At 45.3% G+C, this 70,081-nt stretch overlaps 4 non-coding genes and 26 pseudogenes across 4 annotated transcripts; 8 read left to right on the top strand and 22 right to left on the bottom strand.

Annotated features, from left to right (window-relative positions):
- The first annotated feature begins 5,176 nt into the window (after positions 1-5,176).
- Positions 5,177-5,249, top strand: TRNAS-GCU (transfer RNA serine (anticodon GCU)). The gene has a single exon. It is a non-coding gene; the product is annotated as a tRNA-Ser (tRNA).
- Positions 5,250-9,551: 4,302 nt separating this feature from the next.
- Positions 9,552-9,624, bottom strand: TRNAS-GCU (transfer RNA serine (anticodon GCU)). The gene has a single exon. It is a non-coding gene; the product is annotated as a tRNA-Ser (tRNA).
- A 23,588-nt stretch (positions 9,625-33,212) lies between these two features.
- Positions 33,213-33,331, top strand: LOC149721963 (5S ribosomal RNA; annotated as a pseudogene).
- Positions 33,332-33,468: 137 nt separating this feature from the next.
- LOC149721962 (5S ribosomal RNA) lies at positions 33,469-33,587 on the top strand (annotated as a pseudogene).
- Positions 33,588-33,710: 123 nt separating this feature from the next.
- Positions 33,711-33,829, top strand: LOC149721961 (5S ribosomal RNA; annotated as a pseudogene).
- Positions 33,830-33,966: 137 nt separating this feature from the next.
- LOC149721960 (5S ribosomal RNA) lies at positions 33,967-34,085 on the top strand (annotated as a pseudogene).
- Positions 34,086-34,208: 123 nt separating this feature from the next.
- LOC149721959 (5S ribosomal RNA) lies at positions 34,209-34,327 on the top strand (annotated as a pseudogene).
- Positions 34,328-34,669: 342 nt separating this feature from the next.
- LOC149721958 (5S ribosomal RNA) lies at positions 34,670-34,788 on the top strand (annotated as a pseudogene).
- Positions 34,789-35,055: 267 nt separating this feature from the next.
- On the bottom strand, positions 35,056-35,174 carry LOC149721957 (5S ribosomal RNA; annotated as a pseudogene).
- A 137-nt stretch (positions 35,175-35,311) lies between these two features.
- Positions 35,312-35,430, bottom strand: LOC149721956 (5S ribosomal RNA; annotated as a pseudogene).
- Positions 35,431-36,028: 598 nt separating this feature from the next.
- LOC149721955 (5S ribosomal RNA) lies at positions 36,029-36,147 on the bottom strand (annotated as a pseudogene).
- A 135-nt stretch (positions 36,148-36,282) lies between these two features.
- On the bottom strand, positions 36,283-36,401 carry LOC149721954 (5S ribosomal RNA; annotated as a pseudogene).
- A 359-nt stretch (positions 36,402-36,760) lies between these two features.
- On the bottom strand, positions 36,761-36,879 carry LOC149721953 (5S ribosomal RNA; annotated as a pseudogene).
- A 581-nt stretch (positions 36,880-37,460) lies between these two features.
- On the bottom strand, positions 37,461-37,579 carry LOC149721952 (5S ribosomal RNA; annotated as a pseudogene).
- Positions 37,580-37,702: 123 nt separating this feature from the next.
- On the bottom strand, positions 37,703-37,821 carry LOC149721951 (5S ribosomal RNA; annotated as a pseudogene).
- A 599-nt stretch (positions 37,822-38,420) lies between these two features.
- Positions 38,421-38,539, bottom strand: LOC149721950 (5S ribosomal RNA; annotated as a pseudogene).
- Positions 38,540-38,885: 346 nt separating this feature from the next.
- On the bottom strand, positions 38,886-39,004 carry LOC149721949 (5S ribosomal RNA; annotated as a pseudogene).
- A 599-nt stretch (positions 39,005-39,603) lies between these two features.
- On the bottom strand, positions 39,604-39,722 carry LOC149721948 (5S ribosomal RNA; annotated as a pseudogene).
- A 341-nt stretch (positions 39,723-40,063) lies between these two features.
- LOC149721947 (5S ribosomal RNA) lies at positions 40,064-40,182 on the bottom strand (annotated as a pseudogene).
- A 123-nt stretch (positions 40,183-40,305) lies between these two features.
- On the bottom strand, positions 40,306-40,408 carry LOC149721946 (5S ribosomal RNA; annotated as a pseudogene).
- A 135-nt stretch (positions 40,409-40,543) lies between these two features.
- Positions 40,544-40,662, bottom strand: LOC149721945 (5S ribosomal RNA; annotated as a pseudogene).
- A 360-nt stretch (positions 40,663-41,022) lies between these two features.
- On the bottom strand, positions 41,023-41,141 carry LOC149721944 (5S ribosomal RNA; annotated as a pseudogene).
- Positions 41,142-41,483: 342 nt separating this feature from the next.
- LOC149721943 (5S ribosomal RNA) lies at positions 41,484-41,602 on the bottom strand (annotated as a pseudogene).
- A 123-nt stretch (positions 41,603-41,725) lies between these two features.
- On the bottom strand, positions 41,726-41,844 carry LOC149721942 (5S ribosomal RNA; annotated as a pseudogene).
- A 137-nt stretch (positions 41,845-41,981) lies between these two features.
- LOC149721941 (5S ribosomal RNA) lies at positions 41,982-42,100 on the bottom strand (annotated as a pseudogene).
- Positions 42,101-42,222: 122 nt separating this feature from the next.
- Positions 42,223-42,341, bottom strand: LOC149721940 (5S ribosomal RNA; annotated as a pseudogene).
- Positions 42,342-42,464: 123 nt separating this feature from the next.
- LOC149721939 (5S ribosomal RNA) lies at positions 42,465-42,583 on the bottom strand (annotated as a pseudogene).
- Positions 42,584-42,720: 137 nt separating this feature from the next.
- On the bottom strand, positions 42,721-42,839 carry LOC149721938 (5S ribosomal RNA; annotated as a pseudogene).
- A 19,006-nt stretch (positions 42,840-61,845) lies between these two features.
- TRNAS-GCU (transfer RNA serine (anticodon GCU)) lies at positions 61,846-61,918 on the top strand. The gene has a single exon. It is a non-coding gene; the product is annotated as a tRNA-Ser (tRNA).
- A 4,120-nt stretch (positions 61,919-66,038) lies between these two features.
- Positions 66,039-66,111, bottom strand: TRNAS-GCU (transfer RNA serine (anticodon GCU)). Its single transcript has one exon. It is a non-coding gene; the product is annotated as a tRNA-Ser (tRNA).
- Between the last annotated feature and the right edge of the window lie 3,970 nt (positions 66,112-70,081).

Raw genomic sequence — 70,081 nt, 5'->3', positions numbered from 1 at the left:
TTGTGGTTCGAGCCCATCCGGGATGCGGTGTTGTGAGGTCTCAGATGTAACGTAAAAAGTCTAGGTTTTTACGCAAAACCTGACGAGCATTTAATTTTTGGGCTTCCGTGGCGCAATGGTTAGCGCGTTCTGCTGTTGACCCATAGGTTGGTGGTTCGAGCCCACCCGGGAGCGGTGTTGTGGGATCTCAAATGTAACGTAGAAAGCCAAAGTTTTTCCACAATACCTGACGACCATTTAATTTCTGAGCTTCCGTGGCTCAATGGTTAGCGCGTTCAGCTGTTAATCGAAAGGTTGGTGGTTGTGGGGTCTCAAATGTAACGTAGAAAGCCAAAGTTTTTCCACAATACCTGACAACCATTTAATTTCTGAGCTTCCGTGGCTCAATGGTTAGCGCGTTCGGCTGTTAGCCAATAGGTTGGTGCTTCAAGCATACCCGGGAGCGGTGTTGTGGGATCTCGAATGTAACGTAGAAAGCCAAAGTTTTTCCACAATACCTGACGACCATTTAATTTTTGGGCTTCCGGGGCGCAATGGTTAGCGCGTTCAGCTGTTATTCAAAAGACTGGTGGTTTGAGCCCTTTCGGGAGCGGTGTTGTGAGGTCTCAGATGTGACGTAAAAAGTCAAGGTTTTTCCACAATACCTGACGACCGTTTAATTTTTGAGCTTCCGTGGCGCAATGGTTAGCGCGTTCTTCTGTTAATCGAAAGGTTGGTGGTTCGAGCCCACCCGGGAGAGGTGTTGTGGGGTCTCAGATGTAGCGTAAAAAGTCAAAACTTTTCCACAATACGTGACAACGATTTAATTTCTGAGCTTCCGTGGCTCAATGTTTAGCGCGTTCGGCTGTTAGCCAATAGGTTGGTGGTTCGAGCCCACCCGGGAGCGGTGTTGTGGGATCTCAAATGTAACGTAGAAAGCCAAAGTTTTTCCACAATACCTGACGACCATTTAATTTCTGAGCTTCCGTGGCTCAATGGTTAGCGCGTTCGGCTGTTAACCAACAGTTTGGTAGTTCGAGCCCATCCGGGAGCGGTGTTGTGAGGTCTCAGATGTGACGTAAAAAGTCAAGGTTTTTCCACAATACCTGACGACCATTTAATTTTTGGGCTTCCGTGGCGCAATGGTTAGCGCGTTCTGCTGTTGACCCATAGGTTGGTGGTTCGAGCCCACCCGGGAGCGGTGTTGTGGGATCTCAAATGTAACGTAGAAAGCCAAAGTTTTTCCACAATACCTGACGACCATTTAATTTCTGAGCTTCCGTGGCTCAATGGTTAGCGCGTTCAGCTGTTAATCGAAAGGTTGGTGGTTGTGGGGTCTCAAATGTAACGTAGAAAGCCAAAGTTTTTCCACAATACCTGACAACCATTTAATTTCTGAGCTTCCGTGGCTCAATGGTTAGCGCGTTCGGCTGTTAGCCAATAGGTTGGTGCTTCAAGCATACCCGGGAGCGGTGTTGTGGGATCTCGAATGTAACGTAGAAAGCCAAAGTTTTTCCACAATACCTGACGACCATTTAATTTTTGGGCTTCCGGGGCGCAATGGTTAGCGCGTTCAGCTGTTATTCAAAAGACTGGTGGTTTGAGCCCTTTCGGGAGCGGTGTTGTGAGGTCTCAGATGTGACGTAAAAAGTCAAGGTTTTTCCACAATACCTGACGACCGTTTAATTTTTGAGCTTCCGTGGCGCAATGGTTAGCGCGTTCTTCTGTTAATCGAAAGGTTGGTGGTTCGAGCCCACCCGGGAGAGGTGTTGTGGGGTCTCAGATGTAGCGTAAAAAGTCAAAACTTTTCCACAATACGTGACAACGATTTAATTTCTGAGCTTCCGTGGCTCAATGTTTAGCGCGTTCGGCTGTTAGCCAATAGGTTGGTGGTTCGAGCCCACCCGGGAGCGGTGTTGTGGGATCTCAAATGTAACGTAGAAAGCCAAAGTTTTTCCACAATACCTGACGACCATTTAATTTCTGAGCTTCCGTGGCTCAATGGTTAGCGCGTTCGGCTGTTAACCAACAGTTTGGTAGTTCGAGCCCATCCGGGAGCGGTGTTGTGAGGTCTCAGATGTGACGTAAAAAGTCAAGGTTTTTCCACAATACCTGACGACCATTTAATTTTTGGGCTTCCGTGGCGCAATGATTAGCGCGTTCTGCTGTTGACCCATAGGTTGGTGGTTCGAGCCCACCCGGGAGCGGTGTTGTGGGATCTCAAATGTAACGTAGAAAGCCAAAGTTTTTCCACAATACCTGACGACCATTTAATTTCTGAGCTTCCGTGGCTCAAAGGTTAGCGCGTTCGGCTGTTAACCAATAGGTGTGTGGTTCGAGCCCATCCGGGAGCGGTGTTGTGACGTCTCAGATGTGATGTAAAAAGTCAAGGTTTTTTCCACAACACCTGACGACCATTTAAATTTTGGGATTCCGTGGCGCAATGGTTAGCGCGTTCGGCTGTTAACCAATAAGTAGGTGGTTCGAGCCCATCCGGGAGCAGTGTTGTGAGGTCTCAGATGTAACGTAAAATGTCAGAGTTTTTCCACAATACCTGACGAACATTTAATTTTTGGGCTTCCGTGGCGCAATGATTAGCGCGTTCAGCTGTTAATCGAAAGGTTGAAGGTTCGAGCCCACCCGGGAGAGGTGTTGTGGGGTCTCATATGTAGCGTAGAAAGTCAAAACTTATCCACAATACGTGACAATCATTTAATTTCTGAGCTTCCGTGGCTCAATGGTTAGCGCGTTCGGCTGTTAACCAATAGGTTGGTGGTTCGAGCTCATCCTGGAGCGGTGTTGTGAGGTCTCAGATGTGACGTAAAAAGTCTAGGTTTTTACGCAAAACCTGACGAGCATTTAATTTTTGGGCTTCCGTGGCGCAATGGTTAGCGCGTTCTGCTGTTGACCCATAGGTTGGTGGTTCGAGCCCACCCGGGAGCGGTGTTGTGGGATCTCAAATGTAACGTAGAAAGCCAAAGTTTTTCCACAATACCTGACGACCATTTAATTTCTGAGCTTCCGTGGCTCAATGGTTAGCGCGTTCAGCTGTTAATCGAAAGGTTGGTGGTTGTGGGGTCTCAAATGTAACGTAGAAAGACAAAGTTTTTCCACAATACCTGACAACCATTTAATTTCTGAGCTTCCGTGGCTCAATGGTTAGCGCGTTCGGCTGTTAGCCAATAGGTTGGTGCTTCAAGCATACCCGGGAGCGGTGTTGTGGGATCTCGAATGTAACGTAGAAAGCCAAATTTTTCCACAATACCTGACGACCATTTAATTTTTGGGCTTCCGTGGCGCAATGGTTAGCGCGTTCGGCTGTTAACCGAAAGGTTGGTGGTTCAAGCCCATCCGGGAGCGGTGTTGTGACGTCTCAGATGTTACGTAAAAAGTCAAGGTTTTCCACAATACCTGACGACCATTTAATTTTTGGGCTTCCGTGGCTCAATGGTTAGCGCGTTCGGCTGTTAACCAATAGGTTGGTGGTTCGAGCCCACCCGAGAGAGGTGTTGTGGGGTCTCAGATGTAGCGTAAAAAGTCAAAACTTTTCCACAATACGTGACAACCATTTAATTTCTGAGCTTTCGTGGCTCAAAGGTTAGCGCGTTCGGCTGTTAGCCAATAGGTTGGTGGTTCGAGCCCACCCGGGAGCGGTGTTGTGGGATCTCAAATGTAACGTAGAAAGCCAAAGTTTTTCCACAATACCTGACGACCATTTAATTTTTGGGCTTCCGGGGCGCAATGGTTAGCGCGTTCAGCTGTTATTCAAAAGACTGGTGGTTTGAGCCCTTTCGGGAGCGGTGTTGTGAGGTCTCAGATGTGACGTAAAAAGTCAAGGTTTTTCCACAATACCTGACGACCATTTAATTATTGAGCTTCCGTGGCGAAATGGTTAGCGCGTTCAGCTGCTATTCAAAAGACTGGTGGTTTGAGGTCTCCCGGGAGCGGTGTTGTGACGTCTCAAATGTAACATAAAATGTCAGAGTTTTTCCACAATACCTGTCGAACATTGAATTTTTGGGCTTCCGTGGCGCAATGGTTAGCGCGTTCAGCTGTTAATCGAAAGGTTGGTGGTACTAGCCCACCCGGGAGAGGTGTTGTGGGGTCTCAGATGTAGCGTAAAAAGTCAAAACTTTTCCACAATACCTGACGACCATTTAATTTGTGGGCTTCCGTGGCGCAATGGTTAGCGCGTTCGGCTGTTATCCGAAAGGTTGGTGGCTCAAGCCCAAACGGGAACGTTGGTGTTAAGTTTTATAAGTAACGTAAAAAGTCAAAGTTTTTCCACAATTCTTGACAACATTTTATATTCTAAGCTTCCATGGCGCAATGCTTAGCGCGTTCGGCTGTTAACCGAAAGGTTGGTGTTTCGAGCCCATCCGGGAGCGGTGCTGTGAGGTCTCAGATGTAACGTAAAATGTCAGAGTTTTTCCACAATTCCTGACAACATTTTATATTCTAAGCTTCCATGGCGCAATGCTTAGCTCGTTCGGCTGTTAACCGAAAGGTTGGTGTTTCGAGCCCATACGGGAGCGGTGCTGTGAGGTCTCAGATGTAACGTAAAATGTCAGAGTTTTTCCACAATACCTGACGAACATTTATTTTTTGGGCTTCCGTGGCTCAATGGTTATCACGTTCGGCTTTTTACCGAATGGTTGGTGGTTCGAGCCCACCCGTTAGCGGTGTTGTGAGATCTCAAATGTAACGTAAAAAGCCAAAGTGTTTCCACAATACCTGACGACCATTTAATTTTAGGGCTTCCGTGGCACAATGGTTAGCGCGTTCGGCTGTTAACCGAAAGGTTGGAGGTTCGAGACCATCCGGGAGCGGTGTTGCGAGGTCTAAGATGTAACGTAAAAAGTCAGAGTTTTTCCACAATACCTGACGAACACTTAATTTTTGGGCTTCCGTGGCTCAATGAAATTCGCGTTCGGCTTTTAACCGATAGTATGGTGGTTCAAGCCCATCCGGGAGCGGTGTTGTGAGATCTCAAATGTAACGTAAAAAGCTAAAGTTTTTCCACAATACCTGACGACCATTTAATTTTTGGGCTTCCGTGTCTCAATGAAATTCGCGTTCGGCTTTTAACCGATAGTTTGGTGGTTCAAGCCCATCCGGGAGCGGTATTGTTAGGTCTCAGATGTAACGTAAAAAGCCAAAGTTTTTCCACAATACCTGACGACCATTTAATTTTTGGGCTTCCGTGGCTCAATGGTTAGCACGTTCGGCTGCTAACCGAAAGGTTGGTGGTTCGAGCCCATCCGGGAGCGGTGTTGTGAAGTGTCAGCTGTAACCCAAAATATAAAGTTTTTCCACAGTACCTGACGACCATTTAATTTTTGGGCTTCCTTGGCGCAATGCTTAGCTTGTTCGGCTGTTATCCGAAAGATGTTATTTTATATCGTTTGGGTATTATTTGTGCGCCTTTTAATGAATGAGGCTTTTTCAACCCTTTTTCACACCGTTTATTTAAGCGAATGGTGTATAAAAAATATCGCACTAATTCTATGCCATTTGAGCACCATTTAATGGGGTATTCAATGGGGTTATTTTAAATAATTAAGGTATCATTTGCAAACCTTTTAAAGAATTATGCTTTATAAACCCATTTCTTCACCATTCGTTTAAGCTAATGGTGTTTTTAAAATATCGAACCATTTTCGTACTATTTCCGCACCTTGTCAAGGTGCACAAATAGTGCACATTGTTTTAACACCATTATGGCATAATTTAGACACCACAACTTTTTACAGTGTGGAGCAGGATACTACACTTAATGAAGATGATGATGATGATTGCTCTGACTCGCAGCCACTTTCAAAAATAGCCAAAACTAACATGGTAAGCACCTTAATTACTTGGCTCCAATTTTTCGTCGCCCTAAGTTTTTAGTATCATTGGACGGGAACAAATTGGACTATAACATACTCAAAGGACATCACCGTATCTCTAGAAGAACCTGAGTTATGGCATGTTTTTGAACATTTCGCTTAATTACTCGGCCCATGCTTGTGGTGTAAATAGTATGGTTGGATGGGCGGACAAATTGGACTATAACACACTCAAAGTTCATCCCTGTATCTCTTGTAGAACCAGAGGGTAAACGAGTGCAACAGGGTGGGTTAGCTAAACGAGTGCGACAGGGTGGGTTAGCTAAACGAGTGCGACAGGGTGGGTTAGCTAAACGAGTGCGACAGGGTGGGTTAGCTAAACGAGTGCGACAGGGTGGGTTAGCTAAACGAGTGCGACAGGTTGGGTTAGCTAAACGAGTGCGACAGGGTGGGTTAGGTAAACGAGTGCGACAGGGTGGGTTAGCTAAACGAGTGCGACAGGGTGGGTTAGCTAAACGAGTGCGACAGGGTGGGTTAGCTAAACGAGTGCGACAGGGTGGGTTAGCTAAACGAGTGCGACAGGGTGGGTTAGCTAAACGAGTGCGACAGGGTGGGTTAGCTAAACGAGTGCGACAGGGTGGGTTAGCTAAACGAGTGCGACAGGGTGGGTTAGCTAAACGAGTGCGACAGGGCGGGTTAGCTAAACGAGTGCGACAGGGCGGGATAGCTAAACGAGTGCGACAGGGTGGGTTAGCTAAACGAGTGCGACAGGGCGGATTAGCTAAACGAGTGCGACAGGGTGGGTTAGCTAAACGAGTGCGACAGGGTGGGTTAGCTAAACGAGTGCGACAGGGTGGGTTAGCTAAACGAGTGCGACAGGGTGGGTTAGCTAAACGAGTGCGACAGGGTGGGTTAGCTAAACGAGTGCGACAGGGTGGGTTAGCTAAACGAGTGCGATTATTATTATTAATTATATAAAATAACCCCATTGAATACCCCATTAAATGGTGCTCAAATGGCATAGAATTAGTGCGATATTTTTTATACACCATTCGTTTAAATAAACGGTGTGAAAAAGAGTTGAAAAAGCCTCATTCATTAAAAAGCGCACAAATAATACCCAAACGATATAAAATAACACCTTTCGGATAACAGCCGAACGTGCTAACCATTCAGCCACGGAGGCCCAAAAAAAAATGTTCGTCAGGTCTTTTGGAAAAACTTTGGCTTTTTACGTTACATTTGAGATCTCACAACACCGCTCCCGGGTGGGCTCGAACCACGAACCATTCGGTTAGCAGCCGAACGTGCTAACCATTCAGCCACGGAAGCCCAAAAATGAAATGTTCGTCAGGTATTTTGGAAAAACTCTGACTTTTTACATTACATCTGAGACCTCACAATACCGCTCCCGGATGGGCTTGAACCACCAAACTATCGGTTAAAAGCCGAACGCGAATTTCAATGAGCCACGGAAGCCCAAAAATTAAAAATTTTCCACTATACCTGACGAATATTTAATTTTGGGCTTCCGTGGCTCAATGAAATTCGCGTTCGGCTTTTAACCGATAGTTTGGTGGTTCAAGCACATCCGGGAGCGGTGTTGTGAGATCTCAAATGTAACGTAAAAAGCTAAAGTTTTTCCACAATACCTGACGACCATTTAATTTTTGGGCTTCCGTGGCTCATTGAAATTCGCGTTCGGCTTTTAACCGATAGTTTGGTGGTTCAAGCCCATCCGGGAGCGGTATTGTGAGGTCTCAGATGTAATGTAAAAAGTCAGAGTTTTTCCAAAATACCTGACGAACATTTCATTTTTGGGCTTCCGTGGCTGAATGGTTAGCACGTTCGGCTGCTAACCGAATGGTTCGTGGTTCGAGCCCACCCGGGAGCGGTGTTGTGAGATCTCAAATGTAACGTAAAAAGCCAAAGTTTTTCCAAAAGACCTGACGAACATTTTTTTTTGGGCCTCCGTGGCTGAATGGTTAGCACGTTCGGCTGTTATCCGAAAGGTGTTATTTTATATCGTTTGGGTATTATTTGTGCGCTTTTTAATGAATGAGGCTTTTTCAACTCTTTTTCACACCGTTTATTTAAACGAATGGTGTATAAAAAATATCGCACTAATTCTATGCCATTTGAGCACCATTTAATGGGGTATTCAATGGGGTTATTTTATATAATTAATAATAATAATCGCACTCGTTTAGCTAACCCACCCTGTCGCACTCGTTTAGCTAACCCACCCTGTCGCACTCGTTTAGCTAACCCACCCTGTCGCACTCGTTTAGCTAACCCACCCTGTCGCACTCGTTTAGCTAACCCACCCTGTCGCACTCGTTTAGCTAACCCACCCTGTCGCACTCGTTTAGCTAATCCGCCCTGTCGCACTCGTTTAGCTAACCCACCCTGTCGCACTCGTTTAGCTATCCCGCCCTGTCGCACTCGTTTAGCTAACCCGCCCTGTCGCACTCGTTTAGCTAACCCACCCTGTCGCACTCGTTTAGCTAACCCACCCTGTCGCACTCGTTTAGCTAACCCACCCTGTCGCACTCGTTTAGCTAACCCACCCTGTCGCACTCGTTTAGCTAACCCACCCTGTCGCACTCGTTTAGCTAACCCACCCTGTCGCACTCGTTTAGCTAACCCACCCTGTCGCACTCGTTTAGCTAACCCACCCTGTCGCACTCGTTTAGCTAACCCACCCTGTCGCACTCGTTTACCTAACCCACCCTGTCGCACTCGTTTAGCTAACCCAACCTGTCGCACTCGTTTAGCTAACCCACCCTGTCGCACTCGTTTAGCTAACCCACCCTGTCGCACTCGTTTAGCTAACCCACCCTGTCGCACTCGTTTAGCTAACCCACCCTGTCGCACTCGTTTAGCTAACCCACCCTGTTGCACTCGTTTACCCTCTGGTTCTACAAGAGATACAGGGATGAACTTTGAGTGTGTTATAGTCCAATTTGTCCGCCCATCCAACCATACTATTTACACCACAAGCATGGGCCGAGTAATTAAGCGAAATGTTCAAAAACATGCCATAACTCAGGTTCTTCTAGAGATACGGTGATGTCCTTTGAGTATGTTATAGTCCAATTTGTTCCCGTCCAATGATACTAAAAACTTAGGGCGACGAAAAATTGGAGCCAAGTAATTAAGGTGCTTACCATGTTAGTTTTGGCTATTTTTGAAAGTGGCTGCGAGTCAGAGCAATCATCATCATCATCTTCATTAAGTGTAGTATCCTGCTCCACACTGTAAAAAGTTGTGGTGTCTAAATTATGCCATAATGGTGTTAAAACAATGTGCACTATTTGTGCACCTTGACAAGGTGCGGAAATAGTACGAAAATGGTTCGATATTTTAAAAACACCATTAGCTTAAACGAATGGTGAAGAAATGGGTTTATAAAGCATAATTCTTTAAAAGGTTTGCAAATGATACCTTAATTATTTAAAATAACCCCATTGAATACCCCATTAAATGGTGCTCAAATGGCATAGAATTAGTGCGATATTTTTTATACACCATTCGCTTAAATAAACGGTGTGAAAAAGGGTTGAAAAAGCCTCATTCATTAAAAGGCGCACAAATAATACCCAAACGATATAAAATAACATCTTTCGGATAACAGCCGAACAAGCTAAGCATTGCGCCAAGGAAGCCCAAAAATTAAATGGTCGTCAGGTACTGTGGAAAAACTTTATATTTTGGGTTACAGCTGACACTTCACAACACCGCTCCCGGATGGGCTCGAACCACCAACCTTTCGGTTAGCAGCCGAACGTGCTAACCATTGAGCCACGGAAGCCCAAAAATTAAATGGTCGTCAGGTATTGTGGAAAAACTTTGGCTTTTTACGTTACATCTGAGACCTAACAATACCGCTCCCGGATGGGCTTGAACCACCAAACTATCGGTTAAAAGCCGAACGCGAATTTCATTGAGACACGGAAGCCCAAAAATTAAATGGTCGTCAGGTATTGTGGAAAAACTTTAGCTTTTTACGTTACATTTGAGATCTCACAACACCGCTCCCGGATGGGCTTGAACCACCATACTATCGGTTAAAAGCCGAACGCGAATTTCATTGAGCCACGGAAGCCCAAAAATTAAGTGTTCGTCAGGTATTGTGGAAAAACTCTGACTTTTTACGTTACATCTTAGACCTCGCAACACCGCTCCCGGATGGTCTCGAACCTCCAACCTTTCGGTTAACAGCCGAACGCGCTAACCATTGTGCCACGGAAGCCCTAAAATTAAATGGTCGTCAGGTATTGTGGAAACACTTTGGCTTTTTACGTTACATTTGAGATCTCACAACACCGCTAACGGGTGGGCTCGAACCACCAACCATTCGGTAAAAAGCCGAACGTGATAACCATTGAGCCACGGAAGCCCAAAAAATAAATGTTCGTCAGGTATTGTGGAAAAACTCTGACATTTTACGTTACATCTGAGACCTCACAGCACCGCTCCCGTATGGGCTCGAAACACCAACCTTTCGGTTAACAGCCGAACGAGCTAAGCATTGCGCCATGGAAGCTTAGAATATAAAATGTTGTCAGGAATTGTGGAAAAACTCTGACATTTTACGTTACATCTGAGACCTCACAGCACCGCTCCCGGATGGGCTCGAAACACCAACCTTTCGGTTAACAGCCGAACGCGCTAAGCATTGCGCCATGGAAGCTTAGAATATAAAATGTTGTCAAGAATTGTGGAAAAACTTTGACTTTTTACGTTACTTATAAAACTTAACACCAACGTTCCCGTTTGGGCTTGAGCCACCAACCTTTCGGATAACAGCCGAACGCGCTAACCATTGCGCCACGGAAGCCCACAAATTAAATGGTCGTCAGGTATTGTGGAAAAGTTTTGACTTTTTACGCTACATCTGAGACCCCACAACACCTCTCCCGGGTGGGCTAGTACCACCAACCTTTCGATTAACAGCTGAACGCGCTAACCATTGCGCCACGGAAGCCCAAAAATTCAATGTTCGACAGGTATTGTGGAAAAACTCTGACATTTTATGTTACATTTGAGACGTCACAACACCGCTCCCGGGAGACCTCAAACCACCAGTCTTTTGAATAGCAGCTGAACGCGCTAACCATTGCGCCACGGAAGCTCAATAATTAAATGGTCGTCAGGTATTGTGGAAAAACCTTGACTTTTTACGTCACATCTGAGACCTCACAACACCGCTCCCGAAAGGGCTCAAACCACCAGTCTTTTGAATAACAGCTGAACGCGCTAACCATTGCGCCCCGGAAGCCCAAAAATTAAATGGTCGTCAGGTATTGTGGAAAAACTTTGGCTTTCTACGTTACATTTGAGATCCCACAACACCGCTCCCGGGTGGGCTCGAACCACCAACCTATTGGCTAACAGCCGAACGCGCTAACCTTTGAGCCACGAAAGCTCAGAAATTAAATGGTTGTCACGTATTGTGGAAAAGTTTTGACTTTTTACGCTACATCTGAGACCCCACAACACCTCTCTCGGGTGGGCTCGAACCACCAACCTATTGGTTAACAGCCGAACGCGCTAACCATTGAGCCACGGAAGCCCAAAAATTAAATGGTCGTCAGGTATTGTGGAAAAACCTTGACTTTTTACGTAACATCTGAGACGTCACAACACCGCTCCCGGATGGGCTTGAACCACCAACCTTTCGGTTAACAGCCGAACGCGCTAACCATTGCGCCAAGGAAGCCCAAAAATTAAATGGTCGTCAGGTATTGTGGAAAAATTTGGCTTTCTACGTTACATTCGAGATCCCACAACACCGCTCCCGGGTATGCTTGAAGCACCAACCTATTGGCTAACAGCCGAACGCGCTAACCATTGAGCCACGGAAGCTCAGAAATTAAATGGTTGTCAGGTATTGTGGAAAAACTTTGTCTTTCTACGTTACATTTGAGACCCCACAACCACCAACCTTTCGATTAACAGCTGAACGCGCTAACCATTGAGCCACGGAAGCTCAGAAATTAAATGGTCGTCAGGTATTGTGGAAAAACTTTGGCTTTCTACGTTACATTTGAGATCCCACAACACCGCTCCCGGGTGGGCTCGAACCACCAACCTATGGGTCAACAGCAGAACGCGCTAACCATTGCGCCACGGAAGCCCAAAAATTAAATGCTCGTCAGGTTTTGCGTAAAAACCTAGACTTTTTACGTCACATCTGAGACCTCACAACACCGCTCCAGGATGAGCTCGAACCACCAACCTATTGGTTAACAGCCGAACGCGCTAACCATTGAGCCACGGAAGCTCAGAAATTAAATGATTGTCACGTATTGTGGATAAGTTTTGACTTTCTACGCTACATATGAGACCCCACAACACCTCTCCCGGGTGGGCTCGAACCTTCAACCTTTCGATTAACAGCTGAACGCGCTAATCATTGCGCCACGGAAGCCCAAAAATTAAATGGTCGTCAGGTATTGTGGAAAAACCTTGACTTTTTACGTCACATCTGAGACCTCACAACACCGCTCCCGGATGGGCTCGAACTACCAAACTGTTGGTTAACAGCCGAACGCGCTAACCATTGAGCCACGGAAGCTCAGAAATTAAATGGTCGTCAGGTATTGTGGAAAAACTTTGGCTTTCTACGTTACATTTGAGATCCCACAACACCGCTCCCGGGTGGGCTCGAACCACCAACCTATTGGCTAACAGCCGAACGCGCTAAACATTGAGCCACGGAAGCTCAGAAATTAAATCGTTGTCACGTATTGTGGAAAAGTTTTGACTTTTTACGCTACATCTGAGACCCCACAACACCTCTCCCGGGTGGGCTCGAACCACCAACCTTTCGATTAACAGAAGAACGCGCTAACCATTGCGCCACGGAAGCTCAAAAATTAAACGGTCGTCAGGTATTGTGGAAAAACCTTGACTTTTTACGTCACATCTGAGACCTCACAACACCGCTCCCGAAAGGGCTCAAACCACCAGTCTTTTGAATAACAGCTGAACGCGCTAACCATTGCGCCCCGGAAGCCCAAAAATTAAATGGTCGTCAGGTATTGTGGAAAAACTTTGGCTTTCTACGTTACATTCGAGATCCCACAACACCGCTCCCGGGTATGCTTGAAGCACCAACCTATTGGCTAACAGCCGAACGCGCTAACCATTGAGCCACGGAAGCTCAGAAATTAAATGGTTGTCAGGTATTGTGGAAAAACTTTGGCTTTCTACGTTACATTTGAGACCCCACAACCACCAACCTTTCGATTAACAGCTGAACGCGCTAACCATTGAGCCACGGAAGCTCAGAAATTAAATGGTCGTCAGGTATTGTGGAAAAACTTTGGCTTTCTACGTTACATTTGAGATCCCACAACACCGCTCCCGGGTGGGCTCGAACCACCAACCTATGGGTCAACAGCAGAACGCGCTAACCATTGCGCCACGGAAGCCCAAAAATTAAATGCTCGTCAGGTTTTGCGTAAAAACCTAGACTTTTTACGTCACATCTGAGACCTCACAACACCGCTCCCGGATGAGCTCGAACCACCAACCTATTGGTTAACAGCCGAACGCGCTAACCATTGAGCCACGGAAGCTCAGAAATTAAATGTTCGTCAGGTATTGTGAAAAACTCTGACATTTTACGTTACATCTGAGACCTCACAACACCGCATCCCGGATGGGCTCGAACCACAAACCTATTGGTTAACAGCCGAACGCGATAACCATTGAGCCACGGAAGCTCGGAAATTAAATGGTTGTCAGGTATTGTGGATAAGTTATGACTTATTACGTTACATCTGATACCCTACAACACCTCTCCCGGTTGGGAACGAACCACCAACCTTTCGGTTAACAGCCGAACGCGCTAGCCATTGCCCCAAAGAAGCCCAAAAATTAAATGTTCGTCAGGTATTGTGGAAAAACCTTGAATTTTTACGTTACATTTGAGATCCCACAACACCGCTCCCGGGTGGGCTCGAACCACCAACCTATTGGTTAACAGCCGAACGCGCTAATCATTGAGCCACGGAAGCCCAGAAATAAAATGGTTGTCACGTATTGTGGAAAAGTTTTGACTTTTTACGCTACATCTGAGACCCCACAACACCTCTCCCGGGTGGGCTCGTACCACCAACCTTTCGATTAACAGCTGAACGCGCTAACCATTGCGCCACGGAAGCCCAAAAATTCAATGTTCGACAGGTATTGTGGAAAAACTCTGACATTTTATGTTACATTTGAGACGTCACAACACCGCTCCCGGGAGACCTCAAACCACCAGTCTTTTGAATAGCAGCTGAACGCGCTAACCATTGCGCCACGGAAGCCCAAAAATTAAATGGTCGTCAGGTATTTTGGAAAAACCTTGACTTTTAACGTCACATTTGAGACGTCACAATACCGCTCCCGGATGGGCTCGAACCACCAACCTATTGGTTAACAGCCGAACGGGCTAACCATTGAGCCACGGAAGCCCAAAGTTAAATGCTCGTCAGGTATTGTGTAAAAACCTTGACTTTTTACGTCACATCTGAGACCCCACAACACCGCTCCCGGATGGGCTCGAACCACCAACCTATTGGTTAACAGCCGAACGCGCTAACCATTGAGCCACGGAAGCCCAAAGTTAATTGCTCGTCAGGTATTGTGTAAAAACCTTGACTTTTTACGTCACATCTGAGACCTCACAACACCGCTCCCGGATGGGCTCGAACCACCAACCTATTGGTTAACAGCCAAACGCGCTAACCATTGAGCCACGGAAGCTCAGAAATTAAATGGTTGTCACGTATTGTGGATAAGTTTTGACTTTTTACGCTACATCTGAGACCCCACAACACCTCTTCCGGGTGCGCTTGAACCACCAGCCTTTCGATTAACAGTTGAACGCGCTAATAATTGCGCCAAGGAAGCCCAAAAATTAAATGTTCGTCAGGTATTGTGGAAAAACTCTGACATTTTACGTTACATCTGAGACGTCACAACACCGCTCCCGGATGGGCTCGAACCACACACCTATTGGTTAACAGCCGAACGCGCTAACCTTTGAGCCACGGAAGCTCAGAAATTAAATGGTTGTCAGGTATTGTAGATAAGTTAAGACTTTTTACGTTACATCTGAGACCCTACAACACCTCTCCCGGGTGGGCTCGAACCTTCAACCTTTCGATTAACAGCTGAACGCGCTAATCATTGCGCCACGGAAGCCCAAAAATTAAATGTTCGTCAGGTATTGTGGAAAAACTCTGACATTTTACGTTACATCTGAGAACTCACAACACTGCTCCCGGATGGGCTCGAACCACCTACTTATTGGTTAACAGCCGAACGCGCTAACCATTGCGCCACGGAATCCCAAAATTTAAATGGTCGTCAGGTGTTGTGGAAAAAACCTTGACTTTTTACATCACATCTGAGACGTCACAACACCGCTCCCGGATGGGCTCGAACCACACACCTATTGGTTAACAGCCGAACGCGCTAACCTTTGAGCCACGGAAGCTCACAAATTAAATGGTTGTCAGGTATTGTAGATAAGTTATGACTTTTTACGTTACATCTGAGACCCTACAACACCTCTTCCGGTTGGGCACGAACCACCAACCTTTCGGTTAACAGCCGAACGCACTAATCATTGAGCCACGGAAGCCCAGAAATAAAATGGTTGTCACGTATTGTGGAAAAGTTTTGACTTTTTACGCTACATCTGAGACCCCACAACACCTCTCCCGGGTGGGCTCGTACCACCAACCTTTCGATTAACAGCTGAACGCGCTAACCATTGCGCCACGGAAGCCCAAAAATTAAATGTTCGTCAGGTATTGTGGAAAAACTCTGACATTTTACGTTACATCTGAGACCTCACAACACTGCTCCCGGATGGGCTCGAACCACCTACTTATTGGTTAACAGCCGAACGCGCTAACCATTGCGCCACGGAATCCCAAAATTTAAATGGTCGTCAGGTGTTGTGGAAAAAACCTTGACTTTTTACATCACATCTGAGACGTCACAACACCGCTCCCGGATGGGCTCGAACCACACACCTATTGGTTAACAGCCGAACGCGCTAACCTTTGAGCCACGGAAGCTCACAAATTAAATGGTTGTCAGGTATTGTAGATAAGTTATGACTTTTTACGTTACATCTGAGACCCTACAACACCTCTTCCGGTTGGGCACGAACCACCAACCTTTCGGTTAACAGCCGAACGCACTAATCATTGAGCCACGGAAGCCCAGAAATAAAATGGTTGTCACGTATTGTGGAAAAGTTTTGACTTTTTACGCTACATCTGAGACCCCACAACACCTCTCCCGGGTGGGCTCGTACCACCAACCTTTCGATTAACAGCTGAACGCGCTAACCATTGCGCCACGGAAGCCCAAAAATTCAATGTTCGACAGGTATTGTGGAAAAACTCTGACATTTTATGTTACATTTGAGACGTCACAACACCGCTCCCGGGAGAGCTCAAACCACCAGTCTTTTGAATAGCAGCTGAACGCGCTAACCATTGCGCCACGGAAGCCCAAAAATTAAATGGTCGTCAGGTATTTTGGAAAAACCTTGACTTTTAACGTCACATCTGAGACGTCACAATACCGCTCCCGGATGGGCTCGAACCACCAACCTATTGGTTAACAGCCGAACGCGCTAACCTTTGAGCCACGGAAGCTCACAAATTAAATGGTTGTCAGGTATTGTAGATAAGTTATGACTTTTTACGTTACATCTGAGACCCTACAACACCTCTTCCGGTTGGGCACGAACCACCAACCTTTCGGTTAACAGCCGAACGCACTAACCATTGCGCCACGGAAGCCCAAAAATTAAATGGTCGTCATTTATTGTGCAAAAACTTTGGCTTTCTACGTTACATTTCAGATCCCACAACACCGCTCCCGGGTGGGCTCGAACCACCAACCTATTGGTTAACAGTCGAACGCGCTAACCATTGAGCCACGGAAGCTCAGAAATTAAATGGTTGTCAGGTATTGTGGAAAACCTTGACTTTTTACGTCACATCTGAGACCTCACAACACCGCTCCCGGATGGGCTCGAACCACCAACCTATTGGTTAACAGCCGAACGTGCTAACCATTGCGCCACGGAAGCCCAAAAATTAAATGGTCGTCAGGTATTGTGGAAAAATTTTGGCTTTCTACGTTACATTTGAGATCACACAACACCGCTCCCGGGTGAGCTCGAACCACCAACCTATTGGTTAACAGCCGAACGCGCTAACCATTGCGCCAAGGAAGCCCAAAATTTAAATGCTCGTCAGGTATTGTGTAAAAACCTTGACTTTTTACGTCACATCTGAGACCTCACAACACCGCTCCCGGATGGGCTCGAACCACCAACCTATTGCATAACAGCCGAACGCGCTAACCATTGCGCCACGGACGCCCAAAACCTAAATGCTCGTCAGGTATTGTGCAAAAAACTTGACTTTTTACGTCACATCTGAGACCTCACAACACCGCTCCCGGATGGGCTCGAACCACCAACCTATTAATTAACAGCCGAACGCGCTAACCATTGCGCCACGGACGCCCAAAAGTTAAATGCTCGACAGGTATTGTGTAAAAACCTTGACTTTTTACGTCACATCTGAGACCTCACAACACCGCTCCCGGATGGGCTCGAACAACCAACCTATTGGTTAACAGCCGAACGCGCTAACCATTGCGCCACGGAAGCCCAAAAGTTAAATGCTCGTCAGGTATTGTGTAAAAACCTTGACTTTTTACGTCACATCTGAGACCTCACAACACCGCTCCCGGATGGGCTCGAACCACCAACCTATTGGTTAACAGCCGAACGCGCTAACCATTGAGCCACGGAAGCTCAGAAATTAAATGGTTGTCAGGTGTTGTGGAAAAACTTTGGCTTTCTACGTTACATTTGAGACACCCACAACACCTCTCCCGGGTGGGCTCGAACCACCAACCTTTCGATTAACAGCTGAACGCGCTAACCATTGCGCCACGGAATCCCAAAAATTAAATGCTCGTCAGGTACTGTGTAAAAACCTTGACTTTTTACGTCACATCTGAGACCTCACAACACCGCTCCCGGATGGGCTCGAACCACCAACCTATTGGTTAACAGCCGAACGCGCTAACCATTGCGCCACGGAAGCCCAGAAGTTAAATACTCGTCAGGTATTGTGTAAAAACCTTGACTTCTTACGCCACATCTGAGACCTCACAACACCGCTCCCGGATGGGCTCGAACCACCAACCTATTGGTTAACAGCCGAACGCGCTAACCATTGCGCCACGGAAGCCCAAAAGTTTAATGCTCGTCAGGTATTGTGTAAAAACCTTGACTTTTTACGTCACATCTGAGACCACACAACACCGCTCCCGGATGGGCTCGAACCACCAACCTATTGGTTAACAGCCGAACGCGCTAAACATTGCGCCACGGAAGCCCAAAAGTTTAATGCTCGTCAGGTATTGTGTAAAAACCTTGACTTTTTACGTCACATCTGAGACCTCACAACACCGCTCCCGGATGGGCTCGAACCACCAACCTATTGGTTAACAGCCGAACGCGCTAACCATTGCGCCACGGAAGCCCAAAAATTCAATGTTCGACAGGTATTGTGGAAAAACTCTGACATTTTATGTTACATTTGAGACGTCACAACACCGCTGACGGGAGAGCTCAAACCACCAGTCTTTTGAATAGCAGCTGAACGCGCTAACCATTGCGCCACGGAAGCCCAAAAGTTAAATGCTCGTCAGGTATTATGTAAAAACCTTGACTTTTTACGTCACATCTGAGACCTCACAACACCGCTCCCGGATGGGGTCGAACCACCAACCTATTGGTTAACAGCCGAACGCGCTAACCATTGCGCCACGGAAGCCCAAAAATTAAATGGTCGTCATTTATTGTGCAAAAACTTTGGCTTTCTACGTTACATTTCAGATCCCACAACACCGCTCCCGGGTGGGCTCGAACCACCAACCTATTGGTTAACAGCCGAACGCGCTAACCATTGAGCCACGGAAGCTCAGAAATTAAATGGTTGTCAGGTATTGTGGAAAACCTTGACTTTTTACGTCACATCTGAGACCTCACAACACCGCTCCCGGATGGGCTCGAACCACCAACCTATTGGTTAACAGCCGAACGTGCTAACCATTGCGCCACGGAAGCCCAAAAATTAAATGGTCGTCAGGTATTGTGGAAAAATTTTGGCTTTCTACGTTACATTTGAGATCACACAACACCGCTCCCGGGTGGGCTCGAACCACCAAGCTATTGGTTAACAGCCGAACGCGCTAACCATTGCGCCAAGGAAGCCCAAAATTTAAATGCTCGTCAGGTATTGTGTAAAAACCTTGACTTTTTACGTCACATCTGAGACCTCACAACACCGCTCCCGGATGGGCTCGAACCACCAACCTATTAATTAACAGCCGAACGCGCTAACCATTGCGCCACGGACGCCCAAAAGTTAAATGCTCGACAGGTATTGTGTAAAAACCTTGACTTTTTACGTCACATCTGAGACCTCACAACACCGCTCCCGGATGGGCTCGAACAACCAACCTATTGGTTAACAGCCGAACGCGCTAACCATTGCGCCACGGAAGCCCAAAAGTTAAATGCTCGTCAGGTATTGTGTAAAAACCTTGACTTTTTACGTCACATCTGAGACCTCACACCACCGCTCCCGGATGGGCTCGAACCACCAACCTATTGGTTAAAAACCGAACGCGCTAACCATTGAGCCACGGAAGCTCAGAAATTAAATGGTTGTCAGGTGTTGTGGAAAAACTTTGGCTTTCTACGTTACATTTGAGACACCCACAACACCTCTCCCGGGTGGGCTCGAACCACCAACCTTTCGATTAACAGCTGAACGCGCTAACCATTGCGCCACGGAATCCCAAAAATTAAATGCTCGTCAGGTACTGTGTAAAAACCTTGACTTTTTACGTCACATCTGAGACCTCACAACACCGCTCCCGGATGGGCTCGAACCACCAACCTATTGGTTAACAGCCGAACGCGCTAACCATTGCGCCACGGAAGCCCAGAAGTTAAATACTCGTCAGGTATTGTGTAAAAACCTTGACTTCTTACGCCACATCTGAGACCTCACAACACCGCTCCCGGATGGGCTCGAACCACCAACCTATTGGTTAACAGCCGAACGCGCTAACCATTGCGCCACGGAAGCCCAAAAGTTTAATGCTCGTCAGGTATTGTGTAAAAACCTTGACTTTTTACGTCACATCTGAGACCTCACAACACCGCTCCCGGATGGGCTCGAACCACCAACCTATTGGTTAACAGCCGAACGCGCTAAACATTGCGCCACGGAAGCCCAAAAGTTTAATGCTCGTCAGGTATTGTGTAAAAACCTTGACTTTTTACGTCACATCTGAGACCTCACAACACCGCTCCCGGATGGGCTCGAACCACCAACCTATTGGTTAACAGCCGAACGCGCTAACCATTGCGCCACGGAAGCCCAAAAATTCAATGTTCGACAGGTATTGTGGAAAAACTCTGACATTTTATGTTACATTTGAGACGTCACAACACCGCTAACGGGAGAGCTCAAACCACCAGTCTTTTGAATAGCAGCTGAACGCGCTAACCATTGCGCCACGGAAGCCCAAAAGTTAAATGCTCGTCAGGTATTGTGTAAAAACCTTGACTTTTTACGTCACATCTGAGACCTCACAACACCGCTCCCGGATGGGCTCGAACCACCAACCTATTGGTTAACAGCCGAACGCGCTAACCATTGAGCCACGGAAGCTCAGAAATTAAATGGCTGTCAGGTGTTGTGGAAAAACTTTGGCTTTCTACGTTACATTTGAGACACCCACAACACCTCTCCCGGGTGGGCTCGAACCACCAACCTTTCGATTAACAGCTGAACGCGCTAACCATTGCGCCACGGAATCCCAAAAATTAAATGCTCGTCAGGTACTGTGTAAAAACCTTGACTTTTTACGTCACATCTGAGACCTCACAACACCGCTCCCGGATGGGCTCGAACCACCAACCTATTGGTTAACAGCCGAACGCGCTAACCATTGCGCCACGGAAGCCCAGAAGTTAAATACTCGTCAGGTATTGTGTAAAAACCTTGACTTCTTACGCCACATCTGAGACCTCACAACACCGCTCCCGGATGGGCTCGAACCACCAACCTATTGGATAACAGCCGAACGCGCTAACCATTGCGCCACGGAAGCCCAAAAGTTTAATGCTCGTCAGGTATTGTGTAAAAACCTTGACTTTTTACGTCACATCTGAGACCTCACAACACCGCTCCCGGATGGGCTCAAACCACCAACCTATTGGTTAACAGCCGAACGCGCTAAACATTGCGCCACGGAAGCCCAAAAGTTTAATGCTCGTCAGGTATTGTGTAAAAACCTTGACTTTTTACGTCACATCTGAGACCTCACAACACCGCTCCCGGATGGGCTCGAACCACCAACCTATTGGTTAACAGCCGAACGCGCTAACCATTGCGCCACGGAAGCCCAAAAATTCAGTGTTCGACAGGTATTGTGGAAAAACTCTGACATTTTATGTTACATTTGAGACGTCACAACACCGCTAACGGGAGAGCTCAAACCACCAGTCTTTTGAATAGCAGCTGAACGCGCTAACCATTGCGCCACGGAAGCCCAAAAGTTAAATGCTCGTCAGGTATTATGTAAAAACCTTGACTTTTTACGTCACATCTGAGACCTCACAACACCGCTCCCGGATGGGGTCGAACCACCAACCTATTGGTTAACAGCCGAACGCGCTAACCATTGCGCCACGGAAGCCCAAAAATTAAATGGTCGTCATTTATTGTGCAAAAACTTTGGCTTTCTACGTTACATTTCAGATCCCACAACACCGCTCCCGGGTGGGCTCGAACCACCAACCTATTGGTTAACAGCCGAACGCGCTAACCATTGAGCCACGGAAGCTCAGAAATTAAATGGTTGTCAGGTATTGTGGAAAACCTTGACTTTTTACGTCACATCTGAGACCTCACAACACCGCTCCCGGATGGGCTCGAACCACCAACCTATTGGTTAACAGCCGAACGTGCTAACCATTGCGCCACGGAAGCCCAAAAATTAAATGGTCGTCAGGTATTGTGGAAAAATTTTGGCTTTCTACGTTACATTTGAGATCACACAACACCGCTCCCGGGTGGGCTCGAACCACCAACCTATTGGTTAACAGCCGAACGCGCTAACCATTGCGCCAAGGAAGCCCAAAATTTAAATGCTCGTCAGGTATTGTGTAAAAACCTTGACTTTTTACGTCACATCTGAGACCTCACAACACCGCTCCCGGATGGGCTCGAACCACCAACCTATTGCATAACAGCCGAACGCGCTAACCATTGCGCCACGGAAGCCCAAAACCTAAATGCTCGTCAGGTATTGTGCAAAAAACTTGACTTTTTACGTCACATCTGAGACCTCACAACACCGCTCCCGGATGGGCTCGAACAACCAACCTATTGGTTAACAGCCGAACGCGCTAACCATTGCGCCACGGAAGCCCAAAAGTTAAATGCTCGTCAGGTATTGTGTAAAAACCTTGACTTTTTACGTCACATCTGAGACCTCACAACACCGCTCCCGGATGGGCTCGAACCACCAACCTATTGGTTAACAGCCGAACGCGCTAACCATTGAGCCACGGAAGCTCAGAAATTAAATGGTTGTCAGGTGTTGTGGAAAAACTTTGGCTTCTTACGCCACATCTGAGACCTCACAACACCGCTCCCGGATGGGCTCGAACCACCAACCTATTGGTTAACAGCCGAACGCGCTAACCATTGCGCCACGGAAGCCCAAAAGTTTAATGCTCTTCAGGTATTGTGTAAAAACCTTGACTTTTTACGTCACATCTGAGACCTCACAACACCGCTCCCGGATGGGCTCGAACCACCTACCTATTGGTTAACAGCCGAACGCGCTAAACATTGCGCCACGGAAGCCCAAAAGTTTAATGCTCGTCAGGTATTGTGTAAAAACCTTGACTTTTTACGTCACATCTGAGACCTCACAACACCGCTCCCGGATGGGCTCGAACCACCAACCTATTGGTTAACAGCCGAACGCGCTAACCATTGCGCCACGGAAGCCCAAAAATTCAATGTTCGACAGGTATTGTGGAGAAACTCTGACATTTTATGTTACATTTGAGACGTCACAACACCGCTAACGGGAGAGCTCAAACCACCAGTCTTTTGAATAGCAGCTGAACGCGCTAACCATTGCGCCACGGAAGCCCAAAAGTTAAATGCTCGTCAGGTATTATGTAAAAACCTTGACTTTTTACGTCACATCTGAGACCTCACAACACCGCTCCCGGATGGGCTCGAACCACCAACCTATTGGTTAACAGCCGAACGCGCTAACCATTGAGCCACGGAAGCTCAGAGATTAAATTGTTGTCAGGTATTGTGGATAAGTTATGACTTATTACGTTACATCTGAGACCCTACAACACCTCTCACGGTTGGGCTCGAACCACCAACCTTTCGGTTAACAGCCGAACGCGCTAACCATTGCGCCAAGGAAGCCCAAAAAATAAATGGTCGTCAGGTATTGTGGAAAAACTTTGTCTTTCTACGTTACATTTGAGATCCCACAACACCGATCCCGGGTGGGCTCGAACCACCACCCTATTGGTTAAAAGCTGAACGCGCTAACCATTCAGCCACGGAAGCTCAGAAATTAAATGGTTGTCACGTATTGTGGAAAAGTTTTGACTTTTTACGCTACATCTGAGACCCCACAACACCTCTCCCGGTTGGGCTCGAACCACCAACCTTTTGGTTAACAGCCGAACGCGCTAACCATTGCGCCATGGAAGCCCAAAAATTAAATGTTCGTCAGGTATTGTGGAAAAACCTTGACTTTTTACGTCACTTCTGAGACCTCACAACACCGCTCCCGGATGGGCTCGAACCACCAACCTATTGGTTAACAGCCGAACGCGCTAACCATTGAGCCACGGAAGCTCAGAAATTAAATGGTCGTCACGTATTGTGGAAAAACTTTGGCTTTCTACGTTACATTTGAGATCCCACAACACCGCTCCCGGGTGGGCTCGAACCACCAACCTATTGGTTAACAGCCGAACGCGTTAACCATTGCGCCACGGAAGCCCAAAAATTAAATGGTCGTGAGGTATTGTGGAAAAACTTTGGCTTTCTACGTTACGTTTGAGATCCCACAACGCCGCTCCCGGGTGGGCTCGAACCACCAACCTATTGGTTAACAGCCGAACGCGCTAACCATTGAGCCACGGAAGCTCAGAGATTAAATGGTTGTCAGGTGTTGTGGATAAGTTATGACTTATTACGTTACATCTGAGACCCTACAACACCTCTCTCGGTTGGGCTCGAACCACCAACCTTTCGGTTAACAGCCGAACGCGCTAACCATGGCGCCAAGGAAGCCCAAAAAATAAATGGTCGTCAGGTATTGTGGAAAAACTTTGTCTTTCTACGTTACATTTGAGATCCCACAACACCGCTCCCGGGTGGGCTCGAACCACCACCCTATTGGTTAAAAGCTGAACGCTCACCATTCAGCCACGGAAGCTCAGAAATTAAATGGTTGTCACGTATTGTGGAAAAACTTTGGCTTTCTACGTTACATTTGAGATCCCACAACACAGCTCCCGGGCAGGCTCGAACCACCAACCTATTTGTTAACACCCGAACGCGTTAACCATTGCGCCACGGAAGCCCAAAAATTAAATGGTCGTCAGGTATTGTGGAAAAACTTTGGCTTTCTACGTTACGTTTGAGATCCCACAACGCCGCTCCCGGGTGGGCTCGAACCACTAACCTATTTGTTTACTGCTGAACGCGCTAACCATTGCGCCACGGAAGCCCAAAAATTAAATGCTCGTCAGGTATTGTGTAAAAACCTTGACTTTTTAGGTCACTTCTGAGACCTCACAACACCGCTCCCGGATGGGCTCGAACCACCAACCTATTGGTTAACAGCCGAACGCGCTAACCATTGCGCCACGGAAGCCCGAAAGTTCAATATTCGTCAGGTATTGTGGAAAAACTCTGACATTTTATGTTACATCTGAGACGTCACAACACCGCTCCCGGAAGGGCTCAAACCACCAGTCTTTTGAATAGCAGCTGAACGCGCTAACCATTGCGCCACGGAAGCCCAAAAATTAAATGGTCGTCCGGTATTGTGGAAAAACCTGGACTTTTTACGTAACATCTGAGACCTCATAGCACCGCTCCCGGGTGTGCTCGAACCACCAACCTTTCTGTTAACAGCCGAACGCGCTAACGATTGCGCCACGGAAGCCCCAAAATTAAATGGTCGTCCGGGTTTGGGGAAAAACCTGGACTTTTTACGTCACATCTGCGACGTCACAACACCGCTCCCGGATGGGCTCGAACCACCAACCTATTGGTTAACAGCCGAACGCGCTAACCATTGAGCCACGGAAGCTCAGAAATTAAATGGTTTTCACGTATTGCGGAAAGGTTTTGACTTTTTACGCTACATCTGAGACCCCACAACACCTCTCTCGGGTGGAATCGAACCTTCAACCTTTCGATTAACAGCTGAACGCGCTAATCATTGCGCCACGGAAGCCCAAAAATTAAATGGTCGTCAGGTATTGTGGAAAAACATTGGCTTTCTACGTTACGTTTGAGACCTCACAACACCGCTCCCGGATGGGCTCGAACAACCAACCTATTGGTTAACAGCCGAACGCGCTAACCATTGCGCCACGGAAGCCCAAAAGTTAAATGCTCGTCAGGTATTGTGTAAAAACCTTGCCTTTTTACGTCACATCTGAGACCTCACAACACCGCTCCCGGATGGGCTCGAACCACCAACCTATTGGTTAACAGCCGAACGCGCTAACCATTGAGCCACGGAAGCTCAGAAATTAAATGGTTGTCAGGTGTTGTGGAAAAACTTTGGCTTTCTACGTTACATTTGAGACACCCACAACACCTCTCCCGGGTGGGCTCGAACCACCAACCTTTCGATTAACAGCTGAACGCGCTAACCATTGCGCCACGGAAGCCCAAAAATTCAATGTTCGACAGGTATTGTGGAAAAACTCTGACATTTTATGTTACATTTGAGACGTCACAACACCGCTCCCGGGAGAGCTCAAACCACCAGTCTTTTGAATAGCAGCTGAACCCGCTAACCATTGAGCCACGGAAGCTCAGAAATTAAATGGTTGTCAGGTATTGTGGAAAACCTTGACTTTTTACGTCACATCTGAGACCTCACAACACCGCTCCCGGATGGGCTCGAACCACCAACCTATTGGTTAACAGCCGAACGTGCTAACCATTGCGCCACGGAAGCCCAAAAATTAAATGGTCGTCAGGTATTGTGGAAAAATTTTGGCTTTCTACGTTACATTTGAGATCACACAACACCGCTCCCGGGTGAGCTCGAACCACCAACCTATTGGTTAACAGCCGAACGCGCTAACCATTGCGCCAAGGAAGCCCAAAATTTAAATGCTCGTCAGGTATTGTGTAAAAACCTTGACTTTTTACGTCACATCTGAGACCTCACAACACCGCTCCCGGATGGGCTCGAACCACCAACCTATTGCATAACAGCCGAACGCGCTAACCATTGCGCCACGGACGCCCAAAACCTAAATGCTCGTCAGGTATTGTGCAAAAAACTTGACTTTTTACGTCACATCTGAGACCTCACAACACCGCTCCCGGATGGGCTCGAACCACCAACCTATTAATTAACAGCCGAACGCGCTAACCATTGCGCCACGGACGCCCAAAAGTTAAATGCTCGACAGGTATTGTGTAAAAACCTTGACTTTTTACGTCACATCTGAGACCTCACAACACCGCTCCCGGATGGGCTCGAACAACCAACCTATTGGTTAACAGCCGAACGCGCTAACCATTGCGCCACGGAAGCCCAAAAGTTAAATGCTCGTCAGGTATTGTGTAAAAACCTTGACTTTTTACGTCACATCTGAGACCTCACAACACCGCTCCCGGATGGGCTCGAACCACCAACCTATTGGTTAACAGCCGAACGCGCTAACCATTGAGCCACGGAAGCTCAGAAATTAAATGGTTGTCAGGTGTTGTGGAAAAACTTTGGCTTTCTACGTTACATTTGAGACACCCACAACACCTCTCCCGGGTGGGCTCGAACCACCAACCTTTCGATTAACAGCTGAACGCGCTAACCATTGCGCCACGGAATCCCAAAAATTAAATGCTCGTCAGGTACTGTGTAAAAACCTTGACTTTTTACGTCACATCTGAGACCTCACAACACCGCTCCCGGATGGGCTCGAACCACCAACCTATTGGTTAACAGCCGAACGCGCTAACCATTGCGCCATGGAAGCCCAGAAGTTAAATACTCGTCAGGTATTGTGTAAAAACCTTGACTTCTTACGCCACATCTGAGACCTCACAACACCGCTCCCGGATGGGCTCGAACCACCAACCTATTGGTTAACAGCCGAACGCGCTAACCATTGCGCCACGGAAGCCCAAAAGTTTAATGCTCGTCAGGTATTGTGTAAAAACCTTGACTTTTTACGTCACATCTGAGACCACACAACACCGCTCCCGGATGGGCTCGAACCACCAACCTATTGGTTAACAGCCGAACGCGCTAAACATTGCGCCACGGAAGCCCAAAAGTTTAATGCTCGTCAGGTATTGTGTAAAAACCTTGACTTTTTACGTCACATCTGAGACCTCACAACACCGCTCCCGGATGGGCTCGAACCACCAACCTATTGGTTAACAGCCGAACGCGCTAACCATTGCGCCACGGAAGCCCAAAAATTCAATGTTCGACAGGTATTGTGGAAAAACTCTGACATTTTATGTTACATTTGAGACGTCACAACACCGCTGACGGGAGAGCTCAAACCACCAGTCTTTTGAATAGCAGCTGAACGCGCTAACCATTGCGCCACGGAAGCCCAAAAGTTAAATGCTCGTCAGGTATTATGTAAAAACCTTGACTTTTTACGTCACATCTGAGACCTCACAACACCGCTCCCGGATGGGGTCTAACCACCAACCTATTGGTTAACAGCCGAACGTGCTAACCATTGCGCCACGGAAGCCCAAAAATTAAATGGTCGTCAGGTATTGTGGAAAAATTTTGGCTTTCTACGTTACATTTGAGATCACACAACACCGCTCCCGGGTGGGCTCGAACCACCAAGCTATTGGTTAACAGCCGAACGCGCTAACCATTGCGCCAAGGAAGCCCAAAATTTAAATGCTCGTCAGGTATTGTGTAAAAACCTTGACTTTTTACGTCACATCTGAGACCTCACAACACCGCTCCCGGATGGGCTCGAACCACCAACCTATTAATTAACAGCCGAACGCGCTAACCATTGCGCCACGGACGCCCAAAAGTTAAATGCTCGACAGGTATTGTGTAAAAACCTTGACTTTTTACGTCACATCTGAGACCTCACAACACCGCTCCCGGATGGGCTCGAACAACCAACCTATTGGTTAACAGCCGAACGCGCTAACCATTGCGCCACGGAAGCCCAAAAGTTAAATGCTCGTCAGGTATTGTGTAAAAACCTTGACTTTTTACGTCACATCTGAGACCTCACACCACCGCTCCCGGATGGGCTCGAACCACCAACCTATTGGTTAAAAACCGAACGCGCTAACCATTGAGCCACGGAAGCTCAGAAATTAAATGGTTGTCAGGTGTTGTGGAAAAACTTTGGCTTTCTACGTTACATTTGAGACACCCACAACACCTCTCCCGGGTGGGCTCGAACCACCAACCTTTCGATTAACAGCTGAACGCGCTAACCATTGCGCCACGGAATCCCAAAAATTAAATGCTCGTCAGGTACTGTGTAAAAACCTTGACTTTTTACGTCACATCTGAGACCTCACAACACCGCTCCCGGATGGGCTCGAACCACCAACCTATTGGTTAACAGCCGAACGCGCTAACCATTGCGCCACGGAAGCCCAGAAGTTAAATACTCGTCAGGTATTGTGTAAAAACCTTGACTTCTTACGCCACATCTGAGACCTCACAACACCGCTCCCGGATGGGCTCGAACCACCAACCTATTGGTTAACAGCCGAACGCGCTAACCATTGCGCCACGGAAGCCCAAAAGTTTAATGCTCGTCAGGTATTGTGTAAAAACCTTGACTTTTTACGTCACATCTGAGACCTCACAACACCGCTCCCGGATGGGCTCGAACCACCAACCTATTGGTTAACAGCCGAACGCGCTAAACATTGCGCCACGGAAGCCCAAAAGTTTAATGCTCGTCAGGTATTGTGTAAAAACCTTGACTTTTTACGTCACATCTGAGACCTCACAACACCGCTCCCGGATGGGCTCGAACCACCAACCTATTGGTTAACAGCCGAACGCGCTAACCATTGCGCCACGGAAGCCCAAAAATTCAATGTTCGACAGGTATTGTGGAAAAACTCTGACATTTTATGTTACATTTGAGACGTCACAACACCGCTAACGGGAGAGCTCAAACCACCAGTCTTTTGAATAGCAGCTGAACGCGCTAACCATTGCGCCACGGAAGCCCAAAAGTTAAATGCTCGTCAGGTATTGTGTAAAAACCTTGACTTTTTACGTCACATCTGAGACCTCACAACACCGCTCCCGGATGGGCTCGAACCACCAACCTATTGGTTAACAGCCGAACGCGCTAACCATTGAGCCACGGAAGCTCAGAAATTAAATGGCTGTCAGGTGTTGTGGAAAAACTTTGGCTTTCTACGTTACATTTGAGACACCCACAACACCTCTCCCTTGTGGGCTCGAACCACCAACCTTTCGATTAACAGCTGAACGCGCTAACCATTGCGCCACGGAATCCCAAAAATTAAATGCTCGTCAGGTACTGTGTAAAAACCTTGACTTTTTACGTCACATCTGAGACCTCACAACACCGCTCCCGGATGGGCTCGAACCACCAACCTATTGGTTAACAGCCGAACGCGCTAACCATTGCGCCACGGAAGCCCAGAAGTTAAATACTCGTCAGGTATTGTGTAAAAACCTTGACTTCTTACGCCACATCTGAGACCTCACAACACCGCTCCCGGATGGGCTCGAACCACCAACCTATTGGTTAACAGCCGAACGCGCTAACCATTGCGCCACGGAAGCCCAAAAGTTTAATGCTCGTCAGGTATTGTGTAAAAACCTTGACTTTTTACGTCACATCTGAGACCTCACAACACCGCTCCCGGATGGGCTCAAACCACCAACCTATTGGTTAACAGCCGAACGCGCTAAACATTGCGCCACGGAAGCCCAAAAGTTTAATGCTCGTCAGGTATTGTGTAAAAACCTTGACTTTTTACGTCACATCTGAGACCTCACAACACCGCTCCCGGATGGGCTCGAACCACCAACCTATTGGTTAACAGCCGAACGCGCTAACCATTGCGCCACGGAAGCCCAAAAATTCAGTGTTCGACAGGTATTGTGGAAAAACTCTGACATTTTATGTTACATTTGAGACGTCACAACACCGCTAACGGGAGAGCTCAAACCACCAGTCTTTTGAATAGCAGCTGAACGCGCTAACCATTGCGCCACGGAAGCCCAAAAGTTAAATGCTCGTCAGGTATTATGTAAAAACCTTGACTTTTTACGTCACATCTGAGACCTCACAACACCGCTCCCGGATGGGGTCGAACCACCAACCTATTGGTTAACAGCCGAACGCGCTAACCATTGCGCCACGGAAGCCCAAAAATTAAATGGTCGTCATTTATTGTGCAAAAACTTTGGCTTTCTACGTTACATTTCAGATCCCACAACACCGCTCCCGGGTGGGCTCGAACCACCAACCTATTGGTTAACAGCCGAACGCGCTAACCATTGAGCCACGGAAGCTCAGAAATTAAATGGTTGTCAGGTATTGTGGAAAACCTTGACTTTTTACGTCACATCTGAGACCTCACAACACCGCTCCCGGATGGGCTCGAACCACCAACCTATTGGTTAACAGCCGAACGTGCTAACCATTGCGCCACGGAAGCCCAAAAATTAAATGGTCGTCAGGTATTGTGGAAAAATTTTGGCTTTCTACGTTACATTTGAGATCACACAACACCGCTCCCGGGTGGGCTCGAACCACCAACCTATTGGTTAACAGCCGAACGCGCTAACCATTGCGCCAAGGAAGCCCAAAATTTAAATGCTCGTCAGGTATTGTGTAAAAACCTTGACTTTTTACGTCACATCTGAGACCTCACAACACCGCTCCCGGATGGGCTCGAACCACCAACCTATTGCATAACAGCCGAACGCGCTAACCATTGCGCCACGGAAGCCCAAAACCTAAATGCTCGTCAGGTATTGTGCAAAAAACTTGACTTTTTACGTCACATCTGAGACCTCACAACACCGCTCCCGGATGGGCTCGAACAACCAACCTATTGGTTAACAGCCGAACGCGCTAACCATTGCGCCACGGAAGCCCAAAAGTTAAATGCTCGTCAGGTATTGTGTAAAAACCTTGACTTTTTACGTCACATCTGAGACCTCACAACACCGCTCCCGGATGGGCTCGAACCACCAACCTATTGGTTAACAGCCGAACGCGCTAACCATTGAGCCACGGAAGCTCAGAAATTAAATGGTTGTCAGGTGTTGTGGAAAAACTTTGGCTTCTTACGCCACATCTGAGACCTCACAACACCGCTCCCGGATGGGCTCGAACCACCAACCTATTGGTTAACAGCCGAACGCGCTAACCATTGCGCCACGGAAGCCCAAAAGTTTAATGCTCTTCAGGTATTGTGTAAAAACCTTGACTTTTTACGTCACATCTGAGACCTCACAACACCGCTCCCGGATGGGCTCGAACCACCTACCTATTGGTTAACAGCCGAACGCGCTAAACATTGCGCCACGGAAGCCCAAAAGTTTAATGCTCGTCAGGTATTGTGTAAAAACCTTGACTTTTTACGTCACATCTGAGACCTCACAACACCGCTCCCGGATGGGCTCGAACCACCAACCTATTGGTTAACAGCCGAACGCGCTAACCATTGCGCCACGGAAGCCCAAAAATTCAATGTTCGACAGGTATTGTGGAGAAACTCTGACATTTTATGTTACATTTGAGACGTCACAACACCGCTAACGGGAGAGCTCAAACCACCAGTCTTTTGAATAGCAGCTGAACGCGCTAACCATTGCGCCACGGAAGCCCAAAAGTTAAATGCTCGTCAGGTATTATGTAAAAACCTTGACTTTTTACGTCACATCTGAGACCTCACAACACCGCTCCCGGATGGGGTCGAACCACCAACCTATTGGTTAACAGCCGAACGCGCTAACCATTGCGCCACGGAAGCCCAAAAATTAAATGGTCCGTGGCTCAATGGTTAGCGCGTTCGGCTGTTAACCAATAGGTTGGTGGTTCGAGCCCATCCGGGAGCGGTGTTGTGAGGTCTCAGATGTGACGTAAAAAGTCAAGGTTTTTACACAATACCTGACGAGCATTTAACTTTTGGGCTTCCGTGGCGCAATGGTTAGCGCGTTCGGCGGTTAACCATTAGGTTGGTGGTTCGAGCCCATCCGGGAGCGGTGTTGTGAGGTCTCAGATGTGACGTAAAAAGTCAAGATTTTTGCACAATACCTGACGAGCATTTAGCTTTTGGGCTTCCGTGGCGCAATGGTTAGCGCGTTCGGCTGTTAAGCAATAGGTTGGTGGTTCGAGCCCATCCGGGAGCGATGTTGTGAGGTCTCAGATGTGACGTAAAAAGTCAAGGTTTTTACACAATACCTGACGAGCATTTAAATTTTGGGCTTCCTTGGCGCAATGGTTAGCGCGTTCGGCTGTTAACCAATAGGTTGGTGGTTCGAGCCCACCCGGGAGCGGTGTTGTGGGATCTGAAATGTAACGTAGAAAGCCAAAGTTTTTGCACAATAAATGACGACCATTTAATTTTTGGGCTTCCGTGGCGCAATGGTTAGCGCGTTCGGCTGTTAACCAATAGGTTGGTGGTTCGACCCCATCCGGGAGCGGTGTTGTGAGGTCTTAGATGTGACGTAAAAAGTCAAGGTTATAAAGATGAAGGTTAATTTGTCTCACTTAATTTAAATTCGAATTTTTAACTAGCACTCTCGGCAACGGCCATATCACGCTGAGAACACCGGTTCTCGTCCGATCGCCGACGTTAGCAGCGTCGAGCGCAGTCAGTACTTGGGAATACTGCGTGCCGTTGGCTTTTCACTTTTGTTTCCTCTATTAAATTCCACCCGATTTGAAAAAAGCACACATATCTTCTTTTTGTTATTGTTTTATAAAGATGAAAGTTAATTAAATTCAAATTATTAACTAGCACTCTCGACAACGGCCATATCACGCTGAATACACCGGTGTTCGTCCGAAAACCGAAGTTAAGCAGCGTCGAGCGTAGTCACTACTTGGGAGGGAGACCACTCAGGAACACTGCGTGCCGTTGGATTTTTCACTTTTTTTTCCTCTTTTAAATTTTAATAGATATGAAAAAAGCAAACATGTTTTCATTTTGTTATTGTTTTAAAATGATGAAGATTAATTTGTCTCACTTAATTTAAATTCGAATTATTAACTAGCACTCTCGGCAACGAGCATATCACGCTGAATACAGCGGTTCTCGTCCGATCACCGAAGTTAAGCAGCGTCGAGCGCAGTCAGTACTTGGGATGGAGACCACTTAGGAACACTGCGTGCCGTTGGCTTTTTCACTTTTTTTTCCTCTTTTAAATTTTAATAGATATGAAAAAAGCAAACATATCTTCTTTTTTGTTATTGTTTTATAAAGATGAAAGTTAATTAAATTCAAATTATTAACTAGCACTCTCGGCAACGGCCATATCACGCTGAATACACCGGTTCTCGTCCGATAACTGAAGTTAAGCAGCGTCGAGCGCAGTCACTACTTGGGAGGGAGACCACTTAGGAACACTGCGTGCCGTTGGCTTTTTCACTTTTTTTTCCTCTTTTAAATTTTAATAGATATGAAAAAAGCAAACATGTTTTCATTTTGTTATTGTTTTAAAATGATGAAGGTTAATTTGTCTCACTTAATTTAAATTCGAATTATTAACTAGCACTCTCGGCAACGACCATATCACGCTGAATACAGCGGTTCTCGTCCGATCACCGAAGTTAAGCAGCGTCGAGCGCAGTCAGTACTTGGGATGGAGACCACTTAGGAACACTGCGTGCCGTTGGCTTTTTCACTTTTTTTTCCTCTTTTAAATTTTAATAGATATGAAAAAAGCAAACATATCTTCATTTTTGTTATTGTTTTATAAAGATGAAAGTTAATTAAATTCAAATTATTAACTTGCACTCTCGGCAACGGCCATATCACGCTGAATACACCGGTTCTCGTCCGATAACCGAAGTTAAGCAGCGTCGAGCGCAGTCAGTACTTGGGAGGGAGACCACTTAGGAACACTGCGTGCCGTTTTTTCACTTTTTTTCCCTCTTATAAATTTTAATAGATATGAAAAAGCAAACATATCTCCTTTTTTGTTATTGTTTTATAAAGATGAAAGTTAATTAAATTTAAATTATTAACTAGCACTCTCGGCAACGGCCATATCACGCTGAATACACCGGTTCTCGTCCGATAACCGAAGTTAAGCAGCGTCGAGCGCATACAGTACTTGGGAATACTGCGTTCCGTTGGTTTTTCACTTTTGTTTCCTCTTTTAAATTCCACCCGATATGAAAGAAGCAAACATATCTTCTTTTTGTTATTGTTTTATAAAGATGAAAGTTAATTAAATTCAAATTATTAACTAGCACTCTCGGCAACGGCCATATCACGCTGAATACACCGGTTCTCGTCCGATCACCGAAGTTAAGAAGCGTCGAGCGCAGTCAGTACTTGGGAGGGCGACCACTTAGGAACACTGCGTGCCGTTAGCTTTTTCACTTTTTTTTCCTCTTTTAAATTCCAATAGATATAAAAAAGCAAACATATTTTCTTTTTGTTATTGTTTTAAAAAGATGAAGGTTAATTAGTCTCACTTAATTTAAGTTCGAATTATTATCTAGCACTCTCGGCAACGGCCATATCAAGCTGAGAACACCGGTTCTCGTCCGATCGCCGACGTTAGCAGCGTCGAGCGCAGTCAGTACTTGGGAATACTATTCATATCTATTAAAATTTAAAAGAGGAAAAAAAAGTGAAAAAGCCAACGGCACGCAGTGTTCCTAAGTGGTCTCCATCCCAAGTACTGACTGCGCTCGACGCTGCTTAACTTCGGTGATCGGACGAGAACCGCTGTATTCAGCGTGATATGCTCGTTGCCGAGAGTGCTAGTTAATAATTCGAATTTAAATTAAGTGAGACAAATTAACCTTCATCATTTTAAAACAATATCAAAATGAAAACATGTTTGCTTTTTTCATATCTATTAAAATTTAAAAGAGGAAAAAAAAGTGAAAAATCCAACGGCACGCAGTGTTCCTGAGTGGTCTCCCTCCCAAGTAGTGACTGCGCTCGACGCTGCTTAACTTCAGTTATCGGACGAGAACCGGTGTATTCAGCGTGATATGGCCGTTGCCGAGAGTGCTATTTAATAATTTTATAATAATTAACTTTCATCTTTATAAAAAAATAACAAAAAGAAGATATCTGTGCTTTTTCAAATCGGGTGGAATTTAAAAGAGGAAACAAAAGTGAAAAACCAACGGCACGCAGTATTCCCAAGTACTGACTGCGCTCGACGCTGCTAACGTCGGCGATCGGACGAGAACCGGTGTTCTCAGCGTGAAATGGTCGTTGCCGAGAGTGCTAGTTAAAAATTCGAATTTAAATTAAGTGAGACAAATTAACCTTCATCTTTATAAAACAATAACAAAAAGAAGATATGTTTGCTTTTTTCATATCGGGTGGAATTTAAAAGAGGAAACAAAAGTGAAAAAGCCAACGGCACGCAGTATTCCCAAGTACTGACTGCGCTCGACGCTGCTAACGTCGGCGATCGGACGAGAACCGGTGTTCTCAGCGTGATATGGCCGTTGCCGAGAGTGCTAGTTAATAATTCGAATTTAAATTAAGTGAGACAAATTAACCTTCATCATTTTAAAACAATAACAAAATGAAAACATGTTTGCTTTTTTCATATCTATTAAAATTTAAAAGAGGAAAAAAAAGTGAAAAAGCCAACGGCACGCAGTGTTCCTAAGTGGTCTCCATCCCAAGTACTGACTGCGCTCGACGCTGCTTAACTTCGGTGATCGGACGAGAACCGCTGTATTCAGCGTGATATGCTCGTTGCCGAGAGTGCTAGTTAATAATTCGAATTTAATTTAAGTGAGACAAATTAACCTTCATCATTTTAAAACAATAACAAAATGAAAACATGTTTGCTTTTTTCATATCTATTAAAATTTAAAAGAGGAAAAAAAAGTGAAAGCCAACGGCACGCAGTGTTCCTAAGTGGTCTCCCTCCCAAGTAGTGACTGCGCTCGACGCTGCTTAACTTCAGTTATCGGACGAGAACCGGTGTATTCAGCGTGATATGGCCGTTGCCGAGAGTGCTAGTTAATAATTTTAGTTTAATTAACTTTCATCTTTATAAAACAATAACAAAAAGAAGATATCTGTGCTTTTTCAAATCGGTTGGAATTTAAAAGAGGAAACAAAAGTGAAAAACCAACGGCATGCAGTATTCCCAAGTACTGACTGCGCTCGACGCTGCTAACGTCGGCGATCGGACGAGAACCGGTGTTCTCAGCGTGATATGGCCGTTGCCGAGAGTGCTAGTTAAAAATTCGAATTTAAATTAAGTGAGACAAATTAACCTTCATCTTTATAAAACAATAAAAAAAAGAAGATATATTTGCTTTTTTCATATCGGGTGGAATTTAAAAGAGGAAACAAAAGTGAAAAAGCCAACGGCACGCAGTGTTCCTAAGTTGTCGCCCTCCCAAGTAGTGACTGCGCTCGACGCTGCTTAACTTCAGTTATCGGACGAGAACCGGTGTATTCAGCGTGATATGGCCGTTGCCGAGAGTGCTAGTTAATAATTTGAACTTAATTAACCTTCATCTTTATAAAAAATAACAATAAGAAGATATGTTTGTTTTTTCATATCTGGTGGAATTTAAGAGGAAACAAAAGTGAAAAAGCCATCGGCATGCAGTGTTCCCAAGTACTGACTGCGCTCGACGCTGCTTAACTTCGGTTATCGGACGAGAACCGGTGTATTCAGCGTGATACGGCCGTTGCCGAGAGTGCTAGTTAATAATTTGAATTTAATTAACTTTCATCTTTATAAAACAATAACAAAAAGAAGATATGTTTGCTTCTTTCATATCGGGTGGAATTTAAAAGAGGAAACAAAAGTGAAAAACCAACGGAACCCAGTATTCCCAAGTACTGTATGCGCTCGACGCTGCTTAACTTCGGTGATCGGACGAAAACCGGTGTTTTCAGCGTGATATGGCCGTTGCCGAGAGTGCTTGTTAATAATTCGAATTTAAATTAAGTGAGACAAATTAACCTTCATCATTTTAAAACAATAACAAAAAAAACATGTTTGCTTTTTTCATATCTATTAAAATTTATAAGAGGAAAAAAAAAGTGAAAAAATCAACGGCACGCAGTGTTCCTAAGTGGTCTCCCTCCCAAGTACTGACTGCGCTCGACGCTGCTTAACTTCGGTTATCGGACGAGAACCGGTGTATTCAGCGTGATGTGGCCGTTGCCGAGAGTGCTAGTTAATAATTTGAATTTAATTAACTTTCATCTTTATAAAACAATAACAAAAAAGAAGATATGTTTGCTTTTTTCATATCTATTAAAATTTAAAAGAGGAAAAAAAAGTGAAAAAGCCAACGGCTCGCAGTGTTCCTAAGTGGTCTCCATCCCAAGTACTGACTGCGCTCGACGCTGCTTAACTTCGGTGATCGGACGAGAACCGCTTTTTTCAGCGTGATATGGTCGTTGCCGAGAGTGCTAGTTAATAATTCGAATTTAAATTAAGTGAGACAAATTAACCATCATCTTTTTAAAACAATAACAAAAAGAAAATAAGTTTGCTCTTTTCAAATCGATTGGAATTTAAAAGAGGAAAAAAAAGTGAAAAACCAACGGAACCCAGTATTCCCAAGTACTGTATGCGCTCGACGCTGCTTAACTTCGGTGATCGGACGAAAACCGGTGTTTTCAGCGTGTTATGGCCGTTGCCGAGAATGCTAGTTAATAATTTGAACTAAATCAACTTTCATCTTTATAAAACAATAACAAAAAGAAGATATGTTTGCTTTTTTCATATCGGGTGGAATTTAAAAGAGGAAACAAAAGTGAAAAAGCCAACGGCACGCAGTATTCCCAAGTACTGACTGCGCTCGACGCTGCTAACGTCGGCGATCGGACGAGAACCGGTGTTCTCAGCGTGATATGGCCGTTGCCGAGAGTGCTAGATAATAATTCGAACTTAAATTAAGTGAGACAAATTAACCTTCATCTTTTTAAAACAATAACAAAAAGAAAATATGTTTGCTTTTTTATATCTATTGGAATTTAAAAGAGGAAAAAAAAGTGAAAAAGCTAACGGCACGCAGTGTTCCTAAGTGGTCGCCCTCATAAGTACTGACTGCGCTCGACGCTTCTTAACTTCGGTGATCGGACGAGAACCGGTGTATTCAGCGTGATATGGCCGTTGCCGAGAGTGCTATTAATAATTTGAATTTAATTAACTTTCATCTTTATAAAACAATAACAAAAAGAAGATATGTTTGCTTCTTTCATATCGGGTGGAATTTAAAAGAGGAAACAAAAGTGAAAAACCAACGGAACGCACTATTCCCAAGTACTGTATGCGCTCGACGCTGCTTAACTTCGGTTATCGGACGAGAACCGGTGTATTCAGCGTGATGTGGCCGTTGCCGAGAGTGCTAGTTAATAATTTGAATTTAATTAACTTTCATCTTTATAAAACAATAACAAAAAAGAAGATATGTTTGCTTTTTTCATATCTATTAAAATTTAAAAGAGGAAAAAAAAGTGAAAAAGCCAACGGCTCGCAGTGTTCCTAAGTGGTCTCCATCCCAAGTACTGACTGCGCTCGACGCTGCTTAACTTCGGTGATCGGACGAGAACCGCTTTTTTCAGCGTGATATGGTCGTTGCCGAGAGTGCTAGTTAATAATTCGAATTTAAATTAAGTGAGACAAATTAACCATCATCTTTTTAAAACAATAACAAAAAGAAAATAAGTTTGCTCTTTTCAAATCGATTGGAATTTAAAAGAGGAAAAAAAAGTGAAAAACCAACGGAACCCAGTATTCCCAAGTACTGTATGCGCTCGACGCTGCTTAACTTCGGTGATCGGACGAAAACCGGTGTTTTCAGCGTGTTATGGCCGTTGCCGAGAATGCTAGTTAATAATTTGAACTAAATCAACTTTCATCTTTATAAAACAATAACAAAAAGAAGATATGTTTGCTTTTTTCATATCGGGTGGAATTTAAAAGAGGAAACAAAAGTGAAAAAGCCAACGGCACGCAGTATTCCCAAGTACTGACTGCGCTCGACGCTGCTAACGTCGGCGATCGGACGAGAACCGGTGTTCTCAGCGTGATATGGCCGTTGCCGAGAGTGCTAGATAATAATTCGAACTTAAATTAAGTGAGACAAATTAACCTTCATCTTTTTAAAACAATAACAAAAAGAAAATATGTTTGCTTTTTTATATCTATTGGAATTTAAAAGAGGAAAAAAAAGTGAAAAAGCTAACGGCACGCAGTGTTCCTAAGTGGTCGCCCTCATAAGTACTGACTGCGCTCGACGCTTCTTAACTTCGGTGATCGGACGAGAACCGGTGTATTCAGCGTGATATGGCCGTTGCCGAGAGTGCTATTAATAATTTGAATTTAATTAACTTTCATCTTTATAAAACAATAACAAAAAGAAGATATGTTTGCTTCTTTCATATCGGGTGGAATTTAAAAGAGGAAACAAAAGTGAAAAACCAACGGAACGCACTATTCCCAAGTACTGTATGCGCTCGACGCTGCTTAACTTCGGTTATCGGACGAGAACCGGTGTATTCAGCGTGATATGGCCGTTGCCGAGAGTGCTAGTTAATAATTTGAATTTAATTAACTTTCATCTTTATAAAACAATAACAAAAAAGAAGATATGTTTGCTTTTTCATATCTATTAAAATTTATAAGAGGGAAAAAAAGTGAAAAAACGGCACGCAGTGTTCCTAAGTGGTCTCCCTCCCAAGTACTGACTGCGCTCGACGCTGCTTAACTTCGGTTATCGGACGAGAACCGGTGTATTCAGCGTGATATGGCCGTTGCCGAGAGTGCAAGTTAATAATTTGAATTTAATTAACTTTCATCTTTATAAAACAATAACAAAAATGAAGATATGTTTGCTTTTTTCATATCTATTAAAATTTAAAAGAGGAAAAAAAAGTGAAAAAGCCAACGGCACGCAGTATTCCCAAGTACTGTATGCGCTCGACGCTGCTTAACTTCGGTGATCGGACGAGAACCGGTGTTTTCAGCGTGATATGGCCGTTGCCGAGAGTGCTAGTTAATAATTCGAATTTAAATTAAGTGAGACAAATTAACCTTCATAATTTTAAAACAATAACAAAAAAAAACATGTTTGCTTTTTTCATATCTATTAAAATTTAAAAGAGGAAAAAAAGTGAAAAACCCAACGGCACGCAGTGTTCCTAAGTGGTCTCCCTCCCAAGTACTGACTGCGCTCGACGCTGCTTAACTTCGGTGATCGGACGAGAACCGGTGTATTCAGCGTGTTATGGCCGTTGCCGAGAATGCTAGTTAATAATTTGAACTGAATAAACTTTCATCTTTATAAAACAATAACAAAAAGAAGATATGTTTGCTTTTTTCATATCGGGTGGAATTTAAAAGAGGAAACAAAAGTGAAAAAGCCAACGGCACGCAGTATTCCCAAGTACTGACTGCGCTCGACGCTGCTAACGTCGGCGATCGGACGAGAACCGGTGTTCTCAGCTTGATATGGCCGTTGCCGAGAGTGCTAGATAATAATTCGAACTTAAATTAAGTGAGACTAATTAACCTTCATCTTTTTAAAACAATAACAAAAAGAAAATATGTTTGCTTTTTTATATCTATTGGAATTTAAAAGAGGAAAAAAAAGTGAAAAAGCTAACGGCACGCAGTGTTCCTAAGTGGTCGCCCTCCCAAGTACTGACTGCGCTCGACGCTTCTTAACTTCGGTGATCGGACGAGAACCGGTGTATTCAGCGTGATATGGCCGTTGCCGAGAGTGCTAGTTAATAATTTGAATTTAATTAACTTTCATCTTTATAAAACAATAACAAAAAGAAGATATGTTTGCTTCTTTCATATCGGGTGGAATTTAAAAGAGGAAACAAAAGTGAAAAACCAACGGAACGCAGTATTCCCAAGTACTGTATGCGCTCGACGCTGCTTAACTTCGGTTATCGGACGAGAACCGGTGTATTCAGCGTGATATGGCCGTTGCCGAGAGTGCTAGTTAATAATTTAAATTTAATTAACTTTCATCTTTATAAAACAATAACAAAAAAGAAGATATGTTTGCTTTTTCATATCTATTAAAATTTATAAGAGGGAAAAAAAGTGAAAAAACGGCACGCAGTGTTCCTAAGTGGTCTCCCTCCCAAGTACTGACTGCGCTCGACGCTGCTTAACTTCGGTTATCGGACGAGAACCGGTGTATTCAGCGTGATATGGCCGTTGCCGAGAGTGCAAGTTAATAATTTGAATTTAATTAACTTTCATCTTTATAAAACAATAACAAAAATGAAGATATGTTTGCTTTTTTCATATCTATTAAAATTTAAAAGAGGAAAAAAAAGTGAAAAAGCCAACGGCACGCAGTGTTCCTAAGTGGTCTCCATCCCAAGTACTGACTGCGCTCGACGCTGCTTAACTTCGGTGATCGGACGAGAACCGCTGTATTCAGCGTGATATGGTCGTTGCCGAGAGTGCTAGTTAATAATTCGAATTTAAATTAAGTGAGACAAATTAACCTTCATCATTTTAAAACAATAACAAAATGAAAACATGTTTGCTTTTTTCATATCTATTAAAATTTAAAAGAGGAAAAAAAAGTGAAAAAGCCAACGGCACGCAGTGTTCCTAAGTGGTCTCCCTCCCAAGTAGTGACTGCGCTCGACGCTGCTTAACTTCAGTTATCGGACGAGAACCGGTGTATTCAGCGTGATATGGCCGTTGCCGAGAGTGCTAGTTAATAATTTGAATTTAATTAACTTTCATCTTTATAAAACAATAACAAAATGAAAACATGTTTGCTTTTTTCATATCTATTAAAATTTAAAAGAGGAAAAAAAAGTGAAAAAGCCAACGGCACGCAGTGTTCCTAAGTGGTCTCCCTCCCAAGTAGTGACTGCGCTCGACGCTGCTTAACTTCAGTTATCGGACGAGAACCGGTGTATTCAGCGTGATATGGCCGTTGCCGAGAGTGCTAGTTAATAATTTGAATTTAATTAACTTTCATCTTTATAAAACAATAACAAAAAAGAAGATATGTTTGCTTTTTTCATATCTATTAAAATTTAAAAGAGGAAAAAAAAGTGAAAAAGCCAACGGCACGCAGTGTTCCTAAGTGGTCTCCATCCCAAGTACTGACTGCGCTCGACGCTGCTTAACTTCGGTGATCGGACGAGAACCGCTGTATTCAGCGTGATATGCTCGTTGCCGAGAGTGCTAGTTAATAATTCGAATTTAAATTAAGTGAGACAAATTAATCTTCATCATTTTAAAACAATAACAAAATGAAAACATGTTTGCTTTTTTCATATCTATTAAAATTTAAAAGAGGAAAAAAAAGTGAAAAATCCAACGGCACGCAGTGTTCCTGAGTGGTCTCCCTCCCAAGTAGTGACTACGCTCGACGCTGCTTAACTTCGGTTTTCGGACGAACACCGGTGTATTCAGCGTGATATGGCCGTTGTCGAGAGTGCTAGTTAATAATTTGAATTTAATTAACTTTCATCTTTATAAAACAATAACAAAAAGAAGATATGTGTGCTTTTTTCAAATCGGGTGGAATTTAATAGAGGAAACAAAAGTGAAAAGCCAACGGCACGCAGTATTCCCAAGTACTGACTGCGCTCGACGCTGCTAACGTCGGCGATCGGACGAGAACCGGTGTTCTCAGCGTGATATGGCCGTTGCCGAGAGTGCTAGTTAAAAATTCGAATTTAAATTAAGTGAGACAAATTAACCTTCATCTTTATAACCTTGACTTTTTACGTCACATCTAAGACCTCACAACACCGCTCCCGGATGGGGTCGAACCACCAACCTATTGGTTAACAGCCGAACGCGCTAACCATTGCGCCACGGAAGCCCAAAAATTAAATGGTCGTCATTTATTGTGCAAAAACTTTGGCTTTCTACGTTACATTTCAGATCCCACAACACCGCTCCCGGGTGGGCTCGAACCACCAACCTATTGGTTAACAGCCGAACGCGCTAACCATTGCGCCAAGGAAGCCCAAAATTTAAATGCTCGTCAGGTATTGTGTAAAAACCTTGACTTTTTACGTCACATCTGAGACCTCACAACATCGCTCCCGGATGGGCTCGAACCACCAACCTATTGCTTAACAGCCGAACGCGCTAACCATTGCGCCACGGAAGCCCAAAAGCTAAATGCTCGTCAGGTATTGTGCAAAAATCTTGACTTTTTACGTCACATCTGAGACCTCACAACACCGCTCCCGGATGGGCTCGAACCACCAACCTAATGGTTAACCGCCGAACGCGCTAACCATTGCGCCACGGAAGCCCAAAAGTTAAATGCTCGTCAGGTATTGTGTAAAAACCTTGACTTTTTACGTCACATCTGAGACCTCACAACACCGCTCCCGGATGGGCTCGAACCACCAACCTATTGGTTAACAGCCGAACGCGCTAACCATTGAGCCACGGACCATTTAATTTTTGGGCTTCCGTGGCGCAATGGTTAGCGCGTTCGGCTGTTAACCAATAGGTTGGTGGTTCGACCCCATCCGGGAGCGGTGTTGTGAGGTCTCAGATGTGACGTAAAAAGTCAAGGTTTTTACATAATACCTGACGAGCATTTAACTTTTGGGCTTCCGTGGCGCAATGGTTAGCGCGTTCAGCTGCTATTCAAAAGACTGGTGGTTTGAGCTCTCCCGTTAGCGGTGTTGTGACGTCTCAAATGTAACATAAAATGTCAGAGTTTCTCCACAATACCTGTCGAACATTGAATTTTTGGGCTTCCGTGGCGCAATGGTTAGCGCGTTCGGCTGTTAACCAATAGGTTGGTGGTTCGAGCCCATCCGGGAGCGGTGTTGTGAGGTCTCAGATGTGACGTAAAAAGTCAAGGTTTTTACACAATACCTGACGAGCATTAAACTTTTGGGCTTCCGTGGCGCAATGTTTAGCGCGTTCGGCTGTTAACCAATAGGTAGGTGGTTCGAGCCCATCCGGGAGCGGTGTTGTGAGGTCTCAGATGTGACGTAAAAAGTCAAGGTTTTTACACAATACCTGAAGAGCATTAAACTTTTGGGCTTCCGTGGCGCAATGGTTAGCGCGTTCGGCTGTTAACCAATAGGTTGGTGGTTCGAGCCCATCCGGGAGCGGTGTTGTGAGGTCTCAGATGTGGCGTAAGAAGCCAAAGTTTTTCCACAACACCTGACAACCATTTAATTTCTGAGCTTCCGTGGCTCAATGGTTAGCGCGTTCGGCTGTTAACCAATAGGTTGGTGGTTCGAGCCCATCCGGGAGCGGTGTTGTGAGGTCTCAGATGTGACGTAAAAAGTCAAGGTTTTTACACAATACCTGACGAGCATTTAACTTTTGGGCTTCCGTGGCGCAATGGTTAGCGCGTTCGGCTGTTAACCAATAGGTTGGTTGTTCGAGCCCATCCGGGAGCGGTGTTGTGAGGTCTCAGATGTGACGTAAAAAGTCAAGTTTTTTGCACAATACCTGACGAGCATTTAGGTTTTGGGCTTCCGTGGCGCAATGGTTAGCGCGTTCGGCTGTTATGCAATAGGTTGGTGGTTCGAGCCCATCCGGGAGCGGTGTTGTGAGGTCTCAGATGTGACGTAAAAAGTCAAGGTTTTTACACAATACCTGACGAGCATTTAAATTTTGGGCTTCCTTGGCGCAATGGTTAGCGCGTTCGGCTGTTAACCAATAGGTTGGTGGTTCGAGCCCACCCGGGAGCGGTGTTGTGTGATCTCAAATGTAACGTAGAAAGCCAAAATTTTTCCACAATACCTGACGACCATTTAATTTTTGGGCTTCCGTGGCGCAATGGTTAGCACGTTCGGCTGTTAACCAATAGGTTGGTGGTTCGAGCCCATCCGGGAGCGGTGTTGTGAGGTCTCAGATGTGACGTAAAAAGTCAAGGTTTTCCACAATACCTGACAACCATTTAATTTCTGAGCTTCCGTGGCTCAATGGTTAGCGCGTTCGGCTGTTAACCAATAGGTTGGTGGTTCGAGCCCACCCGGGAGCGGTGTTGTGGGATCTGAAATGTAACGTAGAAAGCCAAAGTTTTTGCACAATAAATGACGACCATTTAATTTTTGGGCTTCCGTGGCGCAATGGTTAGCGCGTTCGGCTGTTAACCAATAGGTTGGTGGTTCGACCCCATCCGGGAGCGGTGTTGTGAGGTCTCAGATGTGACGTAAAAAGTCAAGGTTTTTACATAATACCTGACGAGCATTTAACTTTTGGGCTTCCGTGGCGCAATGGTTAGCGCGTTCAGCTGCTATTCAAAAGACTGGTGGTTTGAGCTCTCCCGTTAGCGGTGTTGTGACGTCTCAAATGTAACATAAAATGTCAGAGTTTTTCCACAATACCTGTCGAACACTGAATTTTTGGGCTTCCGTGGCGCAATGGTTAGCGCGTTCGGCTGTTAACCAATAGGTTGGTGGTTCGAGCCCATCCGGGAGCGGTGTTGTGAGGTCTCAGATGTGACGTAAAAAGTCAAGGTTTTTACACAATACCTGACGAGCATTAAACTTTTGGGCTTCCGTGGCGCAATGTTTAGCGCGTTCGGCTGTTAACCAATAGGTTGGTGGTTTGAGCCCATCCGGGAGCGGTGTTGTGAGGTCTCAGATGTGACGTAAAAAGTCAAGGTTTTTACACAATACCTGACGAGCATTAAACTTTTGGGCTTCCGTGGCGCAATGGTTAGCGCGTTCGGCTGTTAACCAATAGGTTGGTGGTTCGAGCCCATCCGGGAGCGGTGTTGTGAGGTCTCAGATGTGGCGTAAGAAGTCAAGGTTTTTACACAATACCTGACGAGTATTTAACTTCTGGGCTTCCGTGGCGCAATGGTTAGCGCGTTCGGCTGTTAACCAATAGGTTGGTGGTTCGAGCCCATCCGGGAGCGGTGTTGTGAGGTCTCAGATGTGACGTAAAAAGTCAAGGTTTTTACACAGTACCTGACGAGCATTTAATTTTTGGGATTCCGTGGCGCAATGGTTAGCGCGTTCAGCTGTTAATCGAAAGGTTGGTGGTTCGAGCCCACCCGGGAGAGGTGTTGTGGGTGTCTCAAATGTAACGTAGAAAGCCAAAGTTTTTCCACAACACCTGACAGCCATTTAATTTCTGAGCTTCCGTGGCTCAATGGTTAGCGCGTTCGGCTGTTAACCAATAGGTTGGTGGTTCGAGCCCATCCGGGAGCGGTGTTGTGAGGTCTCAGATGTGACGTAAAAAGTCAAGGTTTTTACACAATACCTGACGAGCATTTAACTTTTGGGCTTCCGTGGCGCAATGGTTAGCGCGTTCAGCTGCTATTCAAAAGACTGGTGGTTTGAGCTCTCCCGTTAGCGGTGTTGTGACGTCTCAAATGTAACATAAAATGTCAGAGTTTTTCCACAATACCTGTCGAACATTGAATTTTTGGGCTTCCGTGGCGCAATGGTTAGCGCGTTCGGCTGTTAACCAATAGGTTGGTGGTTCGAGCCCATCCGGGAGCGGTGTTGTGAGGTCTCAGATGTGACGTAAAAAGTCAAGGTTTTTACACAATACCTGACGAGCATTAAACTTTTGGGCTTCCGTGGCGCAATGTTTAGCGCGTTCGGCTGTTAACCAATAGGTTGGTGGTTCGAGCCCATCCGGGAGCGGTGTTGTGAGGTCTCAGATGTGACGTAAAAAGTCAAGGTTTTTACACAATACCTGACGAGCATTAAACTTTTGGGCTTCCGTGGCGCAATGGTTAGCGCGTTCGGCTGTTAACCAATAGGTTGGTGGTTCGAGCCCATCCGGGAGCGGTGTTGTGAGGTCTCAGATGTGGCGTAAGAAGTCAAGGTTTTTACACAATACCTGACGAGTATTTAACTTCTGGGCTTCCGTGGCGCAATGGTTAGCGCGTTCGGCTGTTAACCAATAGGTTGGTGGTTCGAGCCCATCCGGGAGCGGTGTTGTGAGGTCTCAGATGTGACGTAAAAAGTCAAGGTTTTTACACAGTACCTGACGAGCATTTAATTTTTGGGATTCCGTGGCGCAATGGTTAGCGCGTTCAGCTGTTAATCGAAAGGTTGGTGGTTCGAGCCCACCCGGGAGAGGTGTTGTGGGTGTCTCAAATGTAACGTAGAAAGCCAAAGTTTTTCCACAACACCTGACAACCATTTAATTTCTGAGCTTCCGTGGCTCAATGGTTAGCGCGTTCGGTTTTTAACCAATAGGTTGGTGGTTCGAGCCCATCCGGGAGCGGTGGTGTGAGGTCTCAGATGTGACGTAAAAAGTCAAGGTTTTTACACAATACCTGACGAGCATTTAACTTTTGGGCTTCCGTGGCGCAATGGTTAGCGCGTTCGGCTGTTAACCAATAGGTTGGTTGTTCGAGCCCATCCGGGAGCGGTGTTGTGAGGTCTCAGATGTGACGTAAAAAGTCAAGGTTTTTACACAATACCTGTCGAGCATTTAACTTTTGGGCGTCCGTGGCGCAATGGTTAGCGCGTTCGGCTGTTAATTAATAGGTTGGTGGTTCGAGCCCATCCGGGAGCGGTGTTGTGAGGTCTCAGATGTGACGTAAAAAGTCAAGGTTTTTACACAATACCTGACGAGCATTTAAATTTTGGGCTTCCTTGGCGCAATGGTTAGCGCGTTCGGCTGTTAACCAATAGCTTGGTGGTTCGAGCCCACCCGGGAGCGGTGTTGTGTGATCTCAAATGTAACGTAGAAAGCCAAAATTTTTCCACAATACCTGACGACCATTTAATTTTTGGGCTTCCGTGGCGCAATGGTTAGCACGTTCGGCTGTTAACCAATAGGTTGGTGGTTCGAGCCCATCCGGGAGCGGTGTTGTGAGGTCTCAGATGTGACGTAAAAAGTCAAGGTTTTCCACAATACCTGACAACCATTTAATTTCTGAGCTTCCGTGGCTCAATGGTTAGCGCGTTCGGCTGTTAACCAATAGGTTGGTGGTTCGAGCCCACCCGGGAGCGGTGTTGTGGGATCTGAAATGTAACGTAGAAAGCCAAAGTTTTTGCACAATAAATGACGACCATTTAATTTTTGGGCTTCCGTGGCGCAATGGTTAGCGCGTTCGGCTGTTAACCAATAGGTTGGTGGTTCGACCCCATCCGGGAGCGGTGTTGTGAGGTCTCAGATGTGACGTAAAAAGTCAAGGTTTTTACACAATACCTGACGAGCATTAAACTTTTGGGCTTCCGTGGCGCAATGTTTAGCGCGTTCGGCTGTTAACCAATAGGTTGGTGGTTCGAGCCCATCCGGGAGCGGTGTTGTGTGGTCTCAGATGTGACGTAAAAAGTCAAGGTTTTTACACAATACCTGACGAGCATTAAACTTTTGGGCTTCCGTGGCGCAATGGTTAGCGCGTTCGGCTGTTAACCAATAGGTTGGTGGTTCGAGCCCATCCGGGAGCGGTGTTGTGAGGTCTCAGATGTGGCGTAAGAAGTCAAGGTTTTTACACAATACCTGACGAGTATTTAACTTCTGGGCTTCCGTGGCGCAATGGTTAGCGCGTTCGGCTGTTAACCAATAGGTTGGTGGTTCGAGCCCATCCGGGAGCGGTGTTGTGAGGTCTCAGATGTGACGTAAAAAGTCAAGGTTTTTACACAGTACCTGACGAGCATTTAATTTTTGGGATTCCGTGGCGCAATGGTTAGCGCGTTCAGCTGTTAATCGAAAGGTTGGTGGTTCGAGCCCACCCGGGAGAGGTGTTGTGGGTGTCTCAAATGTAACGTAGAAAGCCAAAGTTTTTCCACAACACCTGACAACCATTTAATTTCTGAGCTTCCGTGGCTCAATGGTTAGCGCGTTCGGCTGTTAACCAATAGGTTGGTGGTTCGAGCCCATCCGGGAGCGGTGTTGTGAGGTCTCAGATGTGACGTAAAAAGTCAAGGTTTTTACACAATACCTGACGAGCATTTAACTTTTGGGCTTCCGTGGCGCAATGGTTAGCGCGTTCGGCTGTTAACCAATAGGTTGGTTGTTCGAGCCCATCCGGGAGCGGTGTTGTGAGGTCTCAGATGTGACGTAAAAAGTCAAGGTTTTTACACAATACCTGTCGAGCATTTAACTTTTGGGCGTCCGTGGCGCAATGGTTAGCGCGTTCGGCTGTTAATTAATAGGTTGGTGGTTCGAGCCCATCCGGGAGCGGTGTTGTGAGGTCTCAGATGTGACGTAAAAAGTCAAGTTTTTTGCACAATACCTGACGAGCATTTAGGTTTTGGGCGTCCGTGGCGCAATGGTTAGCGCGTTCGGCTGTTATGCAATAGGTTGGTGGTTCGAGCCCATCCGGGAGCGGTGTTGTGAGGTCTCAGATGTGACGTAAAAAGTCAAGGTTTTTACACAATACCTGACGAGCATTTAAATTTTGGGCTTCCTTGGCGCAATGGTTAGCGCGTTCGGCTGTTAACCAATAGGTTGGTGGTTCGAGCTCACCCGGGAGCGGTGTTGTGTGATCTCAAATGTAACGTAGAAAGCCAAAATTTTTCCACAATACCTGACGACCATTTAATTTTTGGGCTTCCGTGGCGCAATGGTTAGCACGTTCGGCTGTTAACCAATAGGTTGGTGGTTCGAGCCCATCCGGGAGCGGTGTTGTGAGGTCTCAGATGTGACGTAAAAAGTCAAGGTTTTCCACAATACCTGACAACCATTTAATTTCTGAGCTTCCGTGGCTCAATGGTTAGCGCGTTCGACTGTTAACCAATAGGTTGGTGGTTCGAGCCCACCCGGGAGCGGTGTTGTGGGATCTGAAATGTAACGTAGAAAGCCAAAGTTTTTGCACAATAAATGACGACCATTTAATTTTTGGGCTTCCGTGGCGCAATGGTTAGCGCGTTCGGCTGTTAACCAATAGGTTGGTGGTTCGACCCCATCCGGGAGCGGTGTTGTGAGGTCTCAGATGTGACGTAAAAAGTCAAGGTTTTTACATAATACCTGACGAGCATTTAACTTTTGGGCTTCCGTGGCGCAATGGTTAGCGCGTTCAGCTGCTATTCAAAAGACTGGTGGTTTGAGCTCTCCCGGGAGCGGTGTTGTGACGTCTCAAATGTAACATAAAATGTCAGAGTTTTTCCACAATACCTGTCGAACATTGAATTTTTGGGCTTCCGTGGCGCAATGGTTAGCGCGTTCAGCTGTTAATCGAAAGGTTGGTGGTTCGAGCCCACCCGGGAGAGGTGTTGTGGGTGTCTCAAATGTAACGTAGAAAGCCAAAGTTTTTCCACAACACCTGACAACCATTTAATTTCTGAGCTTCCGTGGCTCAATGGTTAGCGCGTTCGGCTGTTAACCAATAGGTTGGTGGTTCGAGCCCATCCGGGAGCGGTGTTGTGAGGTCTCAGATGTGACGTAAAAAGGCAAGGTTTTTACACAATACCTGACGAGCATTTAACTTTTGGGCTTCCGTGGCGCAATGGTTAGCGCGTTCGGCTGTTAACCAATAGGTTGGTTGTTCGAGCCCATCCGGGAGCGGTGTTGTGAGGTCTCAAACGTAACGTAGAAAGCCAATGTTTTTCCACAATACCTGACGACCATTTAATTTTTGGGCTTCCGTGGCGCAATGATTAGCGCGTTCAGCTGTTAATCGAAAGGTTGAAGGTTCGATTCCACCCGAGAGAGGTGTTGTGGGGTCTCAGATGTAGCGTAAAAAGTCAAAACCTTTCCGCAATACGTGAAAACCATTTAATTTCTGAGCTTCCGTGGCTCAATGGTTAGCGCGTTCGGCTGTTAACCAATAGGTTGGTGGTTCGAGCCCATCCGGGAGCGGTGTTGTGACGTCGCAGATGTGACGTAAAAAGTCCAGGTTTTTCCCCAAACCCGGACGACCATTTAATTTTGGGGCTTCCGTGGCGCAATCGTTAGCGCGTTCGGCTGTTAACAGAAAGGTTGGTGGTTCGAGCACACCCGGGAGCGGTGCTATGAGGTCTCAGATGTTACGTAAAAAGTCCAGGTTTTTCCACAATACCGGACGACCATTTAATTTTTGGGCTTCCGTGGCGCAATGGTTAGCGCGTTCAGCTGCTATTCAAAAGACTGGTGGTTTGAGCCCTTCCGGGAGCGGTGTTGTGACGTCTCAGATGTAACATAAAATGTCAGAGTTTTTCCACAATACCTGACGAATATTGAACTTTCGGGCTTCCGTGGCGCAATGGTTAGCGCGTTCGGCTGTTAACCAATAGGTTGGTGGTTCGAGCCCATCCGGGAGCGGTGTTGTGAGGTCTCAGAAGTGACCTAAAAAGTCAAGGTTTTTACACAATACCTGACGAGCATTTAATTTTTGGGCTTCCGTGGCGCAATGGTTAGCGCGTTCAGCAGTAAACAAATAGGTTAGTGGTTCGAGCCCACCCGGGAGCGGCGTTGTGGGATCTCAAACGTAACGTAGAAAGCCAAAGTTTTTCCACAATACCTGACGACCATTTAATTTTTGGGCTTCCGTGGCGCAATGGTTAACGCGTTCGGGTGTTAACAAATAGGTTGGTGGTTCGAGCCTGCCCGGGAGCTGTGTTGTGGGATCTCAAATGTAACGTAGAAAGCCAAAGTTTTTCCACAATACGTGACAACCATTTAATTTCTGAGCTTCCGTGGCTGAATGGTGAGCGTTCAGCTTTTAACCAATAGGGTGGTGGTTCGAGCCCACCCGGGAGCGGTGTTGTGGGATCTCAAATGTAACGTAGAAAGACAAAGTTTTTCCACAATACCTGACGACCATTTATTTTTTGGGCTTCCTTGGCGCCATGGTTAGCGCGTTCGGCTGTTAACCAATAGGTTGGTGGTTCGAGCCCACCCGGGAGCGGCGTTGTGGGATCTCAAACGTAACGTAGAAAGCCAAAGTTTTTCCACAATACCTCACGACCATTTAATTTTTGGGCTTCCGTGGCGCAATGGTTAACGCGTTCGGCTGTTAACCAATAGGTTGGTGGTTCGAGCCCACCCGGGAGCGGTGTTGTGGGATCTCAAATGTAACGTAGAAAGCCAAAGTTTTTCCACAATACGTGACGACCATTTAATTTCTGAGCTTCCGTGGCTCAATGGTTAGCGCGTTCGGCTGTTAACCAATAGGTTGGTGGTTCGAGCCCATCCGGGAGCGGTGTTGTGAGGTCTCAGAAGTGACGTAAAAAGTCAAGGTTTTTCCACAATACCTGACGAACATTTAATTTTTGGGCTTCCATGGCGCAATGGTTAGCGCGTTCGGCTGTTAACCAAAAGGTTGGTGGTTCGAGCCCAACCGGGAGAGGTGTTGTGGGGTCTCAGATGTAGCGTAAAAAGTCAAAACTTTTCCACAATACGTGACAACCATTTAATTTCTGAGCTTCCGTGGCTGAATGGTTAGCGCGTTCAGCTTTTAACCAATAGGGTGGTGGTTCGAGCCCACCCGGGATCGGTGTTGTGGGATCTCAAATGTAACCTAGAAAGACAAAGTTTTTCCACAATACCTGACGACCATTTATTTTTTGGGCTTCCTTGGCGCAATGGTTAGCGCGTTCGGCTGTTAACCGAAAGGTTGGTGGTTCGAGCCCAACCGTGAGAGGTGTTGTAGGGTCTCAGATGTAACGTAATAAGTCATAACTTATCCACAATACCTGACAACAATTTAATCTCTGAGCTTCCGTGGCTCAATGGTTAGCGCGTTCGGCTGTTAACCAATAGGTTGGTGGTTCGAGCCCATCCGGGAGCGGTGATGTGAGGTCTCAGATGTAACGTAAAATGTCAGAGTTTTTCCACAATACCTGACGAACATTTAATTTTTGGGCTTCCGTGGCGCAATGGTTAGCGCGTTCGGCTGTTAACCAATAGGTTGGTTGTTCGAGCCCATCCGGGAGCGGTGTTGTGAGGTCTCAGATGTGACGTAAAAAGTCAAGGTTTTTACACAATACCTGACGAGCATTTAACTTTTGGGCTTCCGTGGCGCAATGGTTAGCGCGTTCGGCTGTTAACCAATAGGTTGGTTGTTCGAGCCCATCCGGGAGCGGTGTTGTGAGGTCTCAGATGTGACGCAAAAAGTCCAGGTTTTTACACAATACCTGACGAGCATTTAATTTTTGGGCTTCCGTGGCTCAATGGTTAGCGCGTTCGGCTCTTAACCTAAAGGTTGGTGGTTCGTGCCCATCCGGGATCGGTGTTGTGGCGTCTCAGATGTAACGTAAAATGTCAGAGTTTTTCCACAATACCTGACGAACATTTAACTTTTGGGCTTCCTTGGCGCAATTATTAGCGCGTTCAACTGGAAATCGAAAGGCTGGTGGTTCAAGCCCACCCGGAAGAGGTGTTGTGGGGTCTCAGATGTAGCGTAAAAAGTCAAAACTTATCCACAATACGTGACAACCATTTAATTTCTGAGATTCCGTGGCTCAATGGTTAGCGCGTTCGGCTGTTAACCAATAGGTTGGTGGTTCGAGCCCACCCGGGAGCGGTGGTGTGGGATCTCAAATGTAACGTAGAAAGCCAAAGTTTTGCCACAATACCTGACGACCATTAAATTTTTGGGCTTCCTTGGCGCAATTGTTAGTGCGTTCGGCTGTTAACCGAAAGGTTGGTGGTTCGTGCCCAACCGGAAGAGGTGTTGTAGGGTCTCAGATGTAACGTAAAAAGTCATAACTTATCTACAATACCTGACAACCATTTAATTTGTGAGCTTCCGTGGCTCAAAGGTTAGCGCGTTCGGCTGTTAACCAATAGGTTGGTGGTTCGAGCCCATCCGGGAGCGGTATTGTGACGTCTCAGATGTGACGTTAAAAGTCAAGGTTTTTCCAAAATACCTGACGACCATTTAATTTTTGGGCTTCCGTGGCGCAATGGTTAGCGCGTTCAGCTGCTATTCAAAAGACTGGTGGTTTGAGCTCTCCCGGGAGCGGTGTTGTGACGTCTCAAATGTAACATAAAATGTCAGAGTTTTTCCACAATACCTGTCGAACATTGAATTTTTGGGCTTCCGTGGCGCAATGGTTAGCGCGTTCAGCTGTTAATCGAAAGGTTGGTGGTACGAGCCCACCCGGGAGAGGTGTTGTGGGGTCTCAGATGTAGCGTAAAAAGTCAAAACTTTTCCACAATACGTGACAACCATTTTATTTCTGGGCTTCCGTGGCTCAATGATTAGTGCGTTCGGCTGTTAACCGAAAGGTTGGTGGTTCGTGCCCAACCGGAAGAGGTGTTGTAGGGTCTCAGATGTAACGTAAAAAGTCATAACTTATCTACAATACCTGACAACCATTTAATTTGTGAGCTTCCGTGGCTCAAAGGTTAGCGCGTTCGGCTGTTAACCAATAGGTGTGTGGTTCGAGCCCATCCGGGAGCGGTGTTGTGACGTCTCAGATGTGATGTAAAAAGTCAAGGTTTTTTCCACAACACCTGACGACCATTTAAATTTTGGGATTCCGTGGCGCAATGGTTAGCGCGTTCGGCTGTTAACCAATAAGTAGGTGGTTCGAGCCCATCCGGGAGCAGTGTTGTGAGGTCTCAGATGTAACGTAAAATGTCAGAGTTTTTCCACAATACCTGACGAACATTTAATTTTTGGGCTTCCGTGGCGCAATGGTTAGCGCGTTCAGCTGTTAATCGAAAGGTTGGTGGTACGAGCCCACCCGGGAGAGGTGTTGTGGGGTCTCAGATGTAGCGTAAAAAGTCAAAACTTTTCCACAATACGTGACAACCATTTTATTTCTGGGCTTCCGTGGCTCAATGATTAGTGCGTTCGGCTGTTAACCGAAAGGTTGGTGGTTCGTGCCCAACCGGAAGAGGTGTTGTAGGGTCTCAGATGTAACGTAAAAAGTCATAACTTATCTACAATACCTGACAACCATTTAATTTGTGAGCTTCCGTGGCTCAAAGGTTAGCGCGTTCGGCTGTTAACCAATAGGTGTGTGGTTCGAGCCCATCCGGGAGCGGTGTTGTGACGTCTCAGATGTGATGTAAAAAGTCAAGGTTTTTTCCACAACACCTGACGACCATTTAAATTTTGGGATTCCGTGGCGCAATGGTTAGCGCGTTCGGCTGTTAACCAATAAGTAGGTGGTTCGAGCCCATCCGGGAGCAGTGTTGTGAGGTCTCAGATGTAACGTAAAATGTCAGAGTTTTTCCACAATACCTGACGAACATTTAATTTTTGGGCTTCCGTGGCGCAATGATTAGCGCGTTCAGCTGTTAATCGAAAGGTTGAAGGTTCGAGCCCACCCGGGAGAGGTGTTGTAGGGTCTCAGATGTAACGTAAAAAGTCTTAACTTATCTACAATACCTGACAACCATTTAATTTCTGAGCTTCCGTGGCTCAAAGGTTAGCGCGTTCGGCTGTTAACCAATAGGTGTGTGGTTCGAGCCCATCCGGGAGCGGTGTTGTGACGTCTCAGATGTAACGTAAAATGTCAGAGTTTTTCCACAATACCTGACGAACATTTAATTTTTGGGCTTCCTTGGCGCAATTATTAGCGCGTTCAACTGTTAATCGAAAGGCTGGTGGTTCAAGCGCACCCGGAAGAGGTGTTGTGGGGTCTCAGATGTAGCGTAAAAAGTCAAAACTTATCCACAATACGTGACAACCATTTAATTTCTGAGCTTCCGTGGCTCAATGGTTAGCGCGTTTGGCTGTTAACCAATAGGTTGGTGGTTCGAGCCCATCCGGGAGCGGTGTTGTGAGGTCTCAGATGTGACGTAAAAAGTCAAGGTTTTTACACAATACCTGACGAGCAATTAACTTTGGGCTTCCGTGGCTCAATGGTTAGCGCGTTCGGCTGTTAACCAATAGGTTGGTGGTTCGAGCCCATCCGGGAGCGGTGTTGTGGGGTCTCAGATGTGACGTAAAAAGTCAAGGTTTTTACACAATACCTGACGAGCATTTAACTTTGGGCTTCCGTGGCTCAATGGTTAGCCCGTTCGGCTGTTAACCAATAGGTTGGTGGTTCGAGCCCATCCGGGAGCGGTATTGTGACGTCTCAAATGTGACGTTAAAAGTCAAGGTTTTTCCAAAATACCTGACGACCATTTAATTTTTGGGCTTCCGTGGCGCAATGGTTAGCGCGTTCAGCTGCTATTCAAAAGACTGGTGGTTTGAGGTCTCCCGGGAGCGGTGTTGTGACGTCTCAAATGTAACATAAAATGTCAGAGTTTTTCCACAATACCTGTCGAACATTGAATTTTTGGGCTTCCGTGGCGCAATGGTTAGCGCGTTCAGCTGTTAATCGAAAGGTTGGTGGTACGAGCCCACCCGGGAGAGGTGTTGTGGGGTCTCAGATGTAGCGTAAAAAGTCAAAACTTTTCCACAATACGTGACAACCATTTTATTTCTGGGCTTCCGTGGCTCAATGATTAGCGCGTTCGGCTGTTAACCAATAGGTTGGTGGTTCGAGCCCACCCGGGAGCGGTGTTGTGGGATCTCAAATGTAACGTAAAAATTCAAGGTTTTTCCACAATACCTGACGAACATTTAATTTTTGGGCTTCTTTGGGGCAATGGCTAGCGCGTTCGGCTGTTAACCGAAAGGTTGGTGGTTCGTTCCCAACCGGGAGAGGTGTTGTAGGGTATCAGATGTAACGTAATAAGTCATAACTTATCCACAATACCTGACAACCATTTAATTTCCGAGCTTCCGTGGCTCAATGGTTATCGCGTTCGGCTGTTAACCAATAGGTTTGTGGTTCGAGCCCATCCGGGATGCGGTGTTGTGAGGTCTCAGATGTAACGTAAAATGTCAGAGTTTTTCACAATACCTGACGAACATTTAATTTCTGAGCTTCCGTGGCTCAATGGTTAGCGCGTTCGGCTGTTAACCAATAGGTTGGTGGTTCGAGCTCATCCGGGAGCGGTGTTGTGAGGTCTCAGATGTGACGTAAAAAGTCTAGGTTTTTACGCAAAACCTGACGAGCATTTAATTTTTGGGCTTCCGTGGCGCAATGGTTAGCGCGTTCTGCTGTTGACCCATAGGTTGGTGGTTCGAGCCCACCCGGGAGCGGTGTTGTGGGATCTCAAATGTAACGTAGAAAGCCAAAGTTTTTCCACAATACCTGACGACCATTTAATTTCTGAGCTTCCGTGGCTCAATGGTTAGCGCGTTCAGCTGTTAATCGAAAGGTTGGTGGTTGTGGGGTCTCAAATGTAACGTAGAAAGCCAAAGTTTTTCCACAATACCTGACAACCATTTAATTTCTGAGCTTCCGTGGCTCAATGGTTAGCGCGTTCGGCTGTTAGCCAATAGGTTGGTGCTTCAAGCATACCCGGGAGCGGTGTTGTGGGATCTCGAATGTAACGTAGAAAGCCAAAGTTTTTCCACAATACCTGACGACCATTTAATTTTTGGGCTTCCGGGGCGCAATGGTTAGCGCGTTCAGCTGTTATTCAAAAGACTGGTGGTTTGAGCCCTTTCGGGAGCGGTGTTGTGAGGTCTCAGATGTGACGTAAAAAGTCAAGGTTTTTCCACAATACCTGACGACCGTTTAATTTTTGAGCTTCCGTGGCGCAATGGTTAGCGCGTTCTTCTGTTAATCGAAAGGTTGGTGGTTCGAGCCCACCCGGGAGAGGTGTTGTGGGGTCTCAGATGTAGCGTAAAAAGTCAAAACTTTTCCACAATACCTGACGACCATTTAATTTCTGAGCTTCCGTGGCTCAATGGTTAGCGCGTTCGGCTGTTAACCAACAGTTTGGTAGTTCGAGCCCATCCGGGAGCGGTGTTGTGAGGTCTCAGATGTGACGTAAAAAGTCAAGGTTTTTCCACAATACCTGACGACCATTTAATTTTTGGGCTTCCGTGGCGCAATGATTAGCGCGTTCAGCTGTTAATCGAAAGGTTGAAGGTTCGAGCCCACCCGGGAGAGGTGTTGTGGGGTCTCATATGTAGCGTAGAAAGTCAAAACTTATCCACAATACGTGACAATCATTTAATTTCTGAGCTTCCGTGGCTCAATGGTTAGCGCGTTCGGCTGTTAACCAATAGGTTGGTGGTTCGAGCTCATCCTGGAGCGGTGTTGTGAGGTCTCAGATGTGACGTAAAAAGTCTAGGTTTTTACGCAAAACCTGACGAGCATTTAATTTTTGGGCTTCCGTGGCGCAATGGTTAGCGCGTTCTGCTGTTGACCCATAGGTTGGTGGTTCGAGCCCACCCGGGAGCGGTGTTGTGGGATCTCAAATGTAACGTAGAAAGCCAAAGTTTTTCCACAATACCTGACGACCATTTAATTTCTGAGCTTCCGTGGCTCAATGGTTAGCGCGTTCAGCTGTTAATCGAAAGGTTGGTGGTTGTGGGGTCTCAAATGTAACGTTGAAAGACAAAGTTTTTCCACAATACCTGACAACCATTTAATTTCTGAGCTTCCGTGGCTCAATGGTTAGCGCGTTCGGCTGTTAGCCAATAGGTTGGTGCTTCAAGCATACCCGGGAGCGGTGTTGTGGGATCTCGAATGTAACGTAGAAAGCCAAATTTTTCCACAATACCTGACGACCATTTAATTTTTGGGCTTCCGGGGCGCAATGGTTAGCGCGTTCAGCTGTTATTCAAAAGACTGGTGGTTTGAGCCCTTTCGGGAGCGGTGTTGTGAGGTCTCAGATGTGACGTAAAAAGTCAAGGTTTTTCCACAATACCTGACGACCGTTTAATTTTTGAGCTTCCGTGGCGCAATGGTTAGCGCGTTCTTCTGTTAATCGAAAGGTTGGTGGTTCGAGCCCACCCGGGAGAGGTGTTGTGGGGTCTCAGATGTAGCGTAAAAAGTCAAAACTTTTCCACAATACCTGACGACCATTTAATTTCTGAGCTTCCGTGGCTCAATGGTTAGCGCGTTCGGCTGTTAACCAACAGTTTGGTAGTTCGAGCCCATCCGGGAGCGGTGTTGTGAGGTCTCAGATGTGACGTAAAAAGTCAAGGTTTTTCCACAATACCTGACGACCATTTAATTTTTGGGCTTCCGTGGCGCAATGATTAGCGCGTTCAGCTGTTAATCGAAAGGTTGAAGGTTCGAGCCCACCCGGGAGAGGTGTTGTGGGGTCTCATATGTAGCGTAGAAAGTCAAAACTTATCCACAATACGTGACAATCATTTAATTTCTGAGCTTCCGTGGCTCAATGGTTAGCGCGTTCGGCTGTTAACCAATAGGTTGGTGGTTCGAGCTCATCCTGGAGCGGTGTTGTGAGGTCTCAGATGTGACGTAAAAAGTCTAGGTTTTTACGCAAAACCTGACGAGCATTTAATTTTTGGGCTTCCGTGGCGCAATGGTTAGCGCGTTCTGCTGTTGACCCATAGGTTGGTGGTTCGAGCCCACCCGGGAGCGGTGTTGTGGGATCTCAAATGTAACGTAGAAAGCCAAAGTTTTTCCACAATACCTGACGACCATTTAATTTCTGAGCTTCCGTGGCTCAATGGTTAGCGCGTTCAGCTGTTAATCGAAAGGTTGGTGGTTGTGGGGTCTCAAATGTAACGTTGAAAGACAAAGTTTTTCCACAATACCTGACAACCATTTAATTTCTGAGCTTCCGTGGCTCAATGGTTAGCGCGTTCGGCTGTTAGCCAATAGGTTGGTGCTTCAAGCATACCCGGGAGCGGTGTTGTGGGATCTCGAATGTAACGTAGAAAGCCAAATTTTTCCACAATACCTGACGACCATTTAATTTTTGGGCTTCCGTGGCGCAATGGTTAGCGCGTTCGGCTGTTAACCGAAAGGTTGGTGGTTCAAGCCCATCCGGGAGCGGTGTTGTGACGTCTCAGATGTTACGTAAAAAGTCAAGGTTTTTCCACAATACCTGACGACCATTTAATTTTTGGGCTTCCGTGGCTCAATGGTTAGCGCGTTCGGCTGTTAACCAATAGGTTGGTGGTTCGAGCCCACCCGAGAGAGGTGTTGTGGGGTCTCAGATGTAGCGTAAAAAGTCAAAACTTTTCCACAATACGTGACAACCATTTAATTTCTGAGCTTTCGTGGCTCAAAGGTTAGCGCGTTCGGCTGTTAGCCAATAGGTTGGTGGTTCGAGCCCACCCGGGAGCGGTGTTGTGGGATCTCAAATGTAACGTAGAAAGCCAAAGTTTTTCCACAATACCTGACGACCATTTAATTTTTGGGCTTCCGGGGCGCAATGGTTAGCGCGTTCAGCTGTTATTCAAAAGACTGGTGGTTTGAGCCCTTTCGGGAGCGGTGTTGTGAGGTCTCAGATGTGACGTAAAAAGTCAAGGTTTTTCCACAATACCTGACGACCATTTAATTATTGAGCTTCCGTGGCGCAATGGTTAGCGCGTTCAGCTGCTATTCAAAAGACTGGTGGTTTGAGGTCTCCCGGGAGCGGTGTTGTGACGTCTCAAATGTAACATAAAATGTCAGAGTTTTTCCACAATACCTGTCGAACATTGAATTTTTGGGCTTCCGTGGCGCAATGGTTAGCGCGTTCAGCTGTTAATCGAAAGGTTGGTGGTACTAGCCCACCCGGGAGAGGTGTTGTGGGGTCTCAGATGTAGCGTAAAAAGTCAAAACTTTTCCACAATACCTGACGACCATTTAATTTGTGGGCTTCCGTGGCGCAATGGTTAGCGCGTTCGGCTGTTATCCGAAAGGTTGGTGGCTCAAGCCCAAACGGGAACGTTGGTGTTAAGTTTTATAAGTAACGTAAAAAGTCAAAGTTTTTCCACAATTCTTGACAACATTTTATATTCTAAGCTTCCATGGCGCAATGCTTAGCGCGTTCGGCTGTTAACCGAAAGGTTGGTGTTTCGAGCCCATCCGGGAGCGGTGCTGTGAGGTCTCAGATGTAACGTAAAATGTCAGAGTTTTTCCACAATTCCTGACAACATTTTATATTCTAAGCTTCCATGGCGCAATGCTTAGCTCGTTCGGCTGTTAACCGAAAGGTTGGTGTTTCGAGCCCATACGGGAGCGGTGCTGTGAGGTCTCAGATGTAACGTAAAATGTCAGAGTTTTTCCACAATACCTGACGAACATTTATTTTTTGGGCTTCCGTGGCTCAATGGTTATCACGTTCGGCTTTTTACCGAATGGTTGGTGGTTCGAGCCCACCCGTTAGCGGTGTTGTGAGATCTCAAATGTAACGTAAAAAGCCAAAGTGTTTCCACAATACCTGACGACCATTTAATTTTAGGGCTTCCGTGGCACAATGGTTAGCGCGTTCGGCTGTTAACCGAAAGGTTGGAGGTTCGAGACCATCCGGGAGCGGTGTTGCGAGGTCTAAGATGTAACGTAAAAAGTCAGAGTTTTTCCACAATACCTGACGAACACTTAATTTTTGGGCTTCCGTGGCTCAATGAAATTCGCGTTCGGCTTTTAACCGATAGTATGGTGGTTCAAGCCCATCCGGGAGCGGTGTTGTGAGATCTCAAATGTAACGTAAAAAGCTAAAGTTTTTCCACAATACCTGACGACCATTTAATTTTTGGGCTTCCGTGTCTCAATGAAATTCGCGTTCGGCTTTTAACCGATAGTTTGGTGGTTCAAGCCCATCCGGGAGCGGTATTGTTAGGTCTCAGATGTAACGTAAAAAGCCAAAGTTTTTCCACAATACCTGACGACCATTTAATTTTTGGGCTTCCGTGGCTCAATGGTTAGCACGTTCGGCTGCTAACCGAAAGGTTGGTGGTTCGAGCCCATCCGGGAGCGGTGTTGTGAAGTGTCAGCTGTAACCCAAAATATAAAGTTTTTCCACAGTACCTGACGACCATTTAATTTTTGGGCTTCCTTGGCGCAATGCTTAGCTTGTTCGGCTGTTATCCGAAAGATGTTATTTTATATCGTTTGGGTATTATTTGTGCGCCTTTTAATGAATGAGGCTTTTTCAACCCTTTTTCACACCGTTTATTTAAGCGAATGGTGTATAAAAAATATCGCACTAATTCTATGCCATTTGAGCACCATTTAATGGGGTATTCAATGGGGTTATTTTAAATAATTAAGGTATCATTTGCAAACCTTTTAAAGAATTATGCTTTATAAACCCATTTCTTCACCATTCGTTTAAGCTAATGGTGTTTTTAAAATATCGAACCATTTTCGTACTATTTCCGCACCTTGTCAAGGTGCACAAATAGTGCACATTGTTTTAACACCATTATGGCATAATTTAGACACCACAACTTTTTACAGTGTGGAGCAGGATACTACACTTAATGAAGATGATGATGATGATTGCTCTGACTCGCAGCCACTTTCAAAAATAGCCAAAACTAACATGGTAAGCACCTTAATTACTTGGCTCCAATTTTTCGTCGCCCTAAGTTTTTAGTATCATTGGACGGGAACAAATTGGACTATAACATACTCAAAGGACATCACCGTATCTCTAGAAGAACCTGAGTTATGGCATGTTTTTGAACATTTCGCTTAATTACTCGGCCCATGCTTGTGGTGTAAATAGTATGGTTGGATGGGCGGACAAATTGGACTATAACACACTCAAAGTTCATCCCTGTATCTCTTGTAGAACCAGAGGGTAAACGAGTGCAACAGGGTGGGTTAGCTAAACGAGTGCGACAGGGTGGGTTAGCTAAACGAGTGCGACAGGGTGGGTTAGCTAAACGAGTGCGACAGGGTGGGTTAGCTAAACGAGTGCGACAGGGTGGGTTAGCTAAACGAGTGCGACAGGTTGGGTTAGCTAAACGAGTGCGACAGGGTGGGTTAGGTAAACGAGTGCGACAGGGTGGGTTAGCTAAACGAGTGCGACAGGGTGGGTTAGCTAAACGAGTGCGACAGGGTGGGTTAGCTAAACGAGTGCGACAGGGTGGGTTAGCTAAACGAGTGCGACAGGGTGGGTTAGCTAAACGAGTGCGACAGGGTGGGTTAGCTAAACGAGTGCGACAGGGTGGGTTAGCTAAACGAGTGCGACAGGGTGGGTTAGCTAAACGAGTGCGACAGGGCGGGTTAGCTAAACGAGTGCGACAGGGCGGGATAGCTAAACGAGTGCGACAGGGTGGGTTAGCTAAACGAGTGCGACAGGGCGGATTAGCTAAACGAGTGCGACAGGGTGGGTTAGCTAAACGAGTGCGACAGGGTGGGTTAGCTAAACGAGTGCGACAGGGTGGGTTAGCTAAACGAGTGCGACAGGGTGGGTTAGCTAAACGAGTGCGACAGGGTGGGTTAGCTAAACGAGTGCGACAGGGTGGGTTAGCTAAACGAGTGCGATTATTATTATTAATTATATAAAATAACCCCATTGAATACCCCATTAAATGGTGCTCAAATGGCATAGAATTAGTGCGATATTTTTTATACACCATTCGTTTAAATAAACGGTGTGAAAAAGAGTTGAAAAAGCCTCATTCATTAAAAAGCGCACAAATAATACCCAAACGATATAAAATAACACCTTTCGGATAACAGCCGAACGTGCTAACCATTCAGCCACGGAGGCCCAAAAAAAAATGTTCGTCAGGTCTTTTGGAAAAACTTTGGCTTTTTACGTTACATTTGAGATCTCACAACACCGCTCCCGGGTGGGCTCGAACCACGAACCATTCGGTTAGCAGCCGAACGTGCTAACCATTCAGCCACGGAAGCCCAAAAATGAAATGTTCGTCAGGTATTTTGGAAAAACTCTGACTTTTTACATTACATCTGAGACCTCACAATACCGCTCCCGGATGGGCTTGAACCACCAAACTATCGGTTAAAAGCCGAACGCGAATTTCAATGAGCCACGGAAGCCCAAAAATTAAATGGTCGTCAGGTATTGTGGAAAAACTTTAGCTTTTTACGTTACATTTGAGATCTCACAACACCGCTCCCGGATGTGCTTGAACCACCAAACTATCGGTTAAAAGCCGAACGCGAATTTCATTGAGCCACGGAAGCCCAAAATTAAATATTCGTCAGGTATAGTGGAAAAACTTTAGCTTTTTACGTTACATTTGAGATCTCACAACACCGCTCCCGGGTGGGCTCGAACCACCAACCTTTCGGTTAACAGATGAACGCGATAACCATTCAGCCACGGAAGCCCTAAAATGAAATGTTCGTCAGGTCTTTTGGAAAAACTTTAGCTTTTTACGTTACATCTGAGACCTCACAATACCGCTCCCGGATGGGCTTGAACCAACAAACTATCGGTTAAAAGCCGAACGCGAATTTCATTGAGCCACGGAAGCCCAAATATTAAATGGTCGTCAGGTATTGTGGAAAAACTCTGACCCAGATGGGCTCTAACCACCAACCTTTCGGTTAAAGCCGAACGTGCTAACCATTCAGCCACGGAGGCCCAAAAATGAAATGTTCGTCAGGTCTTTTGGAAAAACTTTAGGTTTTTACGTTACATTTGAGATCACACAACACGGTCCCGGATGTGCTTGAACCACCAAACTATCGGTTAAAAGCCGAACGCGAATTTCATTGATTCACGGAAGCCCAAAAATTAAATGTTCGTCAGGTATTGTGGAAAAACTCTGACTTTTTACGTTTTATCTGAGGCCTCAGAACACCGCTCCCGGATGGGCTCGAACCACCAGCCTTTCGGTTAACAGCTGAACGCGCTAACCATTGCGCCACGGAAGCCCGAAAATTAAATGGTCGTCAGGTATTGTGGAAACACTTTGGCTTTTTACGTTACATTTGATATCTCACAACTCCGCTCCCGGGTGGGCTCGAACCACCAACCATTCGGTTAACAGCCGAACGTGATAACCATTCAGCCACGGAAGCCCAAAAATGAAATGTTCGTCAGGACATTTGGAAAAACTTTAGCTTTTTACGTTGCATTTGAGATCTCACAACACGCTCTCGGATGTGCTTGAACCACCAAACTATCGCTTAAAAGCCGAACGCGAATTTCATTGAGCCACGGAAGCCCAAAAATTAAATGTTCGTCAGGTATTGTGGAAAAACTTTGGCTTTTTACGTTACATTTGAGATCTCACAACACCGCTCCCGGGTGGGCTCGAACCACGAACCATTCGGTTAGCAGCCGAACGTGCTAACCATTCAGCCACGGAAGCCCAAATATGAAATGTTCGTCAGGTACTTTGGAAAAACTCTGACTTTATACATTACATCTGAGACCTCACAATTCCGCTCTTGGATGGGCTTGAACCACCAAACTATCGGTTAAAAGCCGAACGCGAATTTCAATGAGCCACGGAAGCCCAAAAATTAAATGGTCGTCAGGTATTGTGGAAAAACTTTAGCTTTTTACGTTACATTTGAGATCTCACAACACCGCTCCCGGATGTGCTTGAACCACCAAACTATCGGTTAAAAGCCGAACGCGAATTTCATTGAGCCACGGAAGCCCAAAATTAAATGTTCGTCAGGTATAGTGGAAAAACTCTGACTTTTTACGTTACATCCGAAACCTCACAACACCGCTCCCGGATGGGCTCTAACCACCAACCTTTCGGTTAAAGCCGAACGTGCTAACCATTCAGCCACGGAGGCCCAAAAATGAAATGTTCGTCAGGTCTTTTGGAAAAACTTTAGCTTTTTACGTTACATTTGAGATCACACAACACGGTCCCGGATGTGCTTGAACCACCAAACTATCGGTTAAAAGCCGAACGCGAATTTCATTGATTCACGGAAGCCCAAAAATTAAATGTTCGTCAGGTATTGTGGAACTTTTTACGTTTTATCTGAGGCCTCAGAACACCGCTCCCGGATGGGCTCGAACCACCAACCTTTCGGTTAACAGCCAAACACACTAAGCATTGCGCCACGGAAGCTTAGAATATAAAATGTTGTCAGGTAATGTGGAAAAACTTTGGCTTTTTACGTTACATTTGAGATCTCACAACACCGCTCCCGGGTGGGCTCGAACCACCAATCTTTCGGTTAGCAGCCGAGCGCGCTAACCATTGCGCCACGGAAGCCCACAAATTAAATGGTCGTCAGCGAGGGGGAAACCACTTGTGAAATCAGGTGTACAAAATTTTTGAAATCACGATTGAAGTCCATAAATTATTTTTGAATTCTCTATAAATCGCAAAATTTGGTTGAAATCGCGGAAGTCTTAGGAAGTCCCTAGAGAATCCCTTGAAGTCACGGGAAGTCCCTTGGAAATCGCTTGAAGTCCCGCGAAGTCTCTTGGAAATCTCTCGAAGTCTCTCGAAAGTCTCTTGGAAATCTCTTGAAGTCCCGCGAAGTCTCTTGGGTCTGTGGGGGTGAAATAGTTCATTTGAAGGGGGGAGAGATAATTAGGCACTAAAAACCTCGCCGACTGATAGACAAGGTTTCTAAGATAGATTAAAAATCACTAAACCAAGAGTTGGTTCGAGGATGAAAGTCCGAGTTTTAACAACTAAAGTAAAAGTCCAGAGTTTAATAACAAAAACAACTAAATTTATTCCATTGCCTGCTAGGGTAGCCAGGTCTTTCTCATAGGGATGTCAAAAACCGGTTTTTAAAATGTTCGGTTTTAATCGGTTTTTTAAAATGAAAACCGAATCTGTGTTTTTTAATTCACACATTTAAAAGTTTTCCATTTTCGTCACTTAATGTTACTTAGCTTCGGTTGGCTGCTAACGCGGCTGCTAACAATCTACCACCTTGGAGCAATATCAAAGGAGACATAGATGCGTATAATGCAATTTTAATGGAACTTTCGTTCTCACTCCAAGAAAATTACTCCATCTGTCGAATAATTTCTCATTGGCCTATTCTAGAATGCCAATGACAAACTGCATTACTTAACACCTATTGGTACTAACTACTCGGTACTAATATTTGGTCTTTGAGTTTACGTTGGAGTATCGCATTTTTCAACATTTATCATGAACGACCGGATAAAAATCGGTTTTTTGTCCAGTTTTTTGAATCGGTTAAACCGGCCATTTTATTAATCGGTTAACCGAAAACCGGTTTTTTTCAGGGAAGTTGACATCCCTACTTTCTCATACAAGTTTTTAGAGTGAAGTCACGAAAAAGGGTTTAGCGTGGAAAAACCAACCGTTTGAACCTGAGTTTGGTGTATCTAAACGTGTTTTTGGAGGCTCAGCTCGGATAAAAAGGGACTATCTACAGAGTATAGTACAAAATCCAAAACAGAATGGTTTCCAAAACCTGATTATAATAATAGATGATAGTATTTTTGAAGGCGATTATTAATATTCACAAAGAATGGGAGTAATAATTCCTCATCAACAGGGTCGCTAGGTTTGGAATGGAACGATATTCCACCTGATTGGGACAATACATACACTAGTGATAAGCTTACTTTGAGAAATTTTGAGGTTCTTTCGCACTTCACTTCTAATGTTTGCGGTCAAGCTTCAAAGCTTATGTTAGTCAAAAAATACGACAGTATTGTTTAAGGTTTGCAGGGTTTTTTTTTGGAAAATCGTAGCAGGAAATTTCCTCTTCTACAATTATTATTTTCAAGAGTCTTGGTCCGTTTTGGAGTAACGCCTCCTCTACAGAGGGCACTCAATTTTCGGCCGTTTTTGGAGGTGCAATGCAATCTTACCCTCGTGCCAGACACTTTCCCCCAGTATTTTTTGCCTTTTTGGACTTATTGTCGGCGGCTAATCATTCCGTTTTCAAAGAATATTCGTAAACGATATATTTTTGTTAGGTAAATATATAAAAGAAGGATTAGTTAATTGAAAATTATAACAAATCGTCACTGTGGAGTGACGTATCTAGTCTGGAGAAATGGCGCTCGCGCTCAGAATCATAAGATCATGGATAAAGAATGCGCGTGAGGAAATTTGTTTTCATGTTGAAGGATAGTTTGAAAACAAATTTCATCTCGCGCATTCTACTATAAATCACGTGTCAAGTCACGTATAAAATTGCGGCGTGATGACGATTTCTTATTTTCAACAAGTTCAGCAAGACCAAATACTTAATATAGTCACCTATTGGCTTAATAATATAAATTGGGAACCTTAATTTCGAAACGTGTAAGAAAATAATAAAAAGTCAGAGAATACGACATAAAAGCTGCCTATTTAAAAATTGCGCCATCTAGTTCTCTGAACCATGAATCCGAGTATGAATCAGACGATAATCACTTTCAAAAACACAGCCCACGCGCCCACGAACGTGATCGAGTTAGCTATGCCATATAAAATGTTCTTTCCGTAAATGGCGGCCGATCACGTGATCCTATTTTTCCCGCGTATAACGCCGCAGATTTCTTTAGAGTGAGATAAGCGGCGATCAAATGGACTAATACTATTCGGGCTTGTATCTGCGCCATATAATTCAGCATCGATACTTGCTTTTGGTTGCTCTGCACCTTAGTACTTGATAGCAAAGTACATAGATACTTTTCAATTATTGCAATTTAATGAAGTCTTGAGCTAAAATAGAAATCGGCTCTAGTCTATAAATTCTATTGAAGTCACTAACTTATGTTGAAGTCACTAGAAGTCTTCACATATTATATTGAAGTCACTTGAAGTCTTTAAATTATGTTGAAGTCACTTGAAATCTTTACAAACTAAATTAAAGTCACATTGAAGCCTATAAAATATGTTGAAGTCATATTGAAGTCTATAAATTATATTGAATTCACTTGAAGTCTTTAAAAATTGTATTGAAGTCACTTGAAGTCTTTATAAATTGTATTGAAGTCACTTGAAGTCTTTTTAAATTTTAATGAAGTCATTTGAAATCAAATACAGTTAGTGAAGTCTTTGAAGTCAAATGAATTGATAGTTCAATTGAAGTCATTTGAAATCTGAAATCAGGTGTTCAAAATTTTCTCGGTCGTCAGTTACACTGTTAATAAAAAAGGGACATTATTTAACCATTTGAGGTTCAAAGTCATGCAACCCAGGGCCAACCATTTATGGTTTGAATACGAACCCTTTAAAATGGTTCAATATTGAACCTCTAAAAATGGTTCAATATTGAACCTTTAAAAATGGTTCAATATTGAACCTTTAAAAATGGTTCATATTAATACCATTGAAAGGTTCAAAGTGTACCGAAAAAATCGCATGTTTTTTTTCTTCTAGATACAAAATCCGTGAACACGATTTCTTACTGAAAATTGAATTTGAACAGTTTTTTGAATGAATATCGTTACATTTGCTTGAATTAAAGCAAAAAATTCAAAAATAATGGTTTCAGTGGTTATATTTGAAAATAATGAAAAAATTCTCAAAATAAGCTTCTCTGGTCGAGAAACGTCGATTTTGAAAATGGTATTAAAAATCGAGGTATATTTTAATTTATTGATCAATCAAGATGAAATCACTTTTAAGGAGTATTTTATAGGTTATTAAGCTGAATTCAGTCAAAAATTTGTCCAGAAAAAGATGCATTCACAAGTGTACCGAAAAAATCGCATGTTTTTTTCTTCTAGATACAAAATCCGTGAACACGATTTCTTACTGAAAATTGAATTTGAACAGTTTTTTGAATGAATATCGTTACATTTGCTTGAATTAAAGCAAAAAATACAAAAATAATGGTTTCAGTGGTTATATTTGAAAATAATGAAAGAATTCTCAAAATAAGCTTCTCTGGTCGAGAAACGTCGATTTTGAAAATGGTATTAAAAATCGAGGTATATTTTTATTTATTGATCAATCAAGATGAAATCACTTTTAAGGAGTATTTAATAGGTTATTAAGCTGAATTCAGTCAAAAATTTGTCCAGAAAAAGATGCATTCACAAGTGTACCGAAAAAATCGCATGTTTTTTTTCTTCTAGATACAAAATCCGTGAACACGATTTCTTACTGAAAATTGAATTTGAACAGTTTTTTGAATGAATATCGTTACATTTGCTTGAATTAAAGCAAAAAATACAAAAATAATGGTTTCAGTGGGTATATTTGAAAATAATGATAAAATTCTCCAAATAAGCTTCTCTGGTCGAGAAACGTC

The sequence above is a fragment of the Phalangium opilio genome, unplaced genomic scaffold (assembly GCF_054372755.1).
Source record: "Phalangium opilio isolate 3A_F unplaced genomic scaffold, DU_Popi_V2 ptg000002l_1, whole genome shotgun sequence".
Taxonomy (NCBI): domain Eukaryota; kingdom Metazoa; phylum Arthropoda; class Arachnida; order Opiliones; family Phalangiidae; genus Phalangium; species Phalangium opilio.
Note: the sequence above shows the minus strand (reverse complement) of the source record. Positions and strands in the feature narration are given on the sequence as shown.